The following is a 72,089-nucleotide window of genomic DNA, read 5'->3' as shown; positions in this document are numbered from 1 at the left end:
ATTTTACTAACACACTAATTTTACTAACACACTAATTTTACTAACACACTAATTTTACTAACACACTAACTAATTTTACTAACACACTAATTTTAACTAAATTATCACTAAAACTAACTACACTATAATCTAACAAATGAAAAAAAAAAATCACGGAGGAGGCTTACCGGCGGAGGGAGAGGCGCGGTGGCGGCGGGGTCGGCGGCGGCGATGGCGGCGGACGGCGAGGAGAGGCGGAGGCGGGCGCGGCGGAGGCGGGCGCGGTGGCGGCGGACGACGCGGTGGCGGGCGCGGGCTCGGGCTCGGGCGGCGCGCGGTGGCGGGCGGGCGACGCGGTGGCGGGCGGGCGCGCGGGCTCGGGCGGCGCGCGGTCGGCGGGCGCGGTGGCGGAGGCGGTGGCGCGAGGCGGCGGCGACGGCGCGCGGGAGGGCGGCGGCGATGACGAGCGGCGGCCGGCGGCGATTTCGGCAGCCTGGCGGCGTCGGTTGCTTCGTCTCCGCGGGATTGATCTCCCGCGGAGACGAAGTGTTTTCTTATATAGTCCCCCCTTTGGACCCGGTTCGTGTTACAAACCGGGTCCAAAAGCACTTGGACCCGGTTTGTAATACAAACCGGGACTAAAGGCCATTTTTGCTGCGTTTTCGCTGCGCGCGCAAAAAAGGCCTTTAGTCCCGGTTTGTAATACAAACCGGGTCCAAAGGCCAAATTTTTTAAAAAAATTTCATTCCCGCCTTATTTCAAATGAAAAAAAGCCACCGCACCGCCACCGCCTGGCCACCACCGTCACCGCCGTGTAGTGGCCACTGTCGCCACCGCCACCGCCTGCCCCGCCCCGCCCCGCCGCCACCGCCACACATGTGTCCCTTCCCCGTGCCACGTGTCGCCGCCGCTTCCACGTGCCTCGCCCCGCCGTCACCGCCATGTACGGGCCACCGCCGTGTACTGCCCACCACCGCCACCGCCGTGTGCGGCCACCGTCGGCACCGCCGTGTACTGCCCACCACCGCCACCGCCACCGCCCGGCCACCACCGTCACCGCCATGTACGGGCCACCGCCGTGTACTGCCCACCACCGCCACCGCCACACGTGTCCCTTCCCCGTGCCACGTGTCGCCGCCGCTTCCACGTGCCTCGCCCCGCCGCCACCGCCGTGCGACGTGTAGATCCCGCTTCCACGTGCCACGCCCGACGCTTCCCCGCGCCGGCTGTCGCCGCCGCTTCCACGTGCCACGCCCCGCCGCTTCCCCGCGCCACTGTCGCCAAACTTGCCGCGTCGCTGTGCTATAAAGCGCCGCGTGCGCGCGGAACCACACGTCGCCGTTGCCTCCGTTCATTCGTCGCCGGGATGCCGCCGCGCCGTCGCGGCTCGTCCGGTTTCCGTGGCGTCCGAGCGCGGCCGAACGGTAGGTTCTACGCCGAGCGCGCGGAACCACACGTCGCCGTTGCCTCCGTCCATTTTTTTGTCATATCTAACAAAAGTGTCGGTGGGATAAAGACGTGTGGGTAACCTTTAGTCCCGGCTGGTGGGTACAACCGGGACGAAAGATCCTTTTTTTGTCATCTAACAAAACTGTCGGTGGGATAAAGACGTGTGGGTAACCTTTAGTCCCGACTGGTGGGTACAACCGGGACTAAAGATCATTTTTTTGTCATCTAACAAAACTGTCGGTGGGATAAAGACGTGTGGGTAACCTTTAGTCCCGGCTGGTGGGTACAACCGGGACTAAAGATCCTTTTTTGTCATCTAACAAAGCTGTCGGTGGGATAAGGACGTGTGGGTAACCTTTAGTCCCGGCTGGTGGGTACAACCGGGACTAAAGATGTCGGCAGGATAAGAACGCATGGGTGGACGCACTTGCTCGATGAGATAAAGCATGTAGCGCACGACGCCCTGTCGAGTAGAAGCGGTGTTGTGCCTATAAAAGGAGCATCGATACGGCTTGCCAAGCGGATCAACAAGCCAAGCGGAGATTCATTCCCATGGATTGGAAAATCTCCCGTGGCGCAGCTTCTCGAAGATGTTGTTGGTGCACACGCCCTACGGCATCTTCGGAAGCTGCGCCTCGGAATTTTTCCCTGCAAGCCCGTGAACCACTACATCTCCTCTAACGAGTGTTGGGGAAAGGGTTGGGAAATCTCCCGTGGCGCAACTTCTCGAAGATGTCGTTGGTGCACAAGCCTTACGGCATCTTCGGAAGTTGCTCCTCGGAATTTTTCCTGCAAGCCCCGAACGACTACATCTCCTCTAATAGTGTTGGGGAAAGGGTTGGGAAATCTCCGTGGCGCGGTTTCTCGAAGATGTTGTTGGTGCACATGCCCTACGGCATCTTCGGAAACTGCGCCTCGGAATTTTTCCCCGCAAACCCGTGAACGACTACATCTCCTCTATATATATGGTACAAAAAGCCAACCACATCTCCACTTTTCATATCTTACATACGAGTTAAATGATTACACAAAAATAAATGGGAAATTGATTGCCATGTTGAGATACTCATTTGTGCCATGGAGCATCTTCATCATTTAATCTTCTTCGGCCTTAACCATGGAGCATCTTCATCATTTAACTTGATGCTTGGATCAATGTTCACTCGAAGGGTGGAATTTCATCAAACTTATTATAATCTTCGACATGTCTGTCTTGTCCTCCACTCCCACGATGTTTCTTTTTCCAGAAAGAACTATGTGGCGCTTTGGCTCATCATTTGATGTATTTGTTTCCTTATGTTTCCTTTTTCTTGGTTTGCTAGACATATCCTTCACATAGAAAACCTGGGCCACATCCTTGGCTAGGACGAATGGTTCGTCTCTATACCCAAGATTGTTGAGATCCACTTGTTGTCATTCCATACAACTTGTCTACCCGAACCCCGCCTCCTGTTTTGTTGACCCATTTGCACCTAAACAAAGGGACCTTAAAAGAAGGTCCATACTCAAGTTCCCGGATATCCTCTATGTAACCATAATATGTGTCATTTGGGCCTTCATTCATTATTGCATCAAAGCGGACACCACTTGTTTTGGTTGGTGCTCTTTTTATCTTGGGCGATCGTGTAAAATGTATTCCCATTTATCTCGTACCCTTGGAAAGTCACTACGGTCGAAGATGGTGTCCAGGCCAGCAAGTACAGCTGATCTTCAATATCTTTGTTATTCGGGAGATGTTTTTGCAACCAACCGCCGAAAGTCGACATGTGTTCACGTCTAATCCAATCGTTCGACCGCCCGGGTTCGGGAGCGTAGAAAGTTCTTGTGGTCACCGATATACGGAGCCACCATGGTGGAACTTTGTAGAACTGTGTAGTGTGCTTGAGTCAAAGAAATCCCGTCCCTACATATCATTGATTTCCTTCCCAGGCGTGCCTTTTCCACTTAGTCTCCCTTCATGCCGCGATTCGGGAACACCAATCGGCTTAAGGTCGGGAATAAAGTCAACACGGAATTCAATGACCTCCTCTTGTTCCATAGCCCTTGGAGATGCTTCCTTACGGCCTAGCACGGTTATGAACATATTTCTTCAAGACTCCCATGAACCTCTCGAAGGGGAACATATTGTGTAGAAACACGGGACCGAGAATGGAAATCTCATCGACCGGAGTGAACGAGGAGATGTGTCATAATATTGAAGAAGGATGGTGGGAACACCAGCTCAAAACTAACGAGACATTGGACCACATCATTCCGCAACCTCGGTAGAATTTCGGGTTTATTACCTTCGAGAAATTGCATTGAGGAATGCACATAGCTTCACAATGGGCGATCGAACATTTTCCGGTAGAAGCCCCCTCAATGCAATCGGAAGCAAGCTGTGTCATTATCACGTGACGGTCATGAGACTTCGGGTTCCGGAATGTTTTCTTCTCCATATTTATTATTCCCTTTATATTGGAGGAGAAGCCGGACGGGACCTTGATACTGCTAAGACATTCAAAAAATATCTCCTTCTTCGCTTTTGTAAGAGCGTAGGCTGGATAAATGACGTCCTTTAACTCTCTCATGCGGATTTTTGGGGTCTTTCCAACGTTGCTGGTCCTCCCGTGCTTACGGTGTATCTTTTGTCTTCCCGTACACGCCCGGAAAGCCTAGCAGGTTCACGCAAAGATTCTTCGTCACGTGCATCACATCGATTGAAGAGCGGACTTCTAAGACTTTCCAATATTCTAGCTCCCAAAAAATAGATTTCTTCTTCCACATGGGCGCGTGTCCCGGCGGCGTCATTCGGAACGGACCGTCCGCCGGGACCCTTTCCAAATATTACATCTAGATCCTTGACCATACCAAATATATCAACACCATCACGATGGGGAGGCTTCCTCCGGTGATCAGCCTCACCGTCGTAATGCTTTCCTTTCTTTCTTACGGGATGGGTAATCCTAAGAAATCGACGATGCCCCGGGTACACGACCTTCGACCTTTTTCCAAATAATCACCTTCGAGCTCATGTAAACGAGTGTGTGCATGCATTGTATCCCTTGTTTGACTGTCCGAAATGTTACCAAGAGCAGGCCAGTCATTGATGGTTACGAAAAGCATCGCTCTTAGGTCAAATTCCTCCTGCTTGTGCTCGTCCCACACACGTACACCTGCTAGGGACCACAGCTGTAGAAGTTCTTCGACTAATGGCTTCAGGTACACATCAATGTCGTTCCCGGGTTGCTTCGGGCCTTGTATGAGCACTAGCATCATAATGAACTTCCGCTTCATGCACAACCAAGGAGGAAGGTTATATATACAAAGAGTCACGAGCCAGGTGCTATGGCTGCAGCTACCGCTCTCCAAAAGGATTCATGCCATCCGTACTTAGACCAAACCTTAAGTTCCTTGCATCCTGTGCAAAGTTTGGGAACTCTCTATCGATTTTTCTCCATTGGGATCCATCGAGCAGGGTGCCTCAACATCACGTCTTTCTTACGGTCTTCTTTGTGCCATCGCAACAACCTAGCGTGCTCTTTATTCTCGAACAAGCGTTTCAGCCGTGGTATTATAGGAGCATACCACATAACCTTGGCGGGAACCCTCTTCTTGGGGCGCTCGCCCTCAACATCACCAGGGTCATCTCGTCGATCTTATACCGCAATGCGAGTGCACACCGGACATGCATCCAAATTCTCGTACTCACCGCGGTAGAGGATGGCGATCATTAATGCATGCATGTATCTTTTGCACATCTAATCCTAGAGGGCAGACAATCTTCTTCGCTTCGTACGTACTTGGCGGGCAATTCGTTACCCCTTGGAAGCTTCCTCTTAATTATTGTCGGCAACTTTCCAAATCCCGAGTCGGTGACACCGTTCTCCGCCTTCCATTGCAACAATTCCGAGTGTGCTGCCTAGCTTTTTATGGCCATCTTCGCAAGTTGGGTATAACAATTTGTTGTGATCTTCTATCATCTTGTCGAAGGCCAACCTTTCCTTTTCAGTTTCACATTCTCTCCTTGCATCGGCAATGGCCCGGCCAAGATCATCATCGACGGGCTCATCTCGGTGCCTCTTGATCTTCTACTTCATTGTCTTCATTGCCTTCTGCAGTATCATCGTATTCGGGGAAATTGGGATAACCGTCATCATCCTCTTCCTCTTCTTCATTGTCTTCCATCATAACCCCTCTTTCTCCGTGCTTGGTCCAACAATAGTAGCTCGGGCATGAAACCGGATCGCAGAAGGTGGCTGTGAATGAGACTCGAGCGAGCGTAATTTACGGTATTCTTGCAGTCCACACATGGACAATACATGAAGCCACCATGTTTGTTTGCCTCCGCCACGGCCATAAAATTATCCAGGCCCGCGATGAACTCATCAAACCGTCGGTCAATGTACATCCATTGCCGATTCATCCGCATGATATAATTAAGCTGATCAAAACCATTACAGAACATCACGATGTATATATACACATGCATTTTATCAATTGCGGATGAAAAGGATAAAGTTGTTAACCTCGATGAAGAAGAAAAAAGCAAGTTAAGTGTGGCTTGATTTGTGTAAACTCAAGTGGCAAATCCTCTTAAGCATTTCATCGAACACCTCTTGTGCATGTGAAGAAGAGAGGAGAGCAATACACCCTCTTGTGAAGATAGTGAAAAAATGGCTAAGTGTGGCTCACACTTGGGCGGGGGCAAGGTTATATAGCCGAGAGGGGTCTTTGGACCCGGTTTGTCATACAAACCGGGACTAAAGGGTTCCCAGGCTGACACGGCCTGCCGCGCCTGCGGGTGGACCCTTTGGACCCGGTTTGTATGACAAACCGGGTCCAAGGCCGCTACGAGACGAGCGCCAGCGGGTGGGGTCGTCCTGGGCAGAAACGAACCGGGTCCAATGGGGGCATTGGACCCGGTTTGGTTCAGCAGTGGGTTATTTGCTTGGGACCAAAGGCCTCTTCTCCACTAGTGCCGGAAACACTACGACTACAGCGTGGCGGCGGTGGGGCGGCCGGAGGTCAGGAGGCTCGCCTCCACGACGTACGGAGGCTACACGAGGTGGAAGAACAACGACGCGCCGGTGATCCTCCACGGCTGCCTGCACTGGATGAGGAACCTCCATCGGGTGATCGTGTTCGACACGGTGTCGGAGAGGTTCCGCGGCATGCGCGGCCCGATGCAAGATCGCTGCATGGTCGGGCGTCTCGTCGCCATGGATGATGGGAAGCTAGGCGCGTCGTCTTTTGCGGAAGGCGAGCGGACCGTCGATGTGTGGGTGCTCCGGGACTACCGCAAGAAGACCAGCTGGACTCTCAGGTACAAGGTGGACGTTGGGCTCCATCAAGTTCAAGTGGCTTGGTATCGCCCACGTGAGCGAATCAGGGGAGGCCCTCTTCTACGGAGCGCAGCGGTATGGGGTGTACAACCTCAGGAAGGGGGAAGTGGTGAGAGCTGGCAGGAAGATTTTCCTTTTTCCGAAGAAGGCCGACAGGAAGATCGATGCTCGTCTCTCCGCGACGTGGCACGTCTACCGGGAGAGCCTCGTTTCTCCGGTGCCAAGGACGTGGGCGCTGATCCTGGGTTGGAATTTTATGTTTCGGGAAAATTCCGGTAACTGCCGAATTCCTTTAAATTTGATGGAATTTCAGAGATTTTCATTCAGACAGACGAGCAAAGAATTCTCTTAAAATTCATTGAAATATTCACGCACCAAAGATCGTGGGTGCGGATCCGGCTTGGAGACTTGAGTCCCACTTGATGGAGTTTACACGCACGCATGGGTGTGGATATTTCCTCAACGTTGATTTATCATCGAGATTTTTCTCTCCGTGGTAGATGAAAAAGTAGCTCTCTCCCTTCCTCCTTTTTATCGAAATCTCAAAGCAAAACAGATGGTGATGGAAACAACCACATCCATGTGTGTGTATAAAATCCATTCAGAATGGATCTTGTACACAAACGCATGGGTGCAGGTGTTTCCATCAAATTTGACATGTTGGCCATCCATGTAACTCCCTCCCCCCATATTTGGGTGTGGCTCCCAATCCCCTCTCCCTCCTCGCTCCCTCTTCCTAACCGTAGCCGCCACCCCCCCCCCATCTCTTTCCTCACTGCCGTCAGAGGATGCTACTGGGCAAAGCCCACGTAGCGGATGGCGGTAGCGGAGCCCTTCTCCACGAGTGGCGGACCCCTTTATCTGGCGGTGACAGGTGGGCAGTGGGGTTTCGGCTACGCGGTGTTGAGGATTTCTGGAGGCGACCTCGACGCATACTCTAGTGGTGGGGCTCCCTCTGCCCCGTGGTGCCCCTATAGCTATGGCCGGCGACGTACGAGTTGGTGGCTATAGGTAGCAGGGCGGTTCGTCCTAGCAATGAAGGCTGCTTGGCATCATGGTGGTTCCGACGTTAACGAGCTAGACTTCCATGGCCATGGCATGGCAGGGCGTCTTGGCGGAGAAGCTTCAAGTGATGGTGGCAGGACCGACCTCGTGGTTGGTGGTGGTCTAGCCGGCTAGCCGGCCGTGGGTTTGGGGAGGCGTGGGTGAAAACTGAAAACCGATCCCGGCTTCGGTCGTGGCAGACGATGGCTGCGCTTGCATGTTGCTACCTTTTTAAAGGCATCGTTTTTGCAGCCTTCGTCTCCTCGCATGGGCTACTTTGGGAAAAACCCTGATCTCCTAGATCGGATGATGGCGATGTGCGACGTCGTTTCCCCATGGGGCTATATTTTTGGAGCAGGTGCTGGATGGAGGGGCTCTAAGGTGGAGCGACGTGGCGTGTTGAGGACGGTGGGTCTCGGGGGCATGGTGGCGTCATCGGTAGGATCGACGAAGTTTATGCGGATCGTAACATGAAGATTGCTCGGCGGTGACAACATCTTTAGTGTATACATGAGGTGATCGCTACGAGTCTGCTAGACCGGATGAGCGCTCTCGTTTCGCCTAGATGGCATCTCAGGATATGTGATGTGTTCCTATTCATAGCTATGAAGGGATTTCATTGTTTTTCTAGGCATAAGGCCCCGTTGACATGATTTTCACCAATTGTCGGGTTCGTATGTGTTGTGTAGAGGCTTAAAAATTTTTTTATGTATGCTCTTTGTCCGTCTTTTATTGAATAAATTACTAAAAAAGGACGTATTTATCTTTTTTATGCAGAGGCTGGAATCTTATCCTCCATTTCTGAAGAAAAAAAATCCAACATTCTCTCCTCTCCAAAATAAGTGATTCAGTTTTGTCTATATATAGATGTATCTAGATATATTTTAGTTATAAATATCTAAAAAAATCACTTATTTTAATACGAAAGAAGTATTAATGTAGCAACCAACTAGGCGCCAACCCGAAGACATATTACATTGGTTCTTAGTTTGGGTGTTCATCAACGGGACCAAAACACCATGCCATATATACATAGTGCAAACCACAGAGGGCCACAGCGGTATAACCTCTGCCTTCTATAAAATTAAAATTATAGTACGTCTTTAGCGTACTCTAAAAAAAGATGGTCAGAAGAGCTCACATCAAGTTTTATTTTCTCAAATAATAAGAACTCAATTTTGCCACTGCGAGACTTGATTCTTGGCTAGCTTGGTTGTACACTCACTCTCCGAGCCAAGTGACCTAGACTCACTTTTTAGTTGGGTGCCATTTATTCCGTATGTTATCGCAATGGAAAATGCTCCGTTTCCTTCGGAGGCTGCGACGCAAAACAACCTCCAAACGCGCAGCCGTAGGATTAAATCTAATGAGGCGTCGTTTTCGTTGGTCCAACCAACCCACTGCTGGCACCAGAAATATCTCACCTGTTCTTATCTTCTTCACGCACGAGAGCTGGTGAAGGCGGCTCTCCGTCTCTTTCCCTATCACCGGCGAGGAATCTCTGTCGTGCCCTGTCGCCTCCTCAGCCATGCGGCGCTCCATCCCGTGGTCGGACCAAGCAGCGCCGCCGCTGCTCCGACCTTGCCCCCGCATGCAGCGCTCCCACTGACCCCCACACCAATTGGCCGCTGCAACTCCGCCGATAAAAGGTCCGCCGCTGCTACAATCTCGTGGTGGCCGCGCCTCCGTGATACGAGACCAGGTGCCGGAGCTCCGAGCGGCGGGAGGCCAGGGGGCAAGGGCGACACGTCGCCGTCATCGAGGCCGCCGGTGTCATCGAGGCGCTCCGCACCGCGCGGCCGCCGTTGTTGGCTCCCCTCGTCCTCACATTTTTTCCTCATGTGGTGGTGCTACCATGGGCGACGGCGGATGCGAGGTGTTGCAAGGAACGAGGCGGCGTCACGGGGGCGCACACGCATGATGTTAACTAGCGCCGCTGCCGCCACCTCGTAGGACGCCGCCGCCTCGCCGGTCGCTGCCGCAAACAGCCCCGTCCGCTCCAAAAACCATGAGCCATAGCAGGGACGGGTTCCCCATCCCATGGCCAGACGAGATCGACGGGGCCGGCGGTGTACCTTTTTGCGGTGGTCGAGGACGGGGCTCGATGCCTCGGTCCACTAGATGTGCTCGGCATCGTGCATCAGTCCGTGCTCCATGCCGAATAGGATTTGCATGCTATACAAAGGATGCGGTGCCGCGCCTGCTAATTCAAGCCGACTGTGCTGCAATAGCAGTCCGACGCTGTATCGAGCGTTGGCAGCCGATGTTACAAGGCTCAGGCAGCGGTAGACGGAGGGATCTGCCATGGATGATGACAATGCCGCGAGAAACGTTGAGTAGTGCTTCCAGGGGCCTTGGGTGGTGGCGTGGTGCTACCACTGGTGAGGGCTAGTGCTGCGAGCCAAGGTCAACGTCAATGTTACCACATGCGACTGGTGTTGCTACCATCTTGTGGCGGAGGTGCTGCAAAGGACAAACGGTAATGCTGCCAACAGCCCACGATGATGCTACCAACAGTTAGTGACGGTGCTGCAAGAAGCAAGTGAAGTGCTGCAAGTCGGAGTTGGGATATTGCCAACGGTGCACCGACGACTAGTATTTATCGATGCTACAATAGTATAAATCTTTTGCTGCAAATATTTTGTGGTTCTGCTACTTTAGTATATTTTTGTTGCTACAAGGATTACGGCGATGTCTCCGGCGAGGTCCACGTCCGATGGATCATTTTTATTTACTCCTAGTCGAACCGTTTTTTGCTTCAATGAAGCAAAAGCGGGATTTTTTTTGCTGCGACGAAAACAAAGTCTGAATGATTCGCAGCTCCTTCTATTTTAGTCGAACCGTTTTCTGCTTCAATGAAGCAAAAGCGGGAGATTTTTTGTTGCGATGAAGCAAAGTTTAAATTTCAGGTAAAAATTGACACGTGTCACGCATGCAAGCAGGAGGCTGGAAAGTTTGGAGCCTCCGAAGGATTTCTAGCACTGTCCTATCGCAATATACCGGGATGACATTGCCAAACGCCAAGGACAGTAACACTAGGTTTGTGTCGAATGAAATTTTCAGTTCAAAAGAAACACTAGGTCCATGTCACCTACTCAATTATTTATTTATTTATTTATTATTTATACTGTTGCGCATTATCTTCTTTTTTATCTAATAACTACATATTACACAGTATTCGGACCTCCTAGCAGTTAATTAACTGTCGGAGTCAAGGAAACCGGTGGAGATATCGGACGAAGAACTTTGGATCAGTGGATGCTCACCTAGTGACTAGGGTTTCAAATGTGCCTCCTTGTTCCGTACCCACATATGTTGTGCAGGTTCGCTTGGCCAAAAAAGAAGTTTCAAAATTTATATAGGACGAATCGACAAATTTTATTTGAATCTGCGCACTAACGATTTGATAAGAAAACGTACATGGTAAGTTCAAATGCACATGATTTTTTTGAGCGAAGTACAAATGTTCCATGAAATGTTCGAAATTTCGACAAAATTTTAAACCGTAAGCATCATTTGATTTATCGTTGTGAATACTATTTGCATGGTGGCTTAGGGCCATCTGATACAAAACAAAAAACAAAAGTAATGGATTTGATTGTGGCCCAAACGACATAAATTTTTCTACATAGCAATCAAATTGTTTTGTTCACAGTTCAATAAAGCAGAAAAAATCCGGTGGCAAAACATTAGAGCATTAAAACAAGCAATTAGAGTCTACCATAACAAACAAAAAAAGTAAAATACAAGGAAATATTGAAACATGTTTTGAAATGTGCAAGTAGTGTATGTTTAAAGTGCAACCAGCCAAGGAAAGTTTTAAAAAGAAAAATATTATCAAAACTTATGATTTTGCAGTGTAAATAAAAATGTTTACACATTTAAGTACCAAGTTGCACCTTAGAAAAACAATATTTGCACATCATATTTAAATGCAGCCACATAATTCTATTTCAGAAAAAAGGTACATGTAAAAGAATAAAATATATATAGTTGCACATTAATGTACTCCCTTCGTCAAAGCATCTCAGAGATTTATCTAAATTTGCATTTATCTAGACACGATTAATGCATAGAGCAACTGTATAACAAATACTACCTCTGTCCATACGAGGATATCTCAACTTTTTCAAAATTTGGATGTATTTATATACTTAATCGGGTCTAGATACAACTAAATTTTAACTAAGGGAGACAACTTTTTATGGATAGAGGGAATAAAATTTCTAAAAAAACAAATATGTAACCGCATGCACAAGTGTACAACGCTAGAAGCTTTTAATTGTTACGAATGGTTACTTAAAAAGAAGTAGACAGCGCGACAAGGCGTTGTTGCACCTAGGAGCATACCTCCTGTTTTTTAAATAAGTTTTGAACTTATTTCAAAATGGCGTGCGTATCTCTTGACGTTCTATGTGGTCATAAAGTTATTTCATAAAAAACTATGTGGAGTATATTATTTGTGCCGTTTGTAAAATAGATAAATTCAATGTCAAAAAATGCTCTTCACGAGACATTTTTCTATCTTTTCATACAGAACATTGAAAAAATCAGTTTTCCATGAAACTTAACGCGAGGAGATAGAATGTCGAGATGAAAAAGCAAAATTTTGCTTCAGATTTTTTTTTTTGACATTTTATTGTATTTTACCCGGTGGCAGAAGCATATGCACCCAAGATTTAAAAAAAAAGTGAATTTCCGGGAGACAGCGTCCGTTCGCTTTAGCTTGGGTGACATACCACAGAAGAGGTTGACGGACCTATGGTCTGGAGTTGCACTGTATCTCTCTTTTCTGGTTCACTCGCCCAGCGAATTCATGTCCGACAAGCTGGGGTTGCAGGCACAAGACGTCACGCGAGTACACACATAGGAAAGATGACTTCTGAAAGGTGCTCCTCCATTCCATATTAGTTCTCACATATTGAGCGACAACTAATATGAAACGAGGGAGTAAGATAAATAAGCTATAATAATGTTACAGTCTGTAGTGATAAACCCTAGTTTAAAAAGGGACGCAAAAGAACAACCAAGTCGAGAAGCCATCTGTACGATTGCTCGGGTTTAAGTACAAACTACTGGCAGCCGTGAAAAGCTAATATTTCAAGACAAATTAGCCAAAAAAGATTACATGGGTGACTCATACTTCATCCAAACTGAAGAACTCCATTGTTACTAGAAAGCTCCTTTGTTTTTTAAGAGAGCTATCAAGTCCAATTTTTTGGAGAAATTATGAGCAACACATGTCAAGAAAGTGGGCGGCATATTTCACATGCTAAGGGTTATAAATGCAACGATGTAAAGAGCTTGCAACGGCAGATCCCCCGAAGGAGAGACTGGCACAGCCTGTTTCCATGAACAGTTGAAGTCAATGGCTTAATCCAACTCCATCTCATTATCCCGTATGCTGCTTCTGCACGACCACATCTTTATAGTTCTATCATGTGAAACAGTCACAATCTGTTGTCCATCTGCACATATCATATAGGTAAACCATTAGTCAGATGTTTAGCTATGACATGTTTGATGCTTCTATAGGAATATCTTAAGTGAACCAAATAACTCTTGGGAAAATATATATAGTAGAGGTGAACAAATAATTTGTGTACTATCAACAATAAACAGTCTACAAGGGTGATATGTTCATCGAAAATGTAGTACTCCCTCCGTTCCTAAATAAGCTGCTCAACTTTGTCTAGATACCGATGTATATAGACAAATTTTAGTTAAAGATACATCCAAATATACAAAAAAGTTAAGCAGCTTGCAATAATCATCATTGGTATATCCATCTTTTTTTTTTGGAACAGAGGAAGTACACAAGCATTGAGGTGGTGGAAAGGATAATCATCATTGGTATATTCAACAGAGAAAATACATCAGTGTACTACCAAAAATGAACAATTGTATTGTGGGACCATAATATTATTGACGATTAAAACTAAAAGAAGTAGAAAGTTATATGTATACTCCCTCCGTCTCTTAGCTTAGGGCGTATATTTTTTTTCGTTTTTTCATCAAAGCTTAAGGCGTGCATGCAGTAGAAAGGCCAACTTCTCAAATTTGCCCCTCACTCGTGCTAGAAGAAAGGAGACGCTGCGGGCAGTTATTGGCTGTGCATGGCTTTAATTCTTCGTTGGTTGGCTGTGTGTGGCTGGCCTTGAAACAAGGAGGTGCATGCAACGAATGAGTGGGAGCAATATTAACCGTGATGGCTATTAAATAGGGGCATGACCGAGTAAAATTAAGTTGCATAACTTTTCTTAATTGGCGTGCTGCAAATTTTACGCCTTAAGCTACGAGACGGAGGGAGTACATGATAAGGATTAAGGAGGGTGAGGTAGTACAGATTGCGATTTAATTGATCACAAAGAAAGATGGCTTGTCTTAAAATCTTTCACTAAATAACTGCTGCTAGTTCAGAGAAAGGAATGCCACGCTAGTGTAAGATAATCTAGAGTGAACATTGTAATTGCTGTGAGTGATGGGGCAGAAAAAGTAACCAAATGAACAGTACAAGATGAGAATGTGAATGGTCCAACTTGCTTTTCAGTGTGACCACATAAATAAAGTACTAGTACTAAATTAGTTATTCTAGAAAAAGATACCGCTGCTCATGACTCTGCTAAATAAAGTACTAAACAGTAATAGATGAGAATATTAGTAAGTGCTTAAGCAAATGATTACCTCCACTAATATCCAAACTAGTAACTTTCGACTCATGTCCTGCCAAACTTTTGATTGGTTTGTAGTCCCGAGTTGACCATAGCTGCAAAGAAATGTATTTAAGATCAGGGAACTAAATAGTGGAAATGATTAAATTGACCCAAACTGAGTACGAAACATACCGCTGCTCTAGTGTCATAGGAAGATGTCGCTAAATAATGACCCTCCTGGGGTTCAAATTTAACATGAGAGATGAGACTCTTATGTGCAGGTATAGAATACAACATCCTTCTAGTCCTCAAATCCCATATTCGACAGAAATTGTCTTCACTTGCAGTTGCAACTAGATGACCATTAGGGGAGAAGCTGACTCCTAGAACCTGACAGAGAAAACAGAACCAAGTCAACTACAAAAGAGAAAAGGAAATATATTTCACAACAAATCGTCAAATACAATAAATAACAGAAGTAACGATTATTCTAATGGGAGGATAGCAAATAAGGCACTTGAGAAGTTTCAATAATGTTAACTTACAGGTTTCACATGCCCTATGAGGGTACAGTATAATCTTCCAGATCTTAGATCCCAAACTCGAGCATGTGCATCAAGCCCACAAGATGCAGCTAAAGAACCATCTGGGTGAAAGCTAACTCCATATACACTTCTGCTGTGCCCTTCTTGGAGTAGAAGCTCTGTTCCAGTATTGATGTCCCACAATCTCCAGGTCTTGTCAAAGCTAGCTGTACCCAGGTACTTTCCCGATGGATGAAAAGCAAGGCGAGCAAGACGATCCAGGTGACCATTGAAAGACATTAGAAGTGACCCATCGCTGTTCCATAATTTGGCAGTTTTATCAGCTGAGGCTGTCGCTAAGATGTTATCAACTGGAGAGAAGGCAACATCAGTTGCACGTTCTGTATGACCTTTCAGGGTTGCGATTTTAGTTATTTGTGGCATGCTCCATACTTTGATGATCCCACTCCAGGAACTACAGAACCAAAAAAAAATAGAGTTAATTGCTGAAAAGGAAGCATGCACAAGATAACATAAGCTCTCTTTAATATCAAAATCAAGGTAAAGAGAAGGCTGTTAGGTGCTGAGAAACAACTAATTGCACATGACATTGCTAACAAACAGAGTTGTGCATCTTAAGTTTACCAAGCTTATTTAGTGTGAGTGACCAAGAGCTCATTGCAATATGTCAGTCCCAGTTACTCCCTCCAGCCCTAAATACTTGACGCACATTTAGGAATACTTGTCGCACATTTTGCCTAAATATGCGACAAGTATTTAGGGCTAAAGGGAGTAGTAACATATTTCAGTTGAGCGTCACTGGAGATGCAGTCGGTGCTACTAGTCTAACAGTTCTGCAAATTGACAAGACCCCAGTCCACCTAAAATGGGTCTAACTGGTATGCGTGATGGCAAGATACCACCCCTCCATTTACCAGAAAAAAGAAGATCCGGTCCTGCTTCCTGATAGTGCAATCAAATTGAACACTAAAATCTCTAGTTACACTAATCAGAAAAACAACACTACTCATTTAGCTCACCAAACTACCATACACCAACATTATGTTGCAGTAGCATCAAACTCATCTCATATCTCTTCAGGGTAAAGTAATTTTAAACTTGTGCTAGCTAAACCTGCCTCACTATGCAAGCAGTCTTCAGTCATCACTGCACTGCTCCAAGAAAATGTGCAAGGATACATGCACATAAAAATTGAGTATATATTGCCATCTGTTATGACAGGCACTTAGGCAGCGATTCAGATTGTTTCAGTCATTGGAAACTCGATTATATAACAAATCTCACTCAACTGGACTCTATGCTCAACTGCAACAGGCAACAGCTACGAGTGTCACCAGCTGAGCTCAAACAAGATTATAGTGTGGCAGGTTAAGAGTTTTAAGGCAAGCATCTCTCACTATTAATACGAAAGAAGAATAAAATACATTCAGTTCAGTTATCTTTTATCCTGAAAACGTACCTTGTTGCGAGCATCGACGCATCGCGGGAGAAGGAACAGCCTGTGAGCGGGCGGTCATCTCCAATCTCGCTGCACTCAAGCACGAACTCGGCCGCCTGCTTGACGACAAGGTCCGCCTCAGCGTCGGGGTCCTCGTCGGGGTCAGCCAGGCGGCGCTTGGCCCTCTCGACCCTGGCCTTGGCGCGGGGCAGCGAGTAGTGCGCGATGTCGACGCGCGCCTGCAGCAGCTCCTTGGTGCCCTCGGTGAAGAAGGGGTACTGGATCTGCTCGGCGTCGTCCTCGTCGGCGCCCGCGGCTCCCTGGTCGTCCTCCTGCGCGCGGAGGAGGCGGTCGACCTGGCCGTCGGCCTCGAGGCGGACCATGAGGCCGCGCAGGCGGTCGCGGCGCTCCATCTCGCGCTCCCCGAAGAGCGTGATGGGCTCGCCGAGGCGGCGGAGGCGCGCGCGCACGGCGGAGTCGTTGGTGGGCACGGCCATGGCGTAGGCGCGGCGCCGCTGCAGGAGCTCCTGCACGGCGCGCTCGTGGCGCTCCCGCGCGGCGCGGTGGTCGTCGGAGACCTCGTAGTCGACCTCGTCATCGTCGTCGCTTTCGGCCGCGGCGGCGGCGGAGGTGGAGGGGGCGCGGGGAGGGGCCCCCGGGATGGGCGCGATGGGCGGGTGGAGGGGGAGGGGGAGAGGAGCCATGGGAGGGGTGAAGCCGGGGGCTTGGGGCCTGGGGTTCTCCATCGCGGGGTTTGGGATTAGGGTTTCGAGCTGCGAGGCGGCGGTGGTGGCGACTGGCTACCGAGACGGAGGCAGGGACGATAGACGGCGACGGCTCTTTTCCTTTAACCACCCTTGCTAAGTCGGTTATGACAGATCGGTTCACAGAACAGTCACGGACCCACCCAACAGGCCACACTCCGGCTACCGCCTACCAGTGGACGTACAGTGGTACGGTAGACCAATACCCAAGTACTGTATAGTGGTATAAAACGTTATTATTCATACTTGTATTTACAGTTACAAAACTTTACCGACATGTCTTCCTGGGCATTTCTCGGGCCGGGCCGGGCTTCGGGCTGGCCCGAAAAAAGCCCGACGGGAAATCCTTGGCCCGAGCCCGGCCCGGCCCGACCAACTTTCAGCAAATTTTGGCCCGAGCCCGGCCCGAAGCCCGAAAAAGCCCGATTTTTTCCGGGCTGGCCCGACGGCCCGGCCCGATCTAATGGTAATTTCCTTTTTTCTGTGACCCGAGCCCGGCCCGATATAATTACGGGCTGAAGAATGATGGCCCGAGCCCGGCCCGATAGAGAGAAAAAGCCCGGCCCGGCCCGGGATTTTCGGGCCGGGTCGGGTCGGGCCGTTCGGGCCGGGCTTCCCATGCCCAGGTATACCGACATGTATACCTGGCGGTTACCGATACCAATTGGGTTACCCAATATGTAACTTAAATAGTCACAAGTTATATACAATTTTAAAATTATTGGTAGCACATTTAACACACAAAAAAAAATCTCAATTTAATAATAGGTAGTACATGAAAATTAATAAAATTTAGAAATCTCAATCTTATACTCTAACTCGTAAATCAAAAAGAGTAGACGTGTCACACCACAAACTAATAATCAGCGGGTAGGATATGGGTATACCCATCGGCGGAACTTCTTTGAAGCAAACCTATGTGAAAGGTATGTAATTGCGACTAAAGGAGGTGCATAGGGGCCAGCAAAATTTTAAGTTTTCTCAGTTTTTGGATCACAATCTCATACTCTAACTCGTAATTCAGTAAGCCTAGACATGTCACATCATAAATTATAATAAACGGGTAGAATATGTGTATTGTATACCCACAGATGGAGCTTCTTTGAAGCTAACATGTGTGAAAAGGTATGTAATTGCAACTACAGGCGGTTAATAGAAGCTAGCAGTTTTTTAAGTTTTTTCAAGTTTTAGACTTTATGCAACAAGGTAAAGGTGAAAAATGCAAAATAAACAACCTAGATGATACAAACACAAAAGGAAAACAAAGAGAACGAGTAACAAAGAAGAGCAAGGTAAAGAAGTGAGGTAACCGTTGAGAAGACACGAGACACGAGATTTGTTTCCCGTGGTTCCTTATCTATTACAAAGACCATCAATGTCACAAAGACCTCACCTTCTTATCCGGTGAACCCACCACAAAGGTGAATTCAATTCTCCACTAATCAAACGGTGCCACTCAAGGTGGGTACCAAACCTTCGCAAGGTTGGGGCATAGCTTCACAACTCAATTAGGGACTCCCAACAACATATAGAAGCTTGTACAAACACCAAAGCAAGTCTTCAAGATGCTCTTTTCAAAAGGGTTGCGACTATGAAGATCTAGGGTTATAAGTTTCATAACGGAATCAAGAGGAAATCCAAATTCCTTTGGTCAAAAGATATGAGCATGGTAGATCAATATCATACCATACATATGTAGTTAGTGGTATAAAACTCTATCCATACTCATACCCACGGTTGTAAAACTTTACCGACACTCATACTCAACGGTTACATGTACCTATTGGGTACCTAGCAGGTAACTCAAAAGAGTACACAAGTTGTTCACAATTTTACATTTATCGGTAGCACATTTAATAAAAAAACAATTACCTCAATTTAATAATAGGTAGCTTAGTACATGATAATTAATAAAATATAGAAATCACAATATCATGCTCTAACTCATAAGTCAACAAGAGTAGATGTGTCACATCATAAATTAACAATAAACGGGTAGAATATGGGTATACCCACGAACAAGGCTATACACATGTACCACACATGATTTAACGGGTATGGTATAAATAATAACCATGGGTACAAAAGTGTGCATATATGGATATACGATGGCAATGTGGGTACGATATCCCTTATAAAGTTGCCATCTTAAACAGACTGTTAGATCGGTCTGTGAAGAGGGCATGATATATGGTTACGAGCATGTGGCCATTGTGCTATGAACAAGTGGCCAATCACTTTTGCTTCGGTGTCCCCCCCCCCCTCCCTCGTTCAAACTTTGGTAAATTGAAAAACATGAACGGACATGATCTCTTCATACCTCTTCGTAACCAGGGGCACAATGATTAAAAGTGAATAAATAGACATAAGTACAAACCCAAGAGTAGCATGTATGGTTCGTTTAAGTCTATACTGTTTAGTGGTCAGACGAGCATACAACGGTGTACGCTGAAAAGCGAAACGTTCTTGGGTAAAATATTTTATCGGCTACATCGGCTGGTAGGAACATTGAGTACACCTAGTATATCAAATTTCCGTACACCTAGTATATCTATACGAGGTTATATAGAGATTGATATGGTTTTTGCACATATTTTGGCGTGTGTGGGGGGGAGGGGGGGGGGGCACCGAAGCAAGCTTCATGGCCAATATGTTGATCATGGAAGCTCTAGCAGTTTAAGACCGAGTTAAACTAGCATGTGATTTTAGGTTGTCCCGTGTCGAGGTTAAAATGGATGCGAAAGAGGTTGTCAGCTTATGGAGGAATCAGAACCAGGATCGATCAAAGATTGCGCCAATCTTGCAGGAGATCGAAGCACTGAACAACAACTTGGTAAATAAAGGGGCACATCTATGTGCTAAGCAGGCTTCGGATTGTAGCAGGAAATGTCTTTGATCATCTTTTCTCCTATTTTCTTAGTCGATTGTGTGCAAAACGGTTGTAATTCGCATGAAAGCTCTTGAAGATGTAAAAAGGAAAAAAAAACTACCACACGAGCTTCGGTACGGGTTTTTATTTTATTTTCTTTCGATTGACCAGTCTTGACTACTGCTTCGGTAGGGGAAGTTCTGGACTTATGGTCCGAGTCGAATTCGACTCTGTTTTTGTCTTAATCGCAGTCAGGCTATATATGGAGTCCCCTTGCGCGCACCCTACGAGCACAACCTCATCGAGAAGTTCTGGCAGTCACAATATTCATCGGCGTTGCGATTGTCCGTCCGTCTGCTCGTGCAAGCGCAGCTAGAGCTAGTTGACATGGCCACCGTGTACGAGCACGTCCTGAGCGACGACGACGAGAGTGGGAGCGACATGGAGTTCGGATGGGAGGAGGACGACGAGAGCGGGAGCGACATGGAGTTCGGCGAGTTCGATCTGAGCGGCGCGCGGAACCTGCATGACCAGCAGACCGTCGCCGGATACGAGGATGACGACGACGACGAAGACGAGTGCGGCGCCCAATTCTCGGTACGCCCTTACCTCGGCGGCACGCTCGCGCGAGAGGCGGGGAACCTGCAGCTGTCAGGATTCGCGGCGCGCTCCGACGGCCCCGAGCTCACCGACCAGCACGAGCTGACGTCGTACGACGTGCGGCACCTCGTGCTCCTGGCGCTGGAGGGCGGCGGGAGCATGGAGGACGACGAGGCCTACCAGCGCGCGCTGGCCGGCGGCACGCCCGTGTCACGCGTCTCACGCGCCGCCATGATCGACCAGGCGCTGCAGTCCGCGAACCACAACCAGCAGCAGTCCAAGTCGCCAAGCCAGATCTTTCCGATGCGAACCGGGTTCTGAATGCGTGTCGGATTGGAACCCGATTTTTTACTCCTCTTTAGTCGTCGCGTTGTGTAACTGTTCCTGTGAAAGATGAAACACGTTCGACCAAATTCTATGTATGATCTGATTATGTATGTATCCATTGAAATTAAGTTCGTATTTGTTCTCTTAGAAAAGTGGGCTGCAGTTTACCAGAGCTAAAGTGTATTGCATCCTCTGAAAAACATTATAGATCACATCTCAACTAAGAAATTGTTTTAGAGCTTCTCGAGTCGTGATTCCTAAAGCATTCTCTAAAAGACACCGGGCACTTACTACCTCCCTAGTTCCACGTTCCAAAGACCGCTTCAGTTCGGGTGTACCCAATTAGAGATGTTAGACACACCTCTTACACTTGATTTTATGGGAATCACGTTTGGAGGACGTGGCTGGGAATAGGTGGCCCCAAACATAACACCACGCCACTGCATCCTCCAAACAACCAATCCGACACTTTTGCCAAATGTCGTTTGGGGATACGACTGGATATGCTATTGGTGTACACGTAAGAGGTGGTGGAAACATTAGTTGAAGCCTAATTACCCATGCACCCAAAAGTCCACTCGAGTAGACTATTTATGAAAAAACGAGTCATGTCGAACCCTCTAACTAGATAGATGTTTCAACTTCCCAACCTCTAACTAGATAAATGTTTTAAATTCTCCAGGTCATGTTTTATTTGCTCATTTAAGATTCATTAGCTTTCCAATTCTATTATTTTTCTTTCATCTTTTTCAAAAGAGTGTCCACTCCTAACGAGAAAAAAGACAAAAGTTCATCATATTTGGGGCAGTCAGGTCAGATAACCACCTTTGCTCCAGTTGACATATAATACATGTAATACCCCAAAATTTTGAAGATTAGTTTTGACTTAAATCTTGAGAGCTGATGATAAGTTGACCAGGTTAACCATTTGTCGTTTGTTCGCTTTGTCGAGTTGATCGAAAATGATTATCTGCATATTTTATTCGGAGTTTGGATGAACTTTGAAGAGCCACTTTAATTCTTGTCACTAGACTAGTAAAAGTGCACGCGCTATGCGTCTTGACTAATACAGATTCAACAGAAAGGTGTTACATGTCTATTAGTAACGGTTGCAGTCCAATACTCCATAAACATCACTCTCAGATTAATACTTATGATTCATATTCAACAAATTACAAAAGATATTTAAAAAAGTTAAATCACTGGTATTTTGAACCTGCTCAAATAATTACATATATCTGCAAAAGCCACAATCTCTAACATATGCGGGAACTATTTCTCTTCGTGTACTTGAGCCCATCAAGTAGATAAGCACTTTTTACACCTTTTGTGTGCTAGCGCCACTAAAGAACAATACTATCTGATACATGTTGATACACATTCGGTAGGTAGCTAGCATGAGTTTGAAGCTCTTCATGTTACAACAACTCACCAATCTCCTCATGTCCAAACCTTGACAAACTACAGCTACTAAAATGAAAAGATAGGACTCTAGCATAAATATGGATTAGGGCTTATATTATTTTCCTTAATGAGTTGCAACATAGTTTCTGCCCACGGGACTCAAACCTCATGCCATAACCTAAAGGTAGCCACAACATACTGACAAATTGAAGCATCTACTAAAATGTTTCAAGTATATAAACCAAGACAATGATAAATGAAACTTTAGTCAATTCTTGCTTCCAAACCATCAAGTTCAGAAGCACAAGATTGCAAAGAAGAGGGTGGAGGTGATTGTCCTTGTTACTCAAGCTAAAAGGATGTATTATGCAATATTCATAAACTAAAGAATTATGATGTAGCAAATTATTGAACTGGAGCACTTGTAACAGACACAAAAATGTATTCACCATATATAAAAACAAAGCTATATATCAGCTTGCAGTAGAATTTTAAATGTAAATGTACATATCAAAATAGTTGAGCACTCACGGGTAGTTGAGTAGGCAGAGAAGTCATGCTTAATCCATAAGTCATGTCATCTCTACTGATACTCTGAAACCATTACACCACAAACACTTTGGAGTACAACCTGTATCAAAATAATATTCATAACTGTATTTTCTGCAAACCACAAGCACCGCTTCCCTCATGTGTAATCTTGCACCCTTATTAAAATAAGAAGTAGCAGGGTCACTTTATTCAGTTTTCCACAATAAGAATAAATGATTGGTCAAGATGTTGCAGTGTACCGCCCGTACAAAATTAATTCAGTTTTCCACAATAAGGATAAACGATGGGTTAAAATGTTAAGGCTAAAAAAAACTGTACCGGCTGGACACACTTCATTGAGCTTTCCACTAATAAGGATAAAAGATGGAGTAACGAACTCACTCCACGTTTGCTATCTGTAATAGTGTACATTAAGTTAAGCACGAGCAAGAAAGAGAAAATTGCTTGCCTTGTTTTGCAAGGTCTATAATCTTGGCAGCATGCTGATAATAATAATAATTGGGGGTTCTCTCCTAAATGCCTGATTACGTGCTTGACTCCTTGAACATATGTTTTTCATTGAATTGCAGCATGAAGCAGAACTGGCTGAGAAAAAAAAAATCTCTTAGCATATAAGAGATTTCTATTGGAGTCACATCAATGGTAAAGAACCAAAAACTGAGAAGACTGCATCCAGAAACGGTGCAAATCATGCTTACAAAATTTTGTATATATATTGTTGGTATACCACAGGAAGCAGGTCTACCTTTACAGTGCAAATCATGTAGCGGCCTTTTATGTTGAGAAACGGGTTTATCCTTCGGATAAAAAAATGACAGTTTGATGTTCCAATTCTTGATAGAAATAAGAGCAGACCCTTACCTTACTTTACAGAAGCAAGTAGAATCCGAACAGAGGACCGTCTTAGTATTGGCGAAGGAACCGCTCAGGCAAGAGCAGCGATTCTGGACCGGCATAAGGCTCAGCGGCGTGCCACGCGCGGAGGGATAGGGGCGGCCATGGTCCCAGCCTTCCCAGTGGATTAGCCGCGTCAGGCATCGACCAAGGGGGCTGTCATGGGATAGAAACGCAAACTCATAGGTAGTTATAGGACTTACTATACGTCCAAGTCATACGTGATTCCACCAAGACACATGCAATTCAGAGGAATTGGATGTAGAACAGACACAAAATCAGAAATAAAAAAAGGATTAGTAGTAAAAGGAGATGAAAAAGGTCCATAAAAACATCTAAAATGAGATGGATTGGCATATATAATAGGATAATAAACTTGTACCTGTTTCAGCACTTCTACATATCTCTGCAGCCTGGTTAACAGAAAAAAAAAATCAGAAGAAAAGAAAATTCAATGCCTGTTTAATCTATATTTCCAAATATTATCAGGTCAAATAAAGTGTTCCAGAAAAGAAGTCGTCAATGGTGAAAATAAATTTGAATTTACGCACAATATTCATAACTCTTGTAAATCGGCTCCTCTACCATAATTGACATAATAAATTTCAAGTGTATGGTGATGTTTGACACATGAAGATGATCAAAACCTGAGGTGAATTCTCCACAAAAACTGATTAAGAACTTGTACAAGTTTTGCAAACAATAACATGAACTAATGTGAATCTCAATCACAATTCTGCTTTTTATGCATGTTCTCTCAACTTTGAAATAAAATCAAATGAACCTACAGGCTACAGTACATAACGATGGAGATGGGAGGCACAGAAACTGAAGGCAGCTCACCTGGATGAGAGAAGACGGGGAGGAATGAAGAGTTGCTGAGCCTTCTGCCGTTGGAAGCATACCTGATGCAAGCATAAATAAATCGGCGGCAGGCAACCGCAGATGTTGCGACTTGTGATGCGTGCGCCAACGACCTGGGTACATCTCCTTGGTCCGAGCGCGGCGGCCGATCGGCAGCGCCGGATACTCTGGCTGGCTGCTCCATGTCCGGGGCGAGAAAGGCCATGAGAGTAGAGTCAGCCAGTAGGGGAGCGTTGTTCGCCTTCTCTTGGCCAAATCCGACGCAGGACGGGGGCAGGAAGGCATACCACGATTCCATTATAGCAGTATTTCAGATCCCCCAACCCTCCCTCCCCAGAGGTGGCGACACGCCGTGAGGTCTCCGCCACTACTGCTTTCAACTGGGCCGGCACTGCGGAGGAGGCGCATACGTCGGTGCGGAGGAAGCGTGTGGGCTGTCGACAATTAAGGTGGTCAGGACTTTGGTGGCGGCGGAAGAGAAAGAGGACGGATGGAGCGTGGCGGCCGGATTCTTCGAGATGTGGTGAACTCGCTCGGAAGGGGCTGATCTAGCGGAACCGTTTCATTGTTGTTCCTTAATTTGGGGGATGCGGAAGTATCGAGCGTGGGGAGATGGTGCAGCGGAATCGTGGGTGGGGAGAACAAATCATTATGCGCCGTGTGATGTAAGTGGATGTAGGGTTAAGATTTAATTTTCCTATGGCACTTCGTGCCTTTATAAGTAGTAGAGATATAAGTAGTAGAGATAGAGATAAATTCGAAAATAGGGAAAAAAAGGCAAAAAACCAGGACAAAGAAAGAAAAATAAGGATAAAAGCCCACCAGATCCCAGCCGTCGCCCACACACGAAAGCTCACCCCAGACATCAAAATCAATCACTCGCCGCCTAGGGTTCTTCCGCCGCCACCACAGTCCGCAAGTCGCCGAGAAACGCCGCCGCCGCCGGCCGTTCTCCTACAGCATCCGTCAGGCAACTGAAGGGATCGCGTGTTTGTCCGCATCGTCAAGCTCGTGCCGTTCCAGGTACCTTATACGTCCCGTAGCAGGCTCTGTTTTGGTCCCAGCTGTTGTAGTAGTAGGGGCGGGCAGTCGTTCCTGGCAGCGGCGTGAGAAAATTTGTTCATTCGATGCTAGTTTCATCAAGTAAATAACCAGTCAATCTCCCTACTCAGCCAGCACTTCGAATATTGTACTACTTGTAACGATCTGTAGCACCACCACCAGATGCAGCCACACATGCATTGATTCCATTTGTTAGTGCGATGGTAGACTGTTTGCCATAGGATTGATGACAAATAATATACCTGTAGAAAACCCTAGCCGCCTCCGGGGTCACCTCCAGGCGTCTGCACTGCTGCCCATCTCCCTCGCCTCTGCCTGAGGAGGCCGTCCTGGGTGGACGGCAGCAGCGAGGCACCGGTTCCCTCCAGGCGCTCCCCCTCCTACAAATCCCCCAAAATCAGCCATTTTGGTCGCCGCCTCCGTTGTTGCTCGCACGCGAGCTCCGTCGCTGGGCTCCCGCTGCCCCTGTTGGCCGCTGGCTTGTGTGCCATTTCCGCCCCGCCCTCTTGGAGCTCGGCGCCGTCGGCACCCAACCGATGTCGTCCTCCCTGCAGTCCCCGGTGGCGTCCGCCCAGCCCAGGCGCCATGGGATGGCCCCGACGGTGCTCGTCTTTGCTTGGGGCGGCCCCTGTCCGGCCCCTTGCTGCCTGTGGCTCGTTCCCCTGGGATGCAGCGGGTGCATGGCTTCGCTGGTGGTGGACGCCTCTCCTGGATGTGTCGCGGCACGGCAGTTCCCTGGAGAAATCCCTTCTCTGGCCAGGTCAGAGCGACAATGGCAGTGCTCTTGAGTACCGTGTACCTTGCTGGAGGCGTGGTTTGGGTGTTGCACCTCCCTCCGGATTGTTTCTAAGCGATTGCTCTGCGACGACGACGCTTACGTTGTGGTTAAACAAGCGCTCTAAATCAACGTGCTTCAAACATGCGTCTAGTATCCATGCATAAAACGGCTGGCTCATCTATATCAAGATAATCACTTAGTGTTACTACAAATATTTAGTAAATAATCAAGATAATCACACTATTTAGTAAATAATTACCTTTGCTTCTGCATGATAGTGTATTGAATAATTTAAAAGGAACCCATAATATGAGCAGCCAGACAAAAATGAAGATACAAGCGATGTCATAATGTGGGACAAGAATTGTACTCCTCCTACTGAATTATCACAAGGATCTGAGGTACACAATGACACCTCGCCTCCTTCTCAGATGCCACGAAGCCAATTAACAAGAATGAATTACTTTCCAAACTTAGGAAATATATTCTAGGTGTTAACGATGAAGATGCCATGAAGTAATTTCAATTTATATAAGATGCAACAGTTTAAATTGTTATTTTTAAACTGTGGGTTAACTTCATGCTTTGTTTCGTAGAGAAATATGGGTTCCTGTATAGTTGCCTATGTGCTTAATGTTACTTCCTTTTTCTATATATGGTACACACACTGCGTCGCCCCCTCCTGGCGACCGAGGGAGCGAACCCTAGCGCTCTCCGCCGCCGCCCCCCTCCATCCTCCCCTCCTCCTCGTCGCCCCCAGAGGCGCCGGCGTCAAAGCACGCGGCGTCGGTGAAGGGGGCGGCGGGGATCTTGGCCCTCGCTCCTCCCGCGGCGACTAGGTGGAGGACCGCCGCGCGAGGTTCGCCATGGTCGTGGCTGCTGCTCGGTGGGCTCTCCCTGCCGGCGGCCGCCTCGGTGGGGGCTCTGGGTGCCAGGGCGGCGGCCCTGGGCGGGTGTGGACGGCGTCGGCCCTGCGGCGGGCGGCGGCCGTGGTTGCGTGCTGGCCGTCGTTCTCGGCCGCGCGGGCGGCGAGGCGACGGAGGTTGAGGGTCGCGGCACCGGTCTGCGCCGTCGGCCCGGTTGCCAGAGCTGAAGATGAAGCCTCCTCTTCCTCGTTTTGTTCTTCCCCTGCCAGATCTGGAGCTCGGTGGTTCCGGCCGCCGATTTTAGGTGTTGGGCAGAGGGTGGTGTTGGCTGGTGGTACCGGGGGAAACCTTTGGGCAACCACGACGAGGACGACGCCGCCGGCGCCGCGCTCCTTCCCGAAGGCCTCGTCGAGGTACCACTCTCACTACCCTCCTCTGCGTGGGCGAAAGCCTGGTGTTTCCTTGCGGATGGCGGCGGCGTTGCGACGTCGGTCCCCTTCCTGAAGGCGCCGTCTTGGGAACTGCAGAGGTGGGTGAACTCCGGCGGTTTGAGGTGGCCGTGGCGACTCGCTCTGTTTGGCGAAGCTTTTTCCCCGTGTTGACTGGCAGGTGCCAGGTTTGATGCTCTGCTTCTCCATTGCCCCTGCTTGCCGGTGGCGACGCCCTCGAGCCTGGGTGAAAGGGGAAAGGGTTCCCCTTTACGGCAGTAGCGACGCTGGGTTGGCGAGCGGCCATGCCTTGGTGGTCCTGTTCATCCGTGGGGGTTGGCTGTGCCCTCTTCCGTCGTTTCTTCTTCGCTGCGTCTTCTTCCTGCAGCTCCGGTCTGATGTGGTGGTTGCTCCGGCGATGGTGGTGGTCTCGGTGAAGTTCCCTCCCGTCTCTGATGGCGTTCCCTTTGGCAGTCTAGCTCCCTCTTTTTCGCTGTGTTCTTGGGGGAACTCCTTCACCTCCCGACGGTACGGTGCCCTTCGATCCAGGGCAAGGGACAAGGGGTCTCTTTCCGGAGGTGGAGACGGTGGAGGCTGGATCTAGATTTGCCTAGTGGGTGCGGTCGACGACACGGTCCGGTGGCCTCTCCAAGCTCTCGCTGCCTTCCTGGTGCTCTCCTCGATGTCTAGCTGTGGTGTAGGCGTTCCAAGTGGTGTTGCTTGTGTTGCCTGTTCCTGTGAGTTGTTTGTAAGCACGTTTGTATCTGCCGTTGGTGGCTTTATTAATTTAAAGCTGGGCTAAGGCCTTATGTTTAATATATGGTACACTGTAGACTTTTTCTGTCACAACAATGTCATATTTTTTTATTCCATTTAGTGATTAGCGATGCAGCGCGGAAAGAGGGATTACCATATCTAAATATTTTCATGTTGTATTGCTGTTACACTTCTTGCTAGTGTTTGATTGAATCAGATATATGCATGTTTCTCGGGAAAGGCAATAACAACCGTTGTTTCTCGGGAAAGGCAATAACAACCGTTGTTTCTGATGTTTCTCGGGAAAGTAATTCAGAAATACTTACAACTTCATTGGCGCATCTTTTATGTATTACATTTCAGATTTTAACTCTTGACTAAGGCGGATGTAGCTTTCAAATTAGGTCTTTGGTTTCACGGGATATTCAGTTACATCATCAGCTTGATCCCCAATCTGCCTAAATGATGTAAGACTAGATGTGCAAGGTGTAAAATAAAGAGTACAAGGAAAAACATGTCTGCATCAAATCTGAAATGTGGCATTATCAAAGACTAGAGGTTGTCTTATGAGTTTCATTTTGGGCAACCATGCTTTACCGCAACCAAAAATAAGCCTGTTAACAAATTTACACTTCCCAATGGATTCCATTATGATTTCAATCTCATTACAATTTTAACTACAACGAATGCATTTGGTGCCCCGTCTTGTACAACAATATTATGAGTGAAAAGTGCATATTTTGGGACCACTTGCATTCCCAAATACACCAGATCAATCGTCTCAGATATAAATTCGCAACAAAAATCTAAAAATGACCAAGAATAACAACAAACATTGCTCGTGAGGGTTTGACACTAGGAATATACACATACAAAATTGGTAAGCACGGAGCAACTAGCTATCGTTATTCCCAACCGAGATTGGCAGTTCAGATTTATCAAACTGCTCAAAGCGTACCTACCAAGAAATCCATCAGAAAATTTGAGAATATCCACAACGTTCTCTATTAGGACAAACTTTGGTTTCAGGATATCCATAAAAGTAATTATCTGTTTGCTCTTCTCGTCTTTTAGCAGACCTGCACAGTTTATGAACAGGTTAAACCACTAATTCCTTGGCATGGCGGGCTACCGCATAAGGCATTAGTATCAATCTTTAAAATGTAACAACACAAATAAATAGCATTTGGAATCTGCCGTAGAGCTTAAAAGGAAATAATGTAACAACACAAGCAAACGCTCGAATGTAGTAGACGAGACATTTCATCACTGAATGTGATTGTTTGCTTGTTTTATTTCATTATCCTTCCTTTTAGCTCCGCACTAAATTGCTCATGCTATTTATTTGCGATGTTAAATTTTAAACGACGATGTTGATGTCTTATCCGGTGGCCTGCATTGCCAATGGATTAGCGGGTTTAACTGGTTTATAAACCGTAAAGATCAGTTAAAAGAAGAGAAGAACAAGCAGATGGTCACCTTCATGGATATCATGGCAACCGAAATTCGCCCAAATGGAGAATATTGTGAATATTTTTAAGTTTGATAATGCTAATGATTTATTGGTAGGTATGCCTTCAGCCGTTATCAATCTCGAGTGGGGATGGTTGGTTGCTAAGGACTTCCTCAATCTCGTATGCGTGTATTCTCTATGGGGATCTCCCGAGCATGTTTCGTTATTATTCTTGGTCACTGCTACCTTTTGTTACAAATTATTTTTCTGAGACGATTTGTCTAGTCTATTTTTCTATGCAGGTTCCCCAAAATATGGTTTTCCTACTCATAACGTTGTTGTTTTTTGGCGGGACACGAAATGCATTCATTGTAAGCGAAATCATAATGAGATCATCATAACTAAATCCAATTAGAAGTGTAAGTTTGTTGACCAAATTCATTTTGGTTGGAAGGTGACAATGTTATCCAAAAGCTAACTTTGAAGAAAATTCTGGTCCTTGTTGATACTATTTTAGATTTGTGGGAGGCATTATTTTACTTGTCCTAAATATTTCATATATTGTACATTTCAGTCTTACATGGTGTATGCAGGGTGATAACGATCAAGCTGATTGAGTAACTGAATATTTTGTGAAATAAAAATAATAATTTTGACTTTTATGTGTCACTAATTATTTTGACTTTTATAGTGAGCTCATTTAATGATGTTCCAAATGTTTTAGATGTGTTGGGCTACTCATTTTGTGACAAAGATTTTAAATCACCAGTTTTATCGAGTTGAACAAACATGATTATGAGCATATTAATCAAATCGCATACAAAATCATATTACAACTGTGTACCGGTGTAGCAGGAGCAATATCAGGAGAAGAGGCTGGTTCACCTTGCTGCTGGTTGGCATCGACATTGATGACACCAGAATTTCTCTCACGGTTTGTCTAATTCTTGAACAACAAAGGAGCAGTTGGACTCGAGGATTATAGGTCCCTGCAAGTGAGCATGTAATGAACACATCCTTGCTCGTGTTTGGGCGCTTCTCAGGGCACTTTGGCTTCCCGACCGTCCGATCATGACTCGGAGCGACTCTCACCCTTAGGATTTGTTACCGAGTGTGCTGTTATAAAACTAGGGTAGAAATCCTTCAACGCGTAATTCCCGTCGCAGCTGCCGCATCACCTCTCGCGTTGCCTGTGTCATTCCCAATTTGCTCTCGTTCCACCGCTCCTCCTCATCCTCGGCACTCCCTTGCACCTTCTCCTCCCGCTGTTTCGCTTCTCCCTCCCCTCTTATAGTCCTATGCCTGCTATTCGTGCTGTTCCACCTCTCACTCCTGCTCAGTGCTCTCCCAGGCCTTCTCGTTCCACTGTGTGGAGCTCTGGCGGCACAGCAAATGGAAGAACGAGATGCTATCTTAGTATTTGTTGACTTTTCCTCACATGCCTCTAAGTTGTGCATCTGTTCTTCCTTCCAACTGGCAAGGTTCTCATGGGAGAATAGACGGTGGCCCCCCGACACCAAATATGTCATGTACATACCGTGGCTGAAAAAAATCTTTGCAAGCTTCCTCTGGTTAGCACAGTCTCCTTCTCTGTGAACCTTATTGAATCTTTGGTTAGTTGCTGTTAAGTAATTAATTCGTGTTCCAGCTGATTTATCTGTTGCATTGTGTTGTACTATTGTTTGTGCGACTAATAGATTGTGTTCATACCTTTTATTTCTCCAAGTGTATTATTTTGTGTCTTCTTGATAGCTATCATTGTTACTATGATTGGTGAGTTTGTTTGGTTCCAAGATGAGCTCGGTTTGCTGTTTTAAAAAGGCTATATAACCTTCCTGGGTGTTTCCTTTTTGTTCCTGCATTGTTTCATCACTTTCCTTCTATTATGGTATGCCCCTCTTGGATTCCCTTTATGTGCCCATACGTGCATTAAGGGTCCAAATGATTCACCCAAAGGAAGTACAACTACCCTATGATTTTGTTGGCCTATACAGCTTTAGTAATTTTGTATTTTTTTGCATGGCAACAATATTCTTCAGGAATTTAAGGTAATGAAACTGCTTTTGAGTACCCAACATTAATATGTCTTGTTCGGTGTTTAATAGAAAATCATTATGTAATGTGGTAGTAGCCTCTCGAATTTATTTGATGGGATCATATGCCGTTGTGATTTTGAGGATGCATTGTGTGATGTCATACTTCTTTTGAAGAGAAGAGGTATTCTTTGATATCTTTTGACAATTAATATTTCTCCCATTCCCAGACACCTCCTTAATAAATCTGTTTTCCGAAACAGTTTTTTCTTGAGCATCTCAGTTGTAGCAAATAAATTTGTATTGGGAATTTTTATATGATGTGATTGCTTAAAGATCCCCTGAAAAATGTGCTCCCCTTACTAATTAAAAGAGCAAGGGTTATTTCAAGTATTACTTAATATGTATGTTTCCTACCTTGGCACTACGTGTAAAACATATGAGGAGATTTCAGATACTCTGACTATTGAGGCTCTAGCTTTACGAGATGCCTGTGCCCTTGCAGCTGACCGAGGTTATAACAGGGTGATCTTCGAGGGGATGATCGTTCGATTATCAAACCTATCTTAGATGAGATTAGCGAGCTAGAAAGTTTATTTTCTTATTCTAATACCGTGTTTGCCCGCCATGAAACTAACCAGGCGACCCACTGTTGCGCAAAGTATGCGGCGATAGATGGAAGGTTGTTTACTTGGGATATTGAGCCACCGGCATTTTGAGTTCACAGCCTAGAGGCTGATTGTAACCCTGTTTTGATTAACTAATAAAGCATGCGGTTTCCCTCAAAAGAAGTTCAGAATCTGGTGGCCTTGCGGTTGCTTAGTCTTCTGATTCATTGGGGAAGAATGATGATTGGGTCTATCTGCTGATAACAGGTTGCTGCACTTTAGAAGGCGTCATTGTTTCTTGGCTGTTTGTTTATTTAGACCAAGATTGCGCTGGTTAACAGTTGAGCATTAGATTTTGTTTTCTGTGTCTCTGAGAAGGATGCATGCTTGGGTTGGATTAAGGTTACAGGAACATGACACATCAGCCATAATAGATGTTACTACCTATTCTCATTCAGGCTCCACCGTTGCCGTCCCGGAGCCGCCCTCGCGCAGATGCCAATGTTGCGCAGCTGCCGCTGCTGTCCGCGGGCTCTGGCGCCGTTTGGGAGGGCCCTGGGTGGCGGCAACCATGGCTGGAGAGGATGCGAGAGGAGGAGGGAGGGAGAGCTCCGCCGGCCGCCCCGCACTTTCGCCACCGCCGGACTCGCCCAAGTCCGTCCTCCTCGCGCGAGGTCGTTCTTGGGTTGGCGCTGGGTAGGTGGTGGAGGAGCAGCGATGGGCTTCTGGTTGCGCTGGCCTTGAGGAGGAGCCGGTCGCACATGGGCCCTCCTCCGAGCTGTGGCGGGTCTCTCCGATGGCGTCAGTACGATGGCTCGTGGGAGGTGGGGCCCTGGTGGCCAGTGGTGCTTGGCCACGGGCTCTAGCCGCCGGTGGTGCACGCCGCTAGGTCGTTGAGGGGAGCCGGCACAGGGAGCCCTTGGGGTCGCGCATCCTCCACCTCCTCGGTACCTGCTCACCCTGGTGAGTAGCGCGAGGAGGGCCGCCCCAGGAACCCCGGAAGGATGGCCATGGCGCCGCTCGATGGATCTACGCCTTGTTGCTCATCCATCCTATCTCCTAAGGTTTGTCTTTTCTTCTCAGAAGGTGGATCTGCCCGGCCATGGACGTGAGCAGAGAAAACCATAGCCGGCTCTTCCTCTCTGCCTCTCCGCTCAGGATGCTAGATTTTTATTTACTAATAGTCTCTTGCAACTTGTGTGAATTTGGCAGTAGGCTGTTTCGACCTCCTGTTGGGTGATGCCGCACTCACGCTGGAGAACATGATGTCAAATTTGTTTACCTACATGTGGGGAAGCACACATCTGAACATGATGTCATGCTGTGTGGACTTTGCTGCCAGTTAACTATTAGAATGGATATAATACAACAAGCTGAAATTTGATTTGAGTTGACCTGACATTTGTATACTTTTCTGGATGAAGGTTATGATTGGCACGGTTGTCTGGATTTGTAAGTGGTGAACAAGAGAAAAGTTACTATCTCACTTGAAGACAATGGATTACTGCTTGTGTATATATGTAAAATTACTTACCGGTGAGAAATTGTATTTTATGAATGAACTATTTAGGTGCGAGAGATTGAGGTAACCATTTATGATGTTACTCATATTGCTTCTTATGTTTTATTACAGGTGGTCTTATTTTCAGATCGCAAGTTTGTCCGAATCAGACTGGAAAAGAATTGCTTGGACATTCTTGGGTATTGTGGTCCTGTGATTTTTTAATATGCTCAGACACTGTGAGTAGCTAAATGGTAGGGACATGTGAGAGTGCATTCTAATTTTTGGCTTAGGCCTGGCTAGCCCATTATGTCATCATCTTCTTTGGGTTGCAGGTTCCTTGCCTTCTGTTGTAAAAGAGGAGTCCTATTTTTGGTTCAGGTTTCTTGCCAATAATTATCCTTTTGGCTGCATTGTGTTCTTCCTCTGAGGTGAGGGCTTTGAGACCCTCATATTGTTTTGTGAATAGCTGCTGGCTTACTGCTACTTTTTGCTGCCATTTCCCTGGGAACATGTTTTTGAGGAAGTGTGAAAATCATATATATATCTACACCAGGATTTTTTGGATTTAGTAGAACACCAAAGAAAAAAATATATCCATCATGTGGAGTGTGCTCTTACCCCATTTGGCATGTGCTAAATAAAATTTTGCACTCTTCCCTTTTATGTAAACTTTCCATTCCTCCGGTATATTAGATCATTCAGTAGGCATGCAACCAGAAACATCAACTTGTTTTGCACTTTTAAATAAGATGCTTCGATTTTGATTTTGGCTCTACAAGCGAATAATCAGTGGGTATTCTATGGGTAATATTTTTGTCGTAATGCATCTCAAATCGGCCTGGGATGGCAATGCGAGGTGAATGATTTTTGTTCCTTTTTCCAAGCGTTTCAGGTTGATCATTTTGATTATCATTAGCTGGTCATTTACTCGTCTATGCTTAAAACTGCTTAGTTGTGGAAATGTAGTATTTTACCTAAGTGGTAAACTATGGAGTGCTATTTTTGCAATTATAGTTTACAATGTGTAATATGACCAGGTGCTAATGTACAAAGTTGTATGATTAAATCCCCCCGCAGGTTAAACTCTCTCATTATCTACCACGCCTTTCTAAACATGTGTTGTTGCTAGCTTCAGGTAAATCTTCTCCCAGTTCTGTTGTATAGACCATGTGCCAATGTACAAAGTTGTATGATTAAATTCCCCCTTGCAGGTTAAACTCTCTCATTATCTACCACACCTTTCTAAACATGTGTTGTTGCTAGCTTCAGGTAAATCTTCTCCCGGTTATGCATGTTTACTATTTGTCACTTCGCAGGGTTCTGATTCGTGCGTAACAATTTTTCTTTGTTGTAAATATACACGTGGGATTTCTTCTGTTCTGTATATGTACGAAGGCTTCGTATGTCTTCTTACTCAGGTTCCTGTTTTTTTTTCTTGATCTAGCTCTGCTCATTTCAATTGTTTGTTTTGCTTCCCTATCCTCTTGTTTTGGTACCTGACAAGGTGTTTAGTCTTTTCCTCTTTTCTCTCAAAAATTGGGTGGTACATGATTTTTTTGGTAAATCTTTGTGAATTGATGTAACTGAAAAAGTGAATAAGCATTCAGAAGTTGTGAGTCTTTTCCTCTTTTCTCTCAAAAATTGGGTGGTACATGATTTTTTGGTAAATCTTTGTGAATTGATGTAACTGAATAAGTGAATAAGCATTCAAAAGTTGTGAACTACATGCCATGCGCTAAAACAAACCAAGCATCTAAAATCGCGCAAATGACGGAGGCTAACCATAAGGTTTGGCTTATTTCTGTACCGGAGGTTGGAGCGGAGCTCTTCCATCGAGTACAGTAGTATCTGACGGGGCGTGTTACCGTGTTGCTCACCGTAAGCGTTGGTTTATTTTCAATACCGGAGGCTCGGGAGCATGTAGCTCTAACTGGGGAATATTATGGTTACATGGTTGCGATTTCTTATTTCGTTAGTTGCACAGTTTCCTCTTCCTCTTTCAACCTCTTAGACATACTCGTAAAGTAGAGCATTGGAGCTACTCGCACTTGACTTTGGCAGATTGCACTTCAATTTTTAGTCAATTGATTGCATATCAACTTAAGATTTTTAACAATCGATGGTAATGAAATATTAGAATCTCATAAGGTTTGTCTTATTTTAGTACCCGAGGTTGGAGCGGAGCCCTTCCATCGAGTGTAGTAGTATCTGACGGGATGTGTTATCGTGTTCCGTAAACCTTGGTTAATTTCAATACTGGAGGCTCGGGAGCATGAAGTGTAGCTCTTTCTATCGCTGCCATCATCGAAGTAGCAAAGGGGGATTACTAGGGTGAAATAACCATTTTTTTTCTACATCGTTCTTACGTGTAAGGTATGACGGGAGGAAGGTTCATCAAAGGGAAAACACATTTAGGCAACCGTTTTTTAAATTAGACGCAGAAAATAGCTGTAAATTTGGAGTGGGCTTAGTAGGACTAAGACCGGAGGGGTCGTTGATGTGTACAACTACGTCGCGAGGGAGCGGATGGGTCGGCGCATATAAAACCATCGTCTCCCACGGCCACATCCATTCCCCCCACTCCGTTCCCCGCCTACCACTCCCAAAATCGCCAAAAAGTCTCCCTCTCGGCCACTTTGCCTTTAGTGTAGGTTTCTTCTCGCGCGGATCCAGGAGAATCGTCGGAGATGGAAGCTGGGGAAAGAGTCGGCGGCGTGGAAGATGAGAGGAACCGCAAGGTCGCCGGTTTTGCTGGAGAGGAGGAGGTCGTTGGAGGCGAAGGTGGTGTTGAAGAATCCGCCACCAGCGCGGGTCCTTTGAGGGCCACCGTCATGGACGCGGACACGTTCGGGCCGGCCAGCATCAGTCCGGTTGTAGAGGAACCGGCGGATCTAGCGGTGATTGGATCGTCTACAGTAAAAGGCGACGGCGATGCGGGAACATCCACTCTTGTCGGCGTCGCTGTTGGCGCAGCCGTTATCGGGGCGGCAAGCCAAGCGTCCGGCGAGGGCTCGCTGGTGAAACCAGACATGCAAAAGGAGGTATCTACTACGGTGAAGCCAGACTTGCAAAATGAGGTATCTACTATAAGTCGGACTAATCCAAAACAAATAAATGCGCACGTAATAGATACATCCTTTTGCATGTCTGGCTTCACCAGCGAGCCCTCGCTGGACGCTTGGCCCGCCGTCCTGATAACGGCTGCACCAACAGCGATGCCGGCGAGAGTGGATGCTCCCGCATCTCCGTTACCTTTTACTGTAGCCGACTCAATCGCCGCTAGATCCGTTGGTTCCTCTACAACCAAACCGATGCCGGCCGGCCCGATGGTGGCCGCACCGACACCAAGGGCGTCCACGACGGTGGCCCTCAAAGGACCAGCGCTGGTGGCGGATTCTTCAACACCACCTTCGCCTCCAACGACCTCCTCCTCTCCAGCAAAACCGGCGACCTTGCGGTTCCTCTCATCTTTCACGCCGCCGACTCTTCCCCCAGCTTCCGTTGCCGCCAATTCTCCTGGATCCGCGCGAGAAGAAACTTACACTAAAGGCGAAGTGGCCTAGAGGAAGAGAGTTTTTTGGCGATTTTGGGAGTGGTGGCGGGGAACGGAGTGGGGGGAATGGATGCGGCCGTGGGAGACGATGGTTTTATATGCACCGACCCATCCCCTCCCTCGCCACGTAGCTGTACACCGACTCCTCCGGTCTTAGTACTGCTAAGCCCACTCCAAATTTACAGAGTTCTGTTTTCTACGTCTAATTTAAAAAACGGCTGCCTAAATGTGTTTTCGCTTTAGTGAACCTTCCTCCCGTCGTACCTTACACGTAAGAACGACGTAGCAAAAATGGTTATTTCACCCTAATACTCCCCCCTTTGCTACTGCGATGATGGGGATGATGGGGCGATCGAAAGAGCTACGCTTCACGCTCCCGAGCCTCCGTCAGATACTACTACACTCGATGGAAGGGCTCCGCTCCAACCTCGGGTACTGAAATAAGCCAAACCTTATGAGATTCTAATATTTCGTTACCATCGATTGTTAAAAGTCTTAAGTTGCTATGCAATCAATTGACCAAAAATTGAAGTTGTTATGCAATCCGGCAAAGTCAACTGCGAGTAGCTCCAATGCTCTACTTTACGAGTATGTCTAAGAGGTTGAAAGAGGAAGAGGAAACTGTGCAACTGACGAAATAAGAAATTGCTTAGCACTCGAGTGATAGAAAGTGGGCCGCGATCGAAAGAGCTACACGCTCTCGAGCCTCCGGTATTGAAATAAACCAACGCTTACAGTGAGCAACGCGGTAACACGCCCCGTCAAGAGCTCCGCTCCAACCTCCGATACACCTCCGATACAGAAATAAGCCAAACCTTATGGTTAGCCTCCGTCATTTGCGCGATTTTAGATGCAGGAGGTGTGGCACATACCTATTAAAGTTAAAGACTAATTCTCAAACAGGTGTGGTTCTGGTCAGGGTCCTGTTATTGAAGTTATTGCTGGACGTTAGTCTTCATATGGTCTGGAGGTTCGTTTTCTAGCTGATTACTCTAATGTTAATGATCTATTGGTACATCCAGATATGCAACAAAAGCTATTGTGTTTCTGCCATGTTTGATCATGGGAAGTTTAACCCCTTTTTGAATCTTTTGCAGACCTTTATATCAAGAATTTACCTCAGTTGCCAATTAGGCTCTTCACTAGGTCAGTCGCCTGGACATTCTTTTAGCCATGAATGATAAGTACATACATTTTTCTTAGCATGTATCTGGCAAGCTATTCTCTTTTATTTTAGATTTTTTTTTACTGTAATGACATTATAAAGACGATCAAGTTGGGTTTTCGTGAGTAAAAAACTCACGGTCTTGGCTTTTCTATTAGGTAGAAAAGTAAATGTGTAGGGGTGTATACATTGACTCTTATTGGAGCAGTGTAAGGATCTGATGGAAAATATTTCTTTTTCCAGCCTTTTCACTGCATAACATATGGTCTTACTCTACCACCCAAAAATTTATTTTGAAGAGAATGATCATGCAGGTCAATGTCGTGTCCTCTTCTTGCCATTAGGCTCTTAAATCTTAGAATGCACCAATCATGGTCAGTGCATCTTTATTTTGGATGATTTCTCTACTTTTTGTTCTTGATTTATATATTATGTACCTGTAATTTATTTTTCGTAAGTATTTATGATTGTCCAAGAGATAGAGAAGGCAACTAAAAAGAGGAAGAAGCAATTCCTCTTCTCACTAACACAAGGCTGCTTTACCGCAGGAAGACAGGCTGTGAAAATGGAAGGAGTTCCTTGACATAGAATGGAGCAGCACTCCGCACTCGTGCCTAGAATTACTGATATTTGTATATATGTAACTAGGCTGCCAACTTTGATTTCTATCCTATGTTGTATGACGTATATTGCTACCGGTGACTTCATGATCACCCCGATGTACAAAAAATGTACCAGTTCTATCATCTGTTCTATAATGGTGAGCAATGAGTCGGAACTCTACAAGGTGTTCCATGTAGTTATACATTTCTTAACTCTACATGTACTCCTAACAGTAAGGTTTTACCCATTTATATCGTGCTCACAGTTATGGGGCATTTCTTAACTGGCTATGCCTTTGAACAAGTAAGAAATGACACTTCAGTGGTGAAACTGATCAAATGCTACTTCCTTACCAATGCCAACGTAGTGAAAGAGTTTCTGCTGTCTCGCTAGCCAGTAAGTTTTAGTGCAAAAAGATGGGTTCTATTGGGAGGAGGCGTTTTGGCTCATAGGAGCAAATGCTCCCATTATACAAAATAATTAAAAAATAATTTTAAAAATGAAAAAAAATTCTGACATAATTTTTTTGCTGTACATCATGACATTCTATGTTAGTGCACAAGTTTTCGTGGAGAAACAACATTTTATGTGGCGTGTACAAAAAAGACAAAAAAAATGTCCTGTACGTAGTCATGTTATAGCATCAAAATTTGTCTTTTTACAGGAGCCACAAATTTTTTTAGTTTTTTTTTGAAAACTTGTGAATGAACATAAAATGTGTAGATGTACATGTAAAATTTTATTTTAGAATTTTTTGACACTTCGAAATGTTGATTCACATAATGAGAGCAAATGCTCCTATGAGCCAAAGTGAATATCCCGTTCTATTGTTTAGTTCTTATTTTTACACTAGGTTTCAGTGCTCTGAGTAAGTTTCAGTGCATAGTTTCTGTACATATTTGGTTGTTTCTCTATAAGAATTTTTTGGCAATTTTATTAGTCTCATATACTCCCAGTAAAAACATAGAGTTGCTATGCCACCTGGAATTTCTTTTGTCATTAGCACTTTAGCAATCATATGACCGGTACCTTGGGTGACAACAACGTGCATTGCATTTTATGTCTCAAGAAAAGGAGACAAATGCAAGGAATTTCGGTAGTTGGTTTAGAGGTCTTTCGTATATGTGATACCTTTATTTTCTTATTATCATTGTATTTATTTACTTGTGAAAAGTTGAATTGTAGTATATTCAAATGGACATTTAATTTAGGTTCACGATAAGTGAAATTGTATTTTTACGATGCTAACATCATGAAGTTACCCTATCTTAATCTGGAAAGTGTACATTTTGTTTTCTAATGGTATTGATGGCTTTCTACCAGATTGCATTATTGTTATTTCTGAAATACATTTCTTTAAGATTTCCTACCATTTCTCTAAATGTGTCGTGTTTGGATTTTGGAATAACAACATATTGTCTTAGGATTCTGAAATGTTTAATCTATTTTGTCCTCTATCAAGTGTTAGGTAAATCTTGGGGCGAGCATTGGATGGTTGATGGCGTGGATGGCCGCGACAGAGTACTTGGTTAGCGAATTAGTTGGTGTGGAGGGAATGGAGGGAGGTGTAGCTTATCAAGGTGGAGGGTTAGTTACATAGGTTAAGAGGAAGAGACTGGACCGCTAAAGCAAATCGTGATGGGATGGGTGATATCAGCCGAGAATAGTGGTGGAATTTGTTTACGAGGGGCAAACTTTTGTAATAGTTTCTGGTTCCCGTGGTATCGGTTAAAGGACTCAAAATCTTGAATCACAATAAGTAGAAACATTCTTCTTGAAATTAGTAATTGTTCTTTTATACCTCTTTTATGATAGTACCTCTTCAGATACAACAACCATAATTTGGTGGGAGAGCTTATGAGAAAGCATAAAAGCTGAAAAGAAGCGGTGTGAAATCGTACTAAATTGTCATATCTTACCGTAGTACCTCGATGGAATGGTGTCTCTGGAAGATAGTAAATTAGTTAAATTTTAAACTAATTCTTAATACTAAAATAAGCTAAAACCTATAATTTAATTCCTGACTTAATTTTGCCATTTCCGCGGTAGCGCAACGGATCATCTAGTATGGATAAAAGGGACTGGTTCCGCTCAACATACCTTATCTTTTACAGTGCTTAGGCTTAGCCTTATTTGTTACCGGATATGCTCTCAGTGCCTACCTCATCTTTTAGACAGTGCTAGACGGCTAAAACTCTGCCCCTGACCATGCAGTCAACCTGTTTCCAATCTGCTCCCATTAGATTATCTATAAGTTGTATGCTTTTTTTTAGCTTAGATGTAATCAAATTTTCTTCAACGTCCTGAAGTTTGTATGTGTGCTCTTTGAATATTATGCATGTCATACATAAATGAGATGGGTATGCCAAACAAAAAATAATGGCACTGGGTGGAGGCAACTTCTGGGCTCCATTATCTTCCCAAAGTTATCAGATAAATTATCAGATTCCATGTGGTGCCCATAATAACTTCAGATTATTTATCTCCTGTCTCCGCGTGTTCATTTACATTCGCGATTAGTAATCGTACTACCCTTTTCCTAAACTTATTCTTCAAACTTCATGATGTTACTAACCTTTCTCATCATACGAAATGAGTCGTTTATACCCGAATGATTCTGTGTATGTCTGCTATAGCCTAATTATTATTATCTCTGCTGCATCTCACCAGCCATTCGCATGGGTGTTGTCGAGATTCCAGCCATGGTCATGCGCGAGACAGTGCCGAAGAAACAACACCCGCCCTGGCCGAAGTACAAGACTGGCGTGGCTGCTCAAGCCAAACTGGTGCCACCTTCATGTACTACACATTGACACGCCATCTCGCCAACACTACGTATCACTGTCCTGCAGAGAATGCTGCTGCAACACAGGCCATTAGGTATATGCAGCAGTCAGAGAAGAAGCTAATGAAAGATGACAACTATGACGAGCTTAAGGAGAAGAAGCTGTCTGAAGAGTGCCATCTCAAACAGCTGAATAAGGACAAGTAGCTTAAAGAAGTGACCAAGCACTTGGACGATTTCATAGTCCTGACTGAATCAAATGAAAAGATCAACCAGACAGCTGAGTCACTGCGTCTAGGCTTGCCCAGCGTACCCAAGTTATGGAATTAGCACAAATTTTAATCCTAAAAATACGACTTTTTGTGAGACGTGTTTTGTCATTTTTATATCGACCACAAAAAAATGTATCATTTTTTCAGGAAATTGTATAAACTCACATAGATTATCGAGGTTTACAAGCGAAATTATTTATTAAAATTGTTTTTTGGGTGGAGGGAGCATACACACTAGAAGCCGAATTGAATTTCTGCGGCTGATCGATCCTCTTATCTGTGTCGATGATTTTGTTCTGACTTACGTATGTAGAATGATAATATCTTTCTGCTGCTTAACATAGATAACATTGGCTGATCGGTGCACACAATACATGCCTGCTACAATCAGAATATTTTTAGAATCTATAGGTTGGCCAGCGCGCTGCCTAAAGTATTAGCAAATATGAACCCTTCTAAATATGACATCAGTTCGCCTCGCTCGCCGCCGGCTGCTCTCTGCACCGCATGCGTGCCTCGCTGCGCCGCACGCACACCGTTAGCCGGCTAGCAGCACCACATCGTCGACCACGAGCTCCTCCCTTGCGGTGCTGTGTTGCTGGTCCTCCGCTACGCGTGCGTGCCTCGCTGCTCCTCCTTTGCTCCACGTGCATGCCTCGCTGCGCCGCGTGTGCACCACGCCATCAGCCACGAGCTCCTCCCTCTTCGCTGCTGGTCCTCCGCTGCACCGCTGCTCTTTTTTTTTTTTTTGAACAAGGGACCAGGGCCTAGAAGACCCCAGCGACGCTTCCATTCATCACATGTGGCAGGTACATATTACAAAGAAACCCTTTTACAACTCTTGCACTGAGAAACCTGTAATTTGAAGAAAGGGCCTCTAAATGTGCAAAAAACACCCTAGAAAGAAAGGTAAAGACGCAATCAAGTCCAAGGGTGGCGCCGCCACAGATCGCCGGCGAACTCAAGACGGAGACGTCGAGTTCCGGTGCCAAGATGCTCGACAGCACGCTTCCGACGCCGCATCGCATCCGCCGGTCGCTTCTCCATCTCCGGGGACGAACCACTTGGTGATGAAGTAGCGCCGAGCTCCGGCGGTCGACACGAGAGAGAACCTCCACACAGGAGGTTGAAGTTGGGCCGCCATGCCGGCCAAGGATCACGGTGTCGAGAGACGCCGTGTGTGACGCTCGAGGGAGCCCTAGGAAAGCAGCTCCATAGCACCTCTCAGGCAGCCGACGCTGCAGAAGGCGGAGAACAGAGACGCCGCGGCCACTTCCCTCCTCGCCTCCACGGCAGGCCAGGGAATATTGACCCGGAACTCCGCTCCATCTCCCGCAGCTTGGAAGAAGCCAGGGACAGCCATCCAGATCCAGAGCTCCTGCAAGCCTCAACTCCTCCTCGCCACCATGGCCGGCCAGGAGAGAGGCAGCAACGAGCTGCACCGCACAGAACTTGCCCTCCCCCTCGCCACCATGGCCGGACAGGAGAGCAAAAACGCTGCAGGAGCATCTTGGATTGGCAGCGCCTGGAGCCACCACTTTATTGGGGAGGACGGCGTCGCTCTTCCTCCAGTTTTGCTCCAGCCACAGGAGCAGAAGCAGAGCAAGATACAACCCTAGAACCTTCTGGATCTGGCAACGGCGATCCAAGGCACGGCCTCCACTACTAAGCAAACCAAACAACGGCATAGAGCCAGAAACCAAGAAAACCTAAAGATCTACTCCTAAACTACACCGGCGCCTAACCTAGGCCAGCTCCGGCCGGCTATTCCGGCGGAGCGGCTGTCGGCGGCCCGGCCGAAGGAAGAAGAGAACCAAGAAACACTGTAGATGGCTTAGAGCGGGGAGGGGGGAAATATAGAGAGATGTCCGCACCGCTGCTCTTTATTAGACATGTAATCCTATACATATACGAGATGGTGTAGTACACTACCACACGTATACGTATCCAACCCTGTATTACCCTGCGAGGAGTGATTCCTTGCTAATATAAACACGTACCCGGTGGCTCAGGAGGGTCACAATGTTCCACCCAAATAATTATTTATGGTGATGACATTATTGTGATCAGTTCCTCGGATGCAGCGATCTCAGCTCTTTCTTCATCATTTGAGTTCTGAGTTTGCTCTTAAGGATCTTGGAGATCTTCATTATTTTTTAGGTCTGGAGGTTCACAAGCAGGACACAAGTTTATTGTTAACTCAGGAAAAATATGCTACTAATTTGTTGACACGTGTTGGTATGAGTTCTTGCACGCCATGTCCTACACCATTATCAACTACTGACACATTGGCCTTGACGAATGGCACACCTCTTGGCTCTGAGGATATTTCTCGTTACAGGATTATAGTTGGTGCTCTATAGTACTTGACACTGACTCGACCTGACCTTTCCTTCTCAGTTAATAAAATATGTCAATATCTTTATGCCCCAACAACTGCACACTGGATTGCTATTAAGAGGATTTTGAGGTACATTCATGGCACTCGGCGAGTGGGGTTAACTTTTCAACGGTCTTCCTCTATTCTCCTTGGTGCCTACTCTGATGACGACTGGGCAGGTGACTTAGATGATCGTCGCTCGCTCTACTGGAGGTTTTGCTATAATTTTTTGGTCCCAATCTGATTTTTTGGAGTGCCAGAAAACAACCCACTGTCTCTCATTCTAGTACGGAGGCTGAATACAAAGCGCTTCCTAATGCAACTGATGAGCTCATATGGGTCGAAGCTCTTGTTCGGGAACTTGGAGTATCACTTACGGAAAGGCCATGTCTATGATGTCTATGGTGTGATAATCTTGGTGCTACCTACCTGTGAGCTAATCCAGTTTTTCATGCTCGAACTTAGCATATTGAGATTGATTTTGCTTTTATTCGTGAACGAGTTGCTCGCAATAGCTTGCTATCAGGTTCAATCTCTAGTAAGGATCAGATTGCTAATGGTTTAACCAAAACTTTATGCACTAAGAAACTAGATGAGTTTTAATCTACACCTCTCCTAGGTCTAGATTAAGGGGTATTAGACATGTAATCCTATACGTATACGAGATGATGTAGTACACCACACGTATACATATCCAACCATGTATTAGTATTACCCTGCGAGGGCTTATTCCTTGCTAATATAAACATGTATCCGGTGGCCCTCCTTTCCTTGCTAATATAAACATGTACCCGGTGACCCAGGAGGGTCACACTGTTCCACCCAAACAATTATACGATCAATACTCCTCGCGCTCGCCGCTGGCCTGCTCGCGGCCATGCTACCGAGCTCGTCATTGTCCTTGATGGCTCAACCTCCTCCCTGCGCCACTGCGCCGCCGGCTGCTGTGACGGCGAGCTCCTCTACTCCCTGGACAAGCTCGCCGTCCTCCCCGAAGAGCTCGTTCCTGAACTGTTACCTCAAGAATGTACTATACTTCAGTTTTAGAGAAATTACTACAGTACAAATATTCAGTTTTAGAGAAACTTCAGTTTCATATGTGGTGAATTGATCTATCTTGAAAAAATATTACTGCGAGTATTCCATCACTATATTTTGGTAAAATCCGTTCTCCTTGCCATTGTCGTGAAATTGTAGCTAATTCCTTTGCATATGGATCCTTAACAGTCGTGAGTTTGTTCTCAAAAGTTACGCTGAATTCCTTTGCATTTGGATCCTCATTGTATGGGTTCACAGTCTGTTAAAGAAGATAAAATAAAAATAAAACAAGGATAAAATCTATAGATGGATGTGACTGCCGAAGCGGAGATATGCGGAATGGCTCGTCGGGAGAGAAGGATGTGGTGGGATTCAAACCGCTCGCTCCACAACACGTACCACGAACTCCCTTCGTTCTAAAATGCAAGGCGTCTAAAGATTGGTCAAAAGTCAAATCTTACTAGCTTTGATCAAATATTTAGAAAAAAATATTTAAATTTACAATATTAAATAAGCATATTAAAAAATAAATTTTATGGTGAATCTATTAATGTTAATTTAGTATTGTAAATATTCATATTTTTACGTATAGATTTGATCAAATTTAAAAATATTAACTTTTATCAATTATTAAATGCCTTGCATTTTGGATGGAGGGAGTAGGACACAAGTGGGATTTGATCTGGCCCAGGTGCTATTTGGTCAGGGTGCAAGGTGCCCGACGCGGCATGGGATCGGTCCATCCAAAACGGATCCAACGGCTCAGAACCCGAGTGCTCACTTTGACAACACTTTTTAGCAATTGGTTTTCATATTTCTTACGAAAGTCTAAACTGCAGCACGGATCTTCAACGACCAACAACTAAATCCGATTTATTTCAAAAAAAAAAAACTAAATCCGATTTTAATGTAAAAATAGTAGGCTGTTTTTTTAGCGGATCCACCAAAAAAACAGCCTACTGATTTTACATGAAGTTGTCGATGTTTCCTTCGGTACGGGACTTCTCGTCCGAGTCGAATTCTACTACGGAAATCCTATACACCGACCAGGTCGGTGCCTACCAGGCACCGCACACCCTGGTCGGGTATTGGGCCTGGCCCATTTTCATCATCTTCTTTTTTTCGTTTTCTGTTTCTGTTTCTGTTTTTTCTTTTTTCTTTTTTCTTTTTTCTGTTTTCTGTTTTCCTTTTCCGTTTTCTTTCTTTTCTGTTTATTTTTATTTTTGTTCAAAATCGAAAATTCAAATTTAAAAATTGTTTAAATTTGAAAAAGTTCAAATTTTGAAAAGTGTTCAAAACGAAAATTGTTCGAGAAAATTCAAATTCGAAAATTGTTCAAATAAAAAATTGTTCAAAAAAAATTTGTTCAAATACGAAAATTGTTCAAATAAAAAATTGTTCAAATTCGAAATTTGTTCATGTATAAAAAATAATAAATTTTAAATTTTTTGTTCAATTTTAAAATTTGTTCCAATTTAAAATTTGTTCCAATTTGAAAATTGTTCCAATCTAAAAAATGTTCAAATTTTAAAAATATTTAAATTTCAGAAAAACTAAAATAATTTTTAAAATCGGGTCTAAAAGAATCAGCTTTTAAAAAACGTAAAAAGAAAATTGAACAGAAAAAACAAAAAAGCAAAAGAAACCAAAAAAGAAAGAGTGAGAATGTTGGGCCGGGCCAACAACCTGCCTGGGGGGTGTGCGGCGCCTGGTCCGCACCGACCAGGTCGGCGTACAGCACCCCCCATTCTACTACTCCCTCTTGTTTTCGTCGCCATCACCTGGCCTATATAAAGAGCCACCATGTCTACAGAACGAGCAAACCCTGCTCTGAAGTTCTCTCGCGCTCGCAGTGCTCATCGCCTCATCGGCGTTGCAAGCCCGTCCGTTCGTGCAAGCAGAGCTAGCAGACATGGCCGCCGCGAACGAGCACGGCAAGCTGGTCTCGCTCGCCGAGGTTCCCGCTGAAGACTTGTGGGACTCGTCGGAGGAGGAAGACGACGAGAGCGGGAGCGACATGGAGTTCGGATGGGAGGAGGATGACGAGAGCGGGAGCGACATGGAGTTCGGGGAGTTCGACCTGAGCGGCGCGCGGAACCTGCTGGACCAGCAGACCGTCGCCGGATACGAGGATGACGACGACGACGAGGACGAGTGCGGCGCCCAGTTCTCCGTGCGCCCGTTCCGCGGCGGCGCGCTCGCGCAAGAGATGGGTAACCTGCAGCTGTCAGGATTCGCGGCGCGCTCCGACGGTCCCGAGATCACCGACCAGCACGAGCTGACATCGTACGACATGCGGCACCTCGTGCACCTGGCGCTGGAGGGAGGCGGGAGCATGGAGGACGACGAGGCCTACCAGCGTGCGCTGGACGGCGGCACGCCCATGTCGCGTGCCTCGCGCGCCGTCATGGTCGGCCAGGCGCTGCAGTCCGCGAGCCAGCAGCAGCAGCAGCGGTCCAAGTCGCCAAGCCAGATCTTTCCGATGAGAACCGGATATTGATGCGCGTCAGATTGAAGCAAGAGGAAGCAAAGCTCTCAAGAATCCGAAATGTATCAGGAAATTCAAGCTGCAATGTAACCTTGACCTTGTAGTCCCCCATCGTTTAATGTTAATCTTCTGTGTAATTGTTCGTGAAGAGCAAAGCTTGTTCAGATCAAACTTTATGTCGCTCCAATCTGATTGTGTAGCTATTGAAACTCAATTCATATTCAATTTGTAGAAAATTCGAGCAGCATCTTACACCATAGTTCAAACAAAACAGAAATCGATAGTATTACATTTCTATTGCATCAGCTGTTCAAAACTAGTCACATTCTCACATGCTATGGCGGAGCAAAAATTTGGTCAGGTACAGCAGGGCAAGATGCGCATTTTATGCGAGACTGCATCACCATGTTGAGTATCCCGACAGGAAAACTTTGAGACCAGGAAACTGGCAGTTTAAATACGTTCACCACCATCACCACTTCACCACCAACAGTCCAGGTTGCCAATCCAGATCTTTCCTATGCGAACCGGGTTCTGAATGCGTGCCGGATCGGAACCAGATTTTTTTTACTTTCCTCTTTTGTGGCCATGTTGTGCAACTGTTCCTGTCTTCCTGAAAGATGAAACCCATTCGATCAAATTGTATGTCCGATCTGACTATGTATCCATTGAAATTAAATTCGTATTTGCCCAGAGCTAAAGTGTATTGCATCCTCTAAAATCATTCGGATAGATCACATCCCGCACTCAAAGCGTGTTTTAGTGTATACCTTTTTTTGTTGCGATAAATCCACCAATCTAGGTAATCATTGAGAGTAGTACAAAGAATTTTAAAAGTAAAATAATTACAAATAGATTTTTGGATCACCTACGCCTAGCGCCTCGCCCCTCCCACACTGGATTCGGGCAAATCTTGTCATCCTAGAACTTGTTGTAGTCGAAAGGTGGGAAGTCGTTGTGCTAATACCTGGATCAGCGCATCAGAGCAACAACCATCGCTAAAGATAGTAACCATGGGTCAGAAGGCCTAGACTTGCAACCACACCAACTAACACGAACACGGACCGGATCATAGGAGATTCGTAGAGAAGACAACTCCGCACGCCCTTTGTCGGCGCTAGGCGCACCGCCGGAACGAGGATAGGGCACGGAGGACTTTATTCTGACTTCAGGATGTAGCCGCGTCTCACCATCCTTAAGAAGACATTGCAAATATCAAAATACAAAAAAGAACTGAAACCCCATGCCATCAAGAGGCCATGGTCCGTTGCACCTTCAAGGCTCCAAGTCCCCCGAAGACGAGGCGGGCCAGCGGCATCGCCGACGAGGGGGGATCCCTATATATATTGATTTTTCTATATCGCCTCCTCTCTCTCTCTCATGTACGCTTTTAGTGTATATAGGTGATGGAAGACAATAGTTTAAGTCTGGTATCTTCAGCTCGAGTTGACTATTTATGAAGAAATGAGTCATGTCGAACCCTATGGCTAGTCAAGATGGTGAATAGAGGTGATATAGACCTGTCAGTCCATTACGACAGTCCATTACGACAGTAGTTGAGGAGATTAAAACCTTGTTAAAGGTTCGTCAAACTTGATTACTCATGTTAAGAGATGTACGAATGTTAGTAACCATTTCATCACCATTGTTCCACACAAGTGGCCACCACAATAAGGACCATGAGCTAGTTAAATAGGTACAGGCTCTAAACCACGACATCACCGTCCTCAACACTGGCAAAGGGCAATGCAGCCGCCAGCCGGCATCCAGCTAAAGAGGGCCACACAGGCTGCTAGATCGTCCTCAGTCTACATACAAACACAAAACATGTCTACTAGTTGCAAACAATTGTATGGCAGTGGATGTTCTTGGGCGTCCCCACCTCCAGTCTAGTTCAGTCCTGTCATTCTCTTGCTAGCCCTTAGGCCCTTATGGGCTGTGACGCGGCCTAGAAGCTTAGCACATCGCATCCTTGTCATTCTTCGCGAGTGGTGGTGTAAGGTGTGTCCTTGCGGTTAGCTATATATAGCGGGTAGTGTTGTTAATCGTGTGGCGCTATATTTGTATCATGCTGCTCGTGTGGCATTGTGTTTCATGGTGCCCTTTGGATGGTGTACCGGCCGTCTTGGCCTTTCCTATAATATTGATATACCATTTAAGAGTTCTCTAGAGGTTGTGTGTATTTAATATAGAGCTATATATATTTCTAGTCCCACAACTTGCATGGGATGTGCAAACTAGTCCCACAACTTGTAAAATGGGGTACCTTAGTCTCACAATTTGTATTGCTGTGTAAAAGGTGGTCCAACCGACTGAGGAGAGGCCATGTGGAGATGTCTTTTTGCAAAAATGACCCTGCATGTTTTTGTATTGAAATGTACATGTATCGTACGTGTCCCACCTATGTTAGAGAAGAATAAAATGAAATACGTAAGTGCGGTGACTCGAACTACCGATCGCGTGAAGCAATTCCACTCGGGCACAATACAAATTCTGTCGAGACCTTCACAGTAAGATTGCTATCTGAAACTAACTTGCAACCACCATAGCATGCATCGAACACCAATTAGAGCATCTCTAGTTCCTCTAGCCGCGTAGTATCTTTTTGGCGGCACGTCTGATTTCAGTCACGCCTCCCAACATAAATTTGAAAAATTAAATTGAACCAAAAAACACTTGAATTCATTTAAATTTGGTATATATTACAAAAAAATTGAATAAAATCTGACTAAATTTAAACATTAAATAAACTAATGATGTTGCGGCGGCCGGAGCGGTCCTAGTACTGGAAGATATTGTAGTCCTCGTCGGCGGGCTCACCCATAACCACACCGTTGGGACCAGCCTCGTGTTCATCACGTGTCAGGTCGACGACCGGCCTGCCACTATCGCGGATAGACATGGCGACCACATCCTTGATGTTCCCCTCCCAGTTGATGTGATCGTTCAACGACGACATGAACACTGCGTTGAACCCCGACGTGTCATCGGGGCCGTCGCTGCATGCGACAAGGCACTGTTGGTGGCGATCTAGTTGGGATCGCCGCGCTCCTCTGGGATCAGGTGGTGCCGCTAGGACTTGATCTCATGGTAGTACCGATTAGTCACCAGCGTGGGCACAGGCGGGATGTCCATCCTGTTAACGACCATTTCCAGCTGCCACTGCTCGGCAGACGCATATGTCCGACGGCACAGGGTAGCCCACCCCTTACAATGCCTATGCCTCGGTTACGGTAAGGATACCATGCCCGAATCTGTGGCGGCGAGGATGTTGCGGCGCCTGCCTATGACTCGTGGTGCCTGTGATGACCTAGCGTACCACTGCATGGTGTAGTACACAAGTCGTTGACATAACACAAGTGAAACACCGTTCCACTCATATTACATCTCTCAGAGTGGTACAACAAAAACATATGCGAGTCCAAGGCATGTCTATAGAAGTACACAAGAGCTGTTTACATAAGATCAACACAGCCTCCTACTTTACAGTGAGGTAAACTTCAAATAAAACTCCAGAAGAACGACTCGTAGTCTATCTTATTGCTAACTCAAGTTCAAGAGCTACTTGGCTTGCTATAGAAATCTAGCTACTTAGGTGCTAGGATTAGGGAAAGATTCTCTTCTATTACTAGTCTAAGTTTCCACTCTAGCTGATGCCGAAGTTGACTCCATTGACTTCTTTGATTGGATTCTTCATCTTGTTACAGTTGACTCCTTTGTCTTCGAGTTCCACGGTAGTTTCTCCTTCGATGCCTTGATCTAAGAAGGGGGTTCAAATGGGAGGGAATGAGTACGAGCGTACTCAGCAAGTTCATATTAGGAAATAGGTGTATCATGCACTAGCTACAGCCATAGACCAGAAAGTCATAGGCCAATGCAAGTTTTCATAAACATTTCTTCAAAAGGTTTATTTTATTCTGAAAACTATGCCCGTCAGTCTTCACAGGTTGACCAGAACTTTTAAATGTTGTGTAATAGTTCTAGTTCCTTTTGATCCAACCTATGGATCAAATTATGTCTACCCAAAATAAGGTTTTAGCAAAGATCACAGTGAAGTTTATAGCGCTTGACTTGATGATCTACTTCAATTCCAGCAAGTCAAGTGAAACTTCAGTTATTGTGGTAAGTTTTATTTGAAAGCGCGAAAATTTCCCGGATTTTCTATGCATAATGCAATGCACACTTTGGTGTTCTCTCATTTTGTAGCCTCTAAACCTGGGATATTACAGTGCCGGATATCATATTGAACGGCGGGTGTCCGATGCGTCCCAAATAGCCTTTGGAGAATAATTTAGGGAACGCGGCTGGAGATACGTTCGATGTACATAAATCACAGTTCATATTGATTATACACTATTTTTTGGCACGGTGTTGCCTGTTTTTGATGTTGGTGGTGGTAGTGCAACACAGCTACTTAACTTAACGGGCTCCAAGCCTCCAAGTAATACCTTGCACTACATGGAGTAGATTTGTAATCCAATTGAAACTCAGGTTAGCAGCTTATAACATGGGCACGACGCGGAGTTACTGTAATCGTTTGGAGGAAGTTGTAGGCTATTTTATATGGATTTACTGTAAGTGCTACAACATAAATTGTTTTCTGCCGCAGTGGCTTGTATCATGCGGCCTACTACGCTATGATTGCCGGTTCGAGTCCCCAACCCGGCGCAATTAATTTTAATATATATATCTCGTCTGACAGGTGGAACTGGCATGGTAAGCCAGAATTGCGGACACATTTCAATAGAAAAACATGCAAGGTTATTTTTGCAAAAAAGACATCTCCACGTGGCTGCTCCTGAGTCAGTTGGACCAGCTTTTGCACATCAATACAAATTGTGTGATTACGGTACCCCATTTTACAAGTTGTGGGACTAGTTTGCACATGCCACGCAAGTTGCGGGACTAAAAATGTATATAGCTCTTTAATATACTCTATTCATCGAAGAACTTCTAGGGTGTATTCTCGGAAGAAAAAAAAAAAGTCCAAACTGCAGCACAGATCTCCAGATAACTACCAACTGAGTCCGATTTTTAATCTAAAAACAGTAGGTGCGTTTTTCGCGGATCCACCGTCGAACAAGCCAATCCGACTCCAACTTGAAGTTCTCAATTTTTCCTTCGGTATGGGACTTCTCGACTGAGTCGAATTCTGCTCCCTCTTTTTTCTCAGCACCATCACCTGGCCTATATAAGGAGGCACCATGTCCGCAGAACGAGAAAAACCTGCTCTGAAGTTCTCTCGCGCTCGCAGTGCTCATCGCCTCATCGGCGTTGCAAGTCCGTCCGTTCATGCAAGCAGAGCTAGTAGACATGGCCACCGCGAACGAGCACGGCAAGCTGGTCCCATTCGCCGAGATTCCGGCTGAAGACTCGTGGTACGACTCGTCGGAGGAGGAAGACGACGAGAGCGGGAGCGACATGGAGTTCGGCGAGTTCGATCTGAGCGGCGCCCGGAACCTGCTGGACCAGCATATAGTCGCCGGATACGAGGATGACGACGACGACGAGGACGATTGTGGCGCCCAGTTCTCGGTGCGCCCGTTCCGCGGCGGCGCGCTCGCGCTCGAGATGGGAAACCTGCAGCTGTCGGGCTTCGAGGCGCGCTCCGACGGTCCCGAGCTCACCGAACAGCACGAGCTGACGTCGTACGACATGCGGCACCTCGTGCACCTGGCGCTGGAGGGAGGCGGGAACATGGAGGACGACGAGGCCTACCAGCGCGCGCTGGCCGGCGGCACGCCCGTGTCACGCGTCTCGCGCGCCGCCATGGTCGGCCAGGCGCTGCAGTCCACGAACCAGCAGCAGCGGTCCAAGTCGCCAAGCAAGATCTTTCCGATGCGAACCGGATACTGATGCGCGTCGGATCGGACCCCGAGCGTAACGAAGCAAAGCTCTGAACAATCGGCGCAATGAATCAGAATATTTAAGTTTGCCAGGAGCTGCAATGTAACCTTGAACTTGTAGCCCCTCATCGTTTAATGTTACTGTTCTGTGTAATTGTTCGTCTAGTTTTGTTCAGATTAAATTGTATGTCACTCCAATCTGATTGTGTAGCTATTGAAGCTCAATTCATACTCCATTTGTAGAAAATTCGAGCAGCATATTACACCATGGCTCAAAGAAAACTGAATCGATATTACATGTGTATTGCATCAGCTGTTCAAAACTAGTCACATTTTCATATGCTATGGCGTAGCAAAAATTTGTTCACGTACAGCAAGGCAAGATATACAATTTATGCAAGACAACATCACCATGTTGAGTATCCCTAGAGGAAAACTTTCAGACCAGGAAACTGGCATGTTTAAATACTGTTTTCTAATACAAAAAACAACAAATACAATTCACAATAGCTTCCGCGAAACAATGGCCCGTCAAAGACCTCTGGTAGGTGATCAATTTCGAAGGAATAACCATATCGTTGAGTTCCACATCACTTGATAAGAGGCTTCCAGTCCTGCCTGGACCAGGCGAGGGCCGCGTCCATGGGGAGGGTATTGTCGGCGGACGCGAGGTCTTGGAGGGACCTCGCGATCGCCTCGGCCACCGCCGCCTCCTCGGCCCATGCGGCCTCCTCCGCGGCGAGGTGAGACGCAGCAGCAGCTGCCGCTGCGCTCTCCTTCTTCGCCTTCCTCTTCCTCCCGCGCGTCGGTGACGACGAGGCGCGCGCCCCCTCGCGAATGACGAGGGTGTCGCTGCTGCGCCCTCTGGTCGGCGGAGGCGACGCCGGCTCCATCTTCACCGTCGTCCTCGGCATCGCTGGAGGCGCGGATCCATAGCTGCACGACACGGACCTTACCGCCGACCCCGACGCGGACACATCCAGGAGCTTCCGTGTCAGCGCGACATGGAAATCACCGCCGCCGCCGGCGGCATCCCCAGGACGGGGTAGTTGCCGCCCTCGATGTGCGCAAGCACATTCTCGAGGGTGCGGCCAAGCGCGCTCCACCAGCGCCGGCGGCCGGCGGCGTTGTTGCGCGCTGGAGGAGGGGGGACGGTCGTACGAAGCGAGTTCTCGTTCATAACTTCGTCGGAAGAACTCGTTCCAGACGGTGTAGTTGTCCGGGAAGAAGCCCTTCTCCACGCGCTGCTCATCGCTAAGGGTGACAAGCACGGCGTCGATCTCGGTGTCGAGCGCGTCGCCTCCCACCGGAGGAGGCAGGATCGGGACGCCCCCCGCACTCAGGCGCGCGGAACTCCGGCGGCGCCGGGTAGCCCGCCATGTGCAGCAGTCGAGCCTCCCATTGGTGCAGCGACCGCCGGCCGAAGCCGTTGTTCGCCGCGCCGTTGCCGTAGCCCGCCATTGCTCGCCCGAGGAGATTGGGGAGAGAAGTTTGGGTTGGGGAGAGTAGGGAGACGGTGGTGGTAAATACGGCCAGACGCGGCAGTTCCGCGATAAATAGAGGGAACCGCGCGTGAATTGGAGACTACGGCATTAAAACGGCGCATGGAAGTGACCCGTCCGGCGAAGACTGACCGGCGGCAGGATTTTACAGCGCGCGGAAGACGATGCGATGAGGTCGACAATCGGCCTTTCTCGCCGACAAGTCGGGGCCACCAGGCGCGCGGGAAGTTTTCTCGACGTTTTCCGCACTTTCGTTTCCTCCGGACTCCCCGAGCGCGTCCCGGAGGGCCAGGAATGACATGGGCTTGCCGGATGGATGAATGCCCAAATCTGGACGAAAATGAGGAACCGGAGATGCGGCTGGGCCATTTTTCACCTTCCGGATGAAAAAAAAGGGTTGCCGGGGGTCTGGTCGGGAGAAGGCTGGAGATGCTCTTAGGCCCGAGCGCACATCCACTTCTAGCTCAACTTAGGATGGCACGTTGGTGGCCGACCATGCATGGCACAGCTTTCGACGCCGCAGACGCTCCCGTGCCGCGCCCGTCTCCTTTTATTCGGCACCGCAGATGCACCCCGTCGCGCCGCTTCTTCCTTCCTCCTTTGTTCTTCCTTGCTCCCTGTTCGTCTGCAGCACACGAAAACAACTCGAAAAACTCTCCATTTTTCGTACATACTCACTGATTTAGCCAATAAAACTTCACCGTTTTGCTGGTATTAGTTGAGGGAAGCCTGATCTACAGATCGGTTAGGGTTTGGAGGCGTTTGGTGGTGCTGTTTAGCAGCAATGGTGATGAAGTGGTGGAGGTTGGTGGTGGTGTAAGGGGCTGAGCTGCTGCTGCTGTGGATTGATGGTGGTGCTGAGGTGTTGCGTGTTGTTCGTGATGCTGCAGTTGGAGAGGCTGCTCATGCTACAAGGGTAAACCCTAATCTTTGCATATTAGTGTTAATTGTGTTGGTTTATGTGGGCTGGTTTTAGTGTTAGTGTATGTATGTGTTGTGTAGTAGTTACGTTTGTTGACGCGGGCGGAATTTTTTTTAGGTGAGCACAGATGACAGATGTAGTGAAGATAGTATTTTACTATGATCTGGGTGGTGTCCGATCAAATGAAATGGGAGTTGATCTGAGTGAGTTCAAATCCGTAGAGATGAATATGACTGCTCCTAGAACATGGACAATTGAGCAGGTGAAGGACTGGTTGACATAATGTTTCGGGCTTAATCCTGAAGTGCACACAGTGGTGTGCATGCATTGTGGACTAAGTCGGTATCAAACATTTTATGGTATCTAAGGCATGTAGATGATACGTCTAAGTGGGTGAGCTGGTTAAAAGGGTCTGAAGGGAGAGAAACTAACCCTGTGGCATCAGTTCTTCCGGTGGCGAAGGAGGTAGCGCCTCCTGAAGGCGGTTACAGTGGAGGAGGTGGTTACGAATTAGGCCAGAGCAGTCAAGCACCCGGCGATGGCGGTGGTTACGAGCCTGAACAGAGCAACCATGCAGAGTAACACCACCTATCTACGGAGAAGAATCCAGAGAACCCTAGTCCTCCGTCTTCGCCGCATCCGCCGCCGCCGCACCGCGCACATCCGACCACCGTCGCCGGAGGGAGGAAACCGCACGGAGAAGCTGCATCCCCGGAGCAGAAGAGGCACCTAGCACACAGGCGTTGAAGATCCTCAATTTCCACCAGCTCCATGAAGCTAGATCTTGACCCGAAAAGAACATCGGCGGGAGACACGCTCCCAACCATCTTCAGCTCCGGATCCGTGGCAAACACCAAGCCGCCGCACAGCCGACAGCTAGATCCCTTCCCCATCTTCCGCAAACCAACTGTAAGGGTATATTGCCCCTATGTGTGGTTTTGGTAATTAATGACAACCCCTATGGACTAATGTTTTCATTGAGTTTATATGTAGGAATATTCCATAGGCTCTACTTGTATTCCATGTGTTGGATTCAAGTATGGATGCCATGTAAATAAAGATACATCTTGTGTGTTGGCATCAAGATCATCGATTTGAAGATATATATGTGATATGATCAAGAAGAAGAAATGAAGATGGAGTTCTTATGTGGAACTCAATATTGGCCATGCTCTATCTTATGAGAGTATGAGAAGGTACAAGGTTAAGTCGGGCAAGTTCAAGATGAGCATCTCAAGTGGATCACATGCTTGAAGCTTGCCATCCATTTGGTGATAATGGACATGTGAAGATGTGCATCAATAGAGCTTTCCCATCATGGTGTATGGGGGAGCATTTGTGAGTCTTCACGAAGCGACGATGATCAAGTGAGGCATTCCGGCTTGAGTGGATTTTGAAGAACTATCATCAAGATCAAGCCGGATGCGCAAGGCAAAGGTATGGCCTTGCTAGGTTTTCCTTTTACCGGTCTCAAGGTGGTTGTTGGGAGACCGGATTATAGGATAGATAGCCGCACTATCAAGAGGGGCTTTCGGTTGGGTAACTTGATCGCATCGTCTTAGGGAGCTCAATCCTTTGCATACTTTGCATATCCCTATTGCTTCTTGGTGTTTCTCTGTGTGAGGTTCTTGAGCTTGTTGCTAGCTTTACAACAAGCCCAAGTTCATCGAAAACGGAATCCGCATGCATCTTCTATTGCGTTTTCGAGTTTGGACGTCTTCACTGTTTCTTGACGGTGGGAGACTGATGTCTACGTTCCCCCTCCTTTCCTGTAGACAGTGTTGGGCCTCCAAGAGCAGAGGTTTGTAGAACAGCAGCAAGTTTCCCTTAAGTGGATACCCAAGGTTTATCGAACTCAGGGAGGAAGAGGTCAAAGATATCCCTCTCATGCAACCACTGCAACCACAAAGCAAGAAGTCTCTTGTGTCCCCAACACACCTAATAGGTGCACTAGTTCGGCGAAGAGATAGTGAAATACAGGTGGTATGAATAAGTATGAGCGGTAGCAACGGTGCCGAGAAAAGTGCTTGGCGCGTAGTTGATGGTGGTGGTATTGCAGCAGTAGTAACGCAGTAAAACAATGTAAACAAGCGAGTAGTAACTCAGCAGTATTTAGGAACAAGGCCTAGGGATTACACTTTCACTAGTGGACACTCTCAACATTGATCACATAACAGAATAGATAAATGCATACTCTACACTTTTGTTGGATGATGAACACATTGCGTAGGATTACACGAACCCTCAATGCCGGAGTTAACAAGCTCCACAATAATGCTCATGTTTTAGTAACCTTTAGTGTAAGATAGATCAACGCTACTAAACCAAGTACTAGCATAGCATGCACACTGTCACCTTCATGCATATGTAGGAGGAATAGATCACATCAATATTATCATAGCAATAGTTAACTCCATAATCTACAAGAGATCATGATCATAGCACAAACCAAGTACTAACACGGTGCACACACTGTCACCATTACACACGTGCGGGAGGAATAGAACTACTTTAATAACACATCACTAGAGTAGCACATAGATAAATTGTGATACAAACACATTGCAATCATAAAGAGATATAAATAAGCACCTCACTATGCCATTCAACGAGTGAATAAGTATTACGTGAAATCTAGCCTAAGAGACCCACACGGTGCACACACTTGTCACCTTTACACACGTGGGACTAGGAGTCTCCGGAGATCACATAAGTAAAACTCACTAGACTAGCATAATGACATCTAGATTACAAGCATCATCATATGAATCTCAATCATGTAGGGCAGCTCATGAGATTATTGTATTGAAACACATAGGAGAGAGATGAACCACATAGCTACCGGTACAGCCCCGAGCCTCGATGGAGAACTACTCCCTCCTCATGGGAGCAGCAGCGGTGATGAAGATGGCGGTGGAGATGGCAGCGGTGTCGATGGAGAAGCCTCCGGGGGCACTTCCCCGCTCCGGCAGGGTGCCGGAACAGAGATCCTGTCCCCCAGATCTTGGCTTCGCGATGGCGGCGGCTCTGGAAGGTTTCTGTGGGTTTCGTCAATTGGTATCGGGTTTTCTGATCCAGGGGCTTCTTATAGGCGGAGAGGCGGCGCCAGAGGGTCGAGGGGGTGCCCACACCATAGGGTGGCGCGGGCCCCCCCCTGGCGCGCCGGCCTAGGGTTTGGTGGGCCTGTGCCCCCTCCACGGTGGTTCTCGTGTGTTCCGGAGGCTTCCGGGTAAAATAGGAACTTTGGCGTTGATTTCGTCCGATTCCGAGAATAATTCGTTACTAGGATTTCTGAAACCAAAAACAGCAGAAAACAGGAACTGGCACTTCGGCATCTTGTTAATAGGTTAGTTCCAGAAAATGCACGAATATGACATAAAGTGTGCATATAACATGTAGATAACATCAATAATGTGGCATGGAACACAAGAAATTATCGATACGTTGGAGACGTATCAGCATCCCCAAGCTTAGTTACTGCTCGTCCCGAGCGGGTAAAACGATAACAAAGATAATTTACTGGAGTGACATGCCATCATAAACTTGATCATACTATTTGTAAAGCATATGTAGTGAATGCAGCGATCAAAACAATGTATATGACATGGGTAAACAACTGAATCATAAAGCAAAGACTTTTCATGAATAGCACTTCAAGACAAGCATCAATAAGTCTTGCATAAGAGTTAACTCATAAAGCAATAATTCAAAGTAAAGGTATTGAAGCAACACAAAAGAAGATTAAGTTTCAGCGGTTGCTTTCAACTTGTAACATGTATATCTCATGGATATTGTCAACATAGAGTAATATAATAAGTGCAATAAGCAAGTATGTAGGAATCAATGCACAGTTCACACAAGTGTTTGCTTCTTGAGATGGAGAGAAATAGGTGAGACCGACTCAACAATGAAAGTAAAAGAATGGTCCTTCAAAGAGGAAAGCATCGATTGCTATATTTGTGCTAGAGCTTTTATTTTGAAAACATAAAGAGAGCATAAAAATAAAGTTTTGAGAGGTGTATGTTGTTGTCAACGAATGGTAGCGGGTACTCTAACTACCTCATCAACCAGACTTTCAAGAGCGGCTCCCATGAAGGACGTTATCTCTACCAGCAAGGTAGATCATCCCTCTTCTCTTTTGTTTACACATGTACTTTAGTTTAGTTTTTCTTTATTTATGGATGAAACTCCTCCCAACCTTTTGCTTACACAAGCCATGGCTAACCGAATCCTCGGGTGCCTTCCAACAATCACATACCATGAAGGAGTGTCTATTTGCAAAATTAAGTTGCTTCTTGATGAATCGAGCAAAACATGTGAAGAGAATTATTAATGCAAGTTAATTAATCGAGTGAGGAACCCCATTGCCGACTCTTTTTGCAAAATTATTGGATAAGCGGATGTGCCACTAGTCCATTGTGAAAGTACGTAGAAGTAAATGACAAGATCGAAAGATAAAACACCACATACTTCCTCATGAGCTATAAAACATTGACACAAATTAGAGGTGATAAATTTTGAATTATTTAAAGGTAGCACTCAAGCAATTTACTTTGGAATGGCGGGAAATACCATGTAGTAGGTAGGTATGGTGGACACAAATGGCATGGTGTTGTTTGGCTCAAGGTTTTGGATGCATGAGAAGTATTCCCTCTCGATACAAGGTTTAGGCTAGCAAGGCTTATTTGAAACAAACACAAGGATGAACCGGTGCAGCAAAACTCACATAAAAGACATATTGAAAGCATTATAAGACTATACATCGTCTTCCTTGTTGTTCAAACACCTTACTAGAAATTATCTAGACCTTAGAGAGACCAATTATGCAAACCAAATTTTAGCATGCTCTATGTATTCTTCACTAATAGGTGCAAAGTATATGATGCAAGAGCTTAAACATGAGCACAACAATTGCCAAGTATCACATTACCCAAGACATTATAGCAATTACTACATGTATCATTTTCCAATTCCAACCATATAACAATTTAACGAAGAGGAAACTTCGCCATGAATATTATGAGCTAAGAACACATGTGTTCATACGAACCAGCGGAGCGTGTCTCTCTCCCACACAAGCATGGTGTAATCCAATTTATTCAAACAAAAACAAAAACAAAAGCACACAGACGCTCCAAGTAAAGCACATAAGATGTGGCCGAATAAAAATGTAGTTTCAAGAGAAGGAACCTGATAATTTGTCGATGAAGAAGGGGATGCCTTGGGCATCCCTAAGCTTAGACGCTTGAGTCTTCTTGATATATGCAGGGATGAACCACCGGGGCATCCCCAAGCTTAGACTTTTCACTCTTCTTGATCGTAGTATATCATCCTCCTCTCTTGACCCTTGAAAACTTCCTCCACACCAAACTCGAAACAACTCATTAGAGGGTTAGTGGACAATAAAAATTAACATGTTCAGAGGTGACACAATCATTCTTAACACTTTTGGACATTGCATAAAGCTACTGGACATTAATGGATCAAATAAATTCATCCAACATAGCGAAAGAGGCAATGCGAAATAAAAGGCAGAATCTGTCAAAACAGAACAGTTCGTATTGACGAATTTTAAAATGGCACCAGACTTGCTCAAATGAAAATGCTCAAATTGAATGAAAGTTGCGTACATATCTGAGGATCATGCACGTAAATTGGCATAATTTTCTGAGCTTCCTGCAGGGCAGTGGGCTCAGATTCGTGACAGCAAAGAAATCTGGAACTGCGCAGTAATCCAAATCTAGTACTTACTTTTCTATCAACGGCTTAACTTGGCACAACAAAACTCAAAACTAAGATAAGGAGAGGTTGCTACAGTAGTAAACAACTTCCAAGACACAAATATAAAACAAAGTACTGTAGCAAAATAACACATGGGTTATCTCCCAAGAAGTTCTTTCTTTTTAGCCATTAAGATGGGCTCGGCAGTTTTAATGATGCACTCGCAAGAAATAGTATTTGAAGCAAAAGAGAGCATCAAGAGGCAAATTCAAAACACATTTAAGTCTAACATGCTTCCTATGCATAGGAATCTTGTAAATAAACAAGTTCATGAAGAGCAAAGTAACAAGCATAGGAAGATAAAACAAGTGTAGCTTCAAAAATTTCAGCACATAGAGAGGTGTTTTAGTAACATGAAAATTTCTACAACCATATTTTCCTCTCTCATAATAACTTTCAGTAGCAACATGAGCAAACTCAACAATATAACTATCACATAAAGCATTCTTATCATGAGTCTCATGCATAAAATTATCACTCTCCACATAAGCATAATCAATTTTATTAGTAGTAGTGGGAGCAAATTCGACAAAGTAGCTATCATTATTATTCTCATCAAGTGTAAGAGGCATAGTATAATCACAACAAAATTTACTCTCAGCAGTAAGTGGCACCAAAAGACCACTATCATTATCATCATAAATAGGAGGCAAAGTATCATCAAAGAAAATTTTCTCCTCAATGCTTGGGGGACTAAAAATATCATGAAAACCAGCTTCCCCAAGCTTAGAACTTTCTATATCATTATCAACAATGGTGTTCAAAGCGTTCATACTAATATTACTACCGAGCATGCAAAGAAGATTTCATAGGTTTTTTAATTTTCGCATCAAACAATCCATGTTTTAAATCAGGAAATAGAATAAGAAGCTCACTCTTGTACATTATGCCAAACTAGTGTAAACAAGAAACAAAAAGATGCAATTGCAGGATCTAAAGGAAATAGCTTCGAGCACACACACGACGGCGCCGGAAAAATACTTTACACTGCGACCGTAGTATGAGAGCTTTTACCTTTCCTCCCCGGCAACGGCGCCGAGAAAAGTGCTTGATGTCTACGTTCCCCCTCCTTTCCTGTAGACAGTGTTGGGCCTCCAAGAGCGAGAGGTTTGTAGAACAGCGGCAAGTTTCCCTTAAGTGGATACCCAAGGTTTATCGAACTCGGGGAGGAAGAGGTCAAAGATATCCCTCTCATGCAACCCTGCAACCACAAAGCAAGAAGTCTCTTGTGTCCCCAACACACCTAATAGGTGCACTAGTTCGGCGAAGAGATAGTGAAATACGAGGTGGTATGAATAAGTATGAGCAGTAGCAACGGTGCCGAGAAAAGTGCTTGGCGCGTAGTTGATGGTGGTGGTATTGCAGCGGTAGTAACGCATGATAAAGCAATGTAAACAAGCGGTAGTAACTCAGCAGTATTTAGGAACAAGGCCTAGGGATTACACTTTCACTAGTGGACACTCTCAACATTGATCACATAACAGAATAGATAAATGCATACTCTACACTTTTGTTGGATGATGAACACATTGCGTAGGATTACACGAACCCTCAATGCCGGAGTTAACAAGCTCCACAATAATGCTCATGTTTTAGTAACCTTTAGTGTAAGATAGATCAACGCTACTAAACCAAGTACTAGCATAGCATGCACACTTGTCACCTTCATGCATATGTAGGAGGAATAGATCACATCAATATTATCATAGCAATAGTTAACTCCATAATCTACAAGAGATCATGATCATAGCACAAACCAAGTACTAACACGGTGCACACACTTGTCACCATTACACACGTGCAGGAGGAATAGAACTACTTTAATAACACATCACTAGAGTAGCACATAGATAAATTGTGATACAAACACATTGCAATCATAAAGAGATATAAATAAGCACCTCACTATGCCATTCAACGGTGAATAAGTATTCGTGAAATCTAGCCTAAGAGACCCACACGGTGCACACACTTGTCACCTTTACACACGTGGGACTAGGAGTCTCCGGAGATCACATAAGTAAAACTCACTAGACTAGCATAATGACATCTAGATTACAAGCATCATCATATGAATCTCAATCATGTAGGGCAGCTCATGAGATTATTGTATTGAAACACATAGGAGAGAGATGAACCACATAGCTACCGGTACAGCCCCGAGCCTCGATGGAGAACTACTCCTCCTCATGGGAGCAGCAGCGGTGATGAAGATGGCGGTGGAGATGGCAGCGGTGTCGATGGAGAAGCCTTCCGGGGCACTTCCCCGCTCCGGCAGGGTGCCGGAACAGAGATCCTGTCCCCCAGATCTTGGCTTCGCGATGGCGGCGGCTCTGGAAGGTTTCTGTGGGTTTCGTCAATTGGTATCGGGTTTTCTAATCCAGGGGCTTCTTATAGGCGGAGAGGCGGCGCCAGAGGGTCGAGGGGGTGCCCACACCATAGGGTGGCGCGGGCCTCCCCCTGGCCGCGCCGGCCTAGGGTTTGGTGGGCCTGTGCCCCCTCCCTGGTGGTTCTCGTGTGTTCTGGAGGCTTCCGGGTAAAATAGGAACTTTGGCGTTGATTTCGTCCGATTCCGAGAATATTTCGTTACTAGGATTTCGAAACCAAAAACAGCGAGAAAACAGGAAGCGGCACTTCGGCATCTTGTTAATAGGTTAGTTCCAGAAAATGCACGAATATGACATAAAGTGTGCATATAACATGTAGATAACATCAATAATGTGGCATGGAACACAAGAAATTATCGATACGTTGGAGACGTATCAGAGACTCCCTCTCTAAAATCATCTAAAATGTTCTGTGAGGAGTCTCCATATTTCTGTTGGGGTTCTATTCGTCGTTATCTTTTCCAACAAATTTGGTTTCATGTCAATCGGGGTACGGACACAAAAGTTATCACAGTTTTTGTATAACATGTTTTCCTGCTCACCCGGCCAGGAACCCGGTCGGACCGGCCCATGCGCCGGCCGGTTCCGGTCTGCCGCCCGGTCAGCCGGCCTCCCAACCGGATGGCCCGGCGTGCCGACCGGTCAACCGGGCGCCATTCGGGCGCCAACCGGGTGACCTCCTGGACGACACAAAATTACCCCGGTCGGGGTCCGGCCTGCCGACCGGTTTGGACCGGCTGGTCCGGTCTGTGGCCCGGTCTAACCGGGCCCTGGACCGGACATCCCGGCCCCAGGCCCGGTTGACCGGCCTCCTCGACGGTTGACTCAGCCCAACTTTTCCCCAACGGTTATATTTGCTCTTGGGCTATAAATAGCCCTTCTTCCACCTTGGGCTGAGTTACTTCTTCCCTTTCTCTCACCTCCATTGTTGCATTTGAAGAAGTTGCTCTCTCTCTTGTTCCCCCCCATGATTCTTGCTCATTTTTGAGGGATCTAAGAGAGGAGATCTAGATCTACACTTCCACCAAACCATTTATTCTCTAAGTGAGGGGAACTCTTGGGATCTAGATCTTGGAGTCTTTTGTTGACTTTCCCCATTGTTCTTTGACGTGGGCATTACCCTTCGGGTAACTACTATTGCTCTACCCTACACAGTCCAGCTGGAGGCCCATGAAGGTACCCGATGGCAAGATGGGCCACTAGGGCGGTGCGACGGAAGATTACTTGGAGTACAAGACATGGAGGAAGCCAAACAAGGAAAGATTGGAGATAGATCTACTGTAAACCAACTCGTACTCGAATAGACCTCTCGAGACCTGGCCACGTATATAAAAGCCAGGAGAGGGGCTATCGAGGGACACAATCAATCTTAGCAATACTAGCCAGCAGAAGCTTAGAACTAGGTTACCTAGCAACTAGCATCTCGACGAGATCACAGCCGAACTATTCGGCACCCCATTGTAACCTGTTTTCATCATAATCAAGAACAGACAGTCAGGACGTAAGGGTTTTACCTCATCGAGGGCCCCGAACCTGGGTAAATTGCTCTCCCCGCTTGTCTGTGTACCGATGTCTCGTGTCAGCTTGCAGGATTCCATCAACCCTAAGCCCCTATCGGAGGGCATTGCCGAGGAGCACCCTCGACAATTGGCGCCGTCTGTGGGAACCCTGTCGGCACAAGGCAGGGCATCGGTAGATCCGATCATGACATCGGCGGCTTCGCCGATAGCTTTATTAGCAACTTCATCAACACCATCATCGCCAATCCTGGGAAGCCCGATTCGATTCGGCTCTTACGAGTTTACCCCACACAGCGATTCCTCCCGCTCGAACTTTTCAGATCTACAAGGAAACATGGAGATGACCTTCGGCAGCGTCCACTACAACGTCAACGCGAGAGGAATCCTTCGATTGCTGGAATCCCCCACTTCCAGATCGACGGGTTCAAACGCGTCATCGTCACTCGATCTGTAGGCTGGTCTGACGGAATCGACGTGCTCACCCGTGCCCTCGACTCCCCGCTCGGTGTCCTCCATGTCGGTAGGGTCGGATGATTCCTCATCTTCGAAACTAACTTCGTACTACTGCCTGAACTGCGACACTAGGCATGGGCTGGGATCAAGCGACACGCCGTTCGTCTGCAACGCCCAGTATTCATCAGGAGAGGATAGTATCGGCAGCACCATCCAGGGAACCACCCGAAGAACGGCACACCATCAGGTTTATGTCGCCAATAACACGGGAAACACAAGGCGCAGAGGAGACGAGGACCATACCCCCCGTTCCAGTAGAAGGGCGAGTTTTGAAAACAGCGCCGAGCAACCGCGACAGCCGATTACACCATCGCGGATGAAGAGTGGGCAACAGCAAGGGCAGCGGTACTCAACAACACGCCGCTCCCGCAGGAACTTCGGTTGGAACTCTCAATGCTTATCGCTCCATACTGGAGAAAAACCGGGAACACCTGTCGAAAGAGCAAGCCACCCTCGAGAGACGCCTATCTGCGGTGGACCGATCCAGCGAACGGCGAAGGGGCTCACAAGGGAGTGCCTCCCGAAACACTCAGGGAACAGGCAAGCACCGGTCGAGACTATCCAGGCTTTCAGAAGATGACGCCAGGGAAATAACGTCGAATCTGACCAAATCCTTTATGACTATGGATAGCGCCGGCATGCCACGACCAAAAACCATTGCAGGAGCAACAGCCAACCTCGCCGCATACCTCATCAACCAACGCCCTGAAGGGTCCATGGCTCAAGCTCATCAAGGTGCCCTGGAGAGTCTCGCAATACTGGGGAACAACCTAATCCCGCCAAAGGAAAAGACCACCGTCCAAGGCAGTGGGTCGAAACATCATGCGAGAGATGCTCGAGACGAAATCACCCAGAGCAAGATCGACAAAGCAAGGCGACGACGCGCCGCTAGGAAGGATGACGACAGCGATTCTTCGGATGAAGACCAGGAGTACGACGGCGAGCTCAGGGGAGCTGACTGTCTAAGTTACAAGATCCGCGAAACAATGCCGCCCAAAAAATTTAAGCCTACCCCTACCGATGCTGCCAAGTACGATGGGCAACAGGAACCAAGATCCTGGATAGACGACTACCTGCAGACTGTGATCCTGCACAAAGGAAACCAGATAGCGGCAATGCAATGCTTACAGCTTTACTTGAAAGATTCAGCACGGGCCTGGCTAAGGGGGCTGCCGAAAGGTTCTGTCAAATCATGGGACGACCTAGTAGACGCCTTCGTTGCCAACTTCCAAGCAACATACAAGAGGCCCGTCGGGATCGAAGAGCTACGGAATTGCCGGCAGAAGCAGAAGGAGTCGATGCGTTCATACATCGGGAGATTCACAAAGCTCCTGAACGCTGCCGAAGACGTATCTGTCGACAGATCAATCGACGCTTTCAGCGACGGCGTTCAGCGGGAAAGTTACATAGAAGAACTTGGGCGCAAAAAGCCAAAAACCATAACCAAGCTAATGGAAATCGCCAACAGCTGGGCTGATGGTGAGGACAACGTACGAAGGCCACGGCAGCGTAGTGATGACGAAGACGATGACCAACCGAAGCACGACTCGGGTGGCCGAAGGGATCGTCACAAGAGAAGGAAAAACCGCAACTACGACGATAACAATCTGGTAGCCGCAGGGTATTCCGATCGGCAGGACGATCGAGACGAGAGGCACGATGGTAACCGGAACAACTCTGGGAACCGTGGTAATTATAAACCACGACAGCAGAGGACTCCCGAACTACCTTACGCTGAACAGGTTAACGCCCCTTGTTACATGCATTCGTATGTTGATTCCAAGGACGGCAAAACGAAGTCAAGTCACCTGCTCAGGGACTGCCGGCAGTTCCTTGACATGCACAAACTAATCCAGCAGTCAGGCCAGCAACAACTACCACCACCACCCCCACCTCCACCGCAGCATCAAGTCCAGCAGGCTCAACCCCATCAACCCAACGAGGCGTTTCCACCGCCACGTGGGCAGATGAGCATGATCCACAGGACAGGCGTTTCGAAAAGGGAGATGAAGAAGCTCACCCGAGAAATCAACTTGGCAGAAAGCATCATGGCAAACATCCACGAGTACGTCGACGCGGTCTTCTCGGAACATTACGTTCAGTCGAGCAGATCACCCTATGACCATACCAAAACCAGGACACGCCGCCTTGGTAGTCGAAGCACAAATTGGGGAGTTCAAGATGAGCAAAGTCTTCATGGATGGTGGAAGCGGACTAAACCTGATATTCGTCGACACAATCAGAAGCATGGGGATCACCATGAGTATGCTGGAAGAAACAGACACCTGCTTCCACGGGATCCTTCCAACTGCACCGGGTTACTCTCTTGGCAAAGTCTACCTGAATGTTATCTTCGGTAGAGCCGACAATTTCAGGAAGGAAAAAATCGAGTTTGAAGTGGTGAATTGGGAGTCACAGTATCACGCTATACTCGGGAGACCAGTGTATGCCAAGTTCATGGCTATGCCACATAATGCATGCCTCAAGCTGAAAATGCCTGGGAACAATGGGACAAACATCACAGTCTATGGAAGTTTTTCACGCTCAGACAATTGTGATCGCGACTTTCAGAGGATTGCTGCAAAGTTCGGGCCACAGCGAGAAATCATTGACCCTCCGCCCAAGCTGTCTTTACGAGAGATCAAGGAAGAAAAAGATGGCAGGGAAACCAAGAAGAAGCCGGCCGCTCTTGCCCTAAAAGCTTCGGCAGCAGAAGCCTCGGCATCAAAGGGTTCGGCAGTTGATGGCACAGAAGGCTTAGGAGATAGCAAGACGATGGCAACCACCGCTCAAACCCCTGATGAAACCAGCAACGCTGCAGAAACCACTAACGCGGTGAAGAAGCCAGAAGAAGAGAAGAACCCCTTCCTTGCCTAAGCAGTTTACTAGCCTTATTTTTCTTTTTCCTTTATTATAAACAGGGCCTTCTCCTTTTCGCCCTCTAGCATCGTGCTTACCTTATTAATAAGAACTTAAGCTTCAATTCTTTGTTAAGCATTGCAGTAACTACCAAACTTCTAAAGCCCCATCACTATGTAAAAATAGTATGAGGCAGAAGATCGTGCTCCAAAAAAGCCTCTACGAGTGCTGAAACGACGTTGACCTTTCCCTCTGCTATAGATGCCTCTACGAGTGCCGTAAATAGCAAGAGTTTGGAAATACACATAAACAACAACCCACGTTCGATATTTCACTTATGGAAATATCAAAGAACAACGGGCTCATCGGCAGAATCACTACACCCGAAATATTCGGGAGTGCCTGTCGAAATTTAAAACGGTTGAAAGCAAAGTTGCGCATACAACAGGTTTAGCAAGACCTGCAACACGAGATGATCGCTCACATGATTTGCTAACCAACCAATATACATTTAAACGAGCAACTAAGATTCGCTCAAAACTTGCCAACGGCAATAACATGGTAAAAGTACATATGCATGTATCTACCGAATAAGAAGGCATCATTACATAATCCAAACACTTGGATAAAGTAGCCAAATTCTCTATTTACAAAACGGACATTAAATCCCTGAAATCACCCTTGCGGAGTTCCTCTTTCTTCAGGTACCCTTGAGTCTTCCTCGAGTCCGTCGACAACTATGTTGGCAGGCAACAATACCTTCGGGTACAGCGCCTCCAAGTCTCCAGTAGCGTTGGCAATCGACAGCAAACCTGTCGAAGGATAACGGGCAAGAACAAGGGCAAGTGTAAACCTGGCCCCTGCAAAAACTTGCGCGCGTACCAACTCTCGGACCTTCTTGGCGTTACCAAATTCAGACATCAAAGCAAGGAGAGTTGGGGGAACTGCGTTCAAAGGGAACATTGTCTTCCAAACCATCCTCATAGCCTTGTAGCACTTGTCAAAAAAGTGATGGACCTGCTGAACCCGATCTTGAAATTGCGCGACAGCCGAAGCCTTCGAGTGCTCCCGCCAGAAAATCTCTTCGGATGAGGATAGCTGGGTCAATGCATTCACACGTTCGTGAATCCACTTCTTCTCCTCTGCACGATTCAGAGCTATGACTGGCACAGAAGTAAACAAAGGATCAGATAAGATTCCATCAATCAAAGGGTGAAGAGATCAAAGGACTCACAGTTCAAGCTCTCGGTAGCCTTATGTAGCTCAGTAAGAGCATACCGCTCTACGTCGGCTGCAATCTCGCTCTTCTTGTTGACAATCGCAGCCAAGGCGTAAGTGCTGCGCAGGTCCTTCTCCATCTGCGTGATCCGATCCTTCATTCGTTGGACCCGATCACCTTCAGGAAGAACGCCCGAAGAGTCATCAACAAACGAGGGCACCGGGAAAACCTGCAGGCAACAGCGTCAAAAGGTTGATAGTTATGGACAAATCAAGCATCCAACGTAACTCCCATCGGGAGAGGTACAAGAAATTCCTATCAGGAGAAGTGCAAATGAAGATATTATGATAAAAGTGTGTCGGCAACATTGCCAGCTGTGGGGACCCCGGACTAGCTGTCCGAAATTCCCTGTTATGTATACAGTTCACGATCCCATGATCAGTGCGCCGTGAACACATAACCGAACTGATATCAAATTACACCATCCATTACAAAGCGGAAGAAGAAAATTACAACATGGTCACATGACCAATAATTACATAATAGCCTCGAAGAGCCTAACTAAGCATCAGAGTAGCATCATCACTTCAGCAGCGCAGTACCCAAGTCATCTGCCATAACCCTACGAGCAAGCGGCGGGAAGACGTTCCTAGCTCGCATAGACGTCGCCAACTCCTTCTTCATCCGTCGTGTCCCTCCAAGTCTGGCCAAGTAAATAGCCGGGGACAAAGCCGTGAGTACACTTTGGAATTGTACTCGCAAACCATCAAGAAAGGTACTTTGCAAGAGTGCAAGATAACAAGTGCTAATCTACGATGACAAGAGGGAAGAGCTAATTTCACTAGTGGAAATAGCGGGGGAAGAGACTCAGTTTCTCTTGTGGAGATAGCATGTGAAAGAGACATAGTTTCTCTTTTGGATATAGCATCCCGACATCTCAAGTGATGGGGACACTATGGTGGTGCTATGACACCTCTATATCTTTATTGAAGAAGATACTTCAAAAGATAGCTATGGCATATCTGTAACTTTATTGAAGAAGAGTTAGCATACCGCCATCTC

The 72,089-nt window shown here is 46.3% G+C and overlaps 1 protein-coding gene and 1 long non-coding RNA gene across 2 annotated transcripts; one reads left to right on the top strand and one right to left on the bottom strand.

Moving 5' to 3' along the window:
- Positions 1-12,736: 12,736 nt before the first annotated feature.
- LOC124698351 (U4/U6 small nuclear ribonucleoprotein PRP4-like protein) lies at positions 12,737-17,203 on the bottom strand. The gene is made up of 5 exons (XM_047230836.1): positions 16,454-17,203; positions 14,995-15,448; positions 14,642-14,839; positions 14,481-14,562; positions 12,737-13,264 (listed from the first exon to the last, which is right to left on the bottom strand). Exons 1-5 carry the CDS (start codon positions 17,176-17,178, stop codon positions 13,170-13,172), a joined length of 1,554 nt encoding a protein of 517 aa, XP_047086792.1. The 5' UTR covers positions 17,179-17,203; the 3' UTR covers positions 12,737-13,169.
- Positions 17,204-34,543: 17,340 nt separating this feature from the next.
- Positions 34,544-39,762, top strand: LOC124702442. Its single transcript, XR_007002474.1, has 6 exons — positions 34,544-34,622; positions 35,272-35,329; positions 35,406-35,612; positions 38,651-38,717; positions 38,845-38,893; positions 39,461-39,762. It is a non-coding gene; the product is annotated as an uncharacterized LOC124702442 (long non-coding RNA).
- The last annotated feature ends 32,327 nt before the right edge of the window (positions 39,763-72,089 follow it).

This window comes from Lolium rigidum, chromosome 3, assembly GCF_022539505.1.
Source record: "Lolium rigidum isolate FL_2022 chromosome 3, APGP_CSIRO_Lrig_0.1, whole genome shotgun sequence".
Lineage (NCBI taxonomy): Eukaryota > Viridiplantae > Streptophyta > Magnoliopsida > Poales > Poaceae > Lolium > Lolium rigidum.
This window is presented reverse-complemented; position numbering and strand designations above follow the sequence as displayed.

What these genes read in the sequence shown, in the direction of transcription:
- LOC124698351 (XM_047230836.1), bottom strand. Translation starts at nt 17,178, where the DNA reads ATGGAGAACCCCAGGCCCCAAGCCCCCGGCTTCACCCCTCCCATGGCT. An exon ending in TCATAGGGCATGTGAAACCT is followed by an intron (nt 14,840 to 14,994) that starts GTAAGTTAACAT and finishes TTTCTCTGTCAG; the next exon opens with GTTCTAGGAGTCAGCTTCTC. An exon ending in TAGTTTGGATATTAGTGGAG is followed by an intron (nt 13,265 to 14,480) that starts GTAATCATTTGC and finishes TGATATGTGCAG; the next exon opens with ATGGACAACAGATTGTGACT.